The sequence below is a fragment of the Ipomoea triloba genome, chromosome 8 (genome assembly GCF_003576645.1).
Source record: "Ipomoea triloba cultivar NCNSP0323 chromosome 8, ASM357664v1".
NCBI classification, from domain to species: Eukaryota; Viridiplantae; Streptophyta; class Magnoliopsida; order Solanales; family Convolvulaceae; genus Ipomoea; species Ipomoea triloba.
In genome coordinates this window covers 15,049,672-15,121,760 of record NC_044923.1, presented here as the reverse complement: position 1 = coordinate 15,121,760, position 72,089 = coordinate 15,049,672, and the positions used below count along the sequence as shown (strand labels likewise).

Genomic DNA, 72,089 nt, shown 5'->3' with positions numbered 1-72,089 from the left:
TGAAAATTGAACCTAAAATTATTAAGGAGCCCTTGATTGATGAACACTGGATCAACGCTATGCAGGAAAAGCTCGGGCAATTTGAACGAAATAAGGTATGGACTAAATTTGGTGGTAGATCCTTGTAAAAGGCTGCCACTTGTATTTGTAACTAAATTTATAACGAAATTTCTCTATTTGGTTGAGGACAAACAAGACAAAGTGTTCAAGGAGGGATGAGTGAAAGACATACGATAAAGAAAAAAAAAGGATTAAAATGAAGAAAATAAAGAGAAGAAGAAGGTTCTTGTAATGAAAGAGACACCCAATGACAGTTCGAAAGATAGTAATTCTTACGTTGAAAGTGAAATTAGGTTATTATAAATTTTGTGCTAAAGTGCCATATTAATATGCAAGAGACAATATGTAATGTATGAAGCTAATGATGAGAATATGAATGATCTAAATAGAATTTAATAGGATAAATATCACAATTATATCAAATTAAATAGTAACGAGAGCAAGAGGGGACCGATATTTATAATGGTTCAGCAACTGCCTAATCCACTATCTAAGAATTCCTTCCTTGGTATTTAACAATCCACTATACTCCAGTCCTCATTATCCTTGGTGGGCACCGCAACCAATTTTTATGATCAACCCTCGTCACGTCGATAAGATTTACACCAAGAATATCGCAATAGTCACAAAAAGCTACGGACTATACAAGTCCAATTACAATCGCCTTAAGCACATTATCTACGAAATATTTTTAATATTAAATATTATCTACCAAGGCACCGTTCACCGAGGATTAATTTAGAGCTTTCGTGCGGATAAGGTGTTGAATATTGAGATCCTTCTTCTTCACAATTGTTTCTCGGTAATGGTTTCGTTTATATTGGTCAGAACCTCAATTACGTAGTATGTGATAATAGAATAAAAGAATAGGTAAAACATGAACTCATAATAGAGAAGAATTAAAATACAATGGGAAATTTTCATTCATTCAATCCAACGTACAATGTATATATATTCCGTGGTGTCGTGAGTGTTCCACGGCATATTTCTTTGCCAACAGATCCCAAATGAGCTTGGTTGATTTGATCACTCTGTAGCCCTAAATGGGTGGCCTATCTTCTGATAGACTTGATAGAGGTGTATGCGAAAGTGTTCATAAAGAGTCAATGTGATTGACTCATGTAGAACCCGCAAATTCAAGAGTTGATGTGTGAATCTGAGTTCAAAAGTTTTCTAACCAATGTGTTCAAAAGACATCTCACTATTGGAAAGGGAATTACTCAGTTTCACTACATGTCAATTCAAGTTCTCAAACAGTAAGAGTAAGGTCAATGCTTCTTCTGTATTGCTCAAACTTTGTCCATCCCAGCCTTTTCCAATTTAATGAGTGGGGGATTGTTGGAAAGTTCATTAAAAGGGAAAAGGTTCCACTTTGTCCGCAATGGTCACGCAAATCTGTTGCTCCATAACCATATTCAAACCTCTCCCCCTTATTGTCGTTTATTTTGTGGCTGGAGGAAGGGGAGCTGCTATATAAGAAACCTTCCCTTCCATTTTCAAAGTAGAATCACTTCACTTCTTCCATCATTCCTCTTCAATTTCTTCTGTTTGAGCATTGTAGTTGAGCAAAGTTCATCTGCATCTATAGGCGCTGTTTAGTTGCAATTTATATAGCTCTGTGTTAACCTATTGAAAATTCGCCAGAATTGGGTTTTAAGGTAGCGTTTTCGAACTTGTCACAGGCTACTCTCTTCTCAACTATTCTCAACACACAAAATCCAGCCTATAGCATACAACACTTTGCTTCTATGGGACATTGTTTCCTTTCATATTACAACAGTAATACCATTCGTGCATTCAAAGCATTTCTAAATGCACCATCGAACATTTCTAAATATACTATCAAGTGCACAATCGTAATAACAAAAATTTACAAATGTCACCACATTTTCCCCCCTTTTCATTTTTAGCCTTTGATTTTTGGCATCAACGCTTTCTCATCACCCTTTCAAATTCTAGGGCCATGATTTCCAACCCCTCCCCGCCCCTCCCCTAAAAAAAAAAAAAAAAAAAAAAAAAACAAAACAATATATATATATTCTGGGGCGTCGGATATGATCGTCAAGTGACTGGAGGGGAATTGGGATAGCACACCACTTAGGAGGCCACTGAATATCAATAAACAAAGAAAAGGGATGGGATGTGGGGCTATATAGAAATTGGAAAGGATAACCATACCCAGGGTTCGTTTCCCTTTGGCCTTATCTAGTTATCTTCAACAAATAATAATATTACTAATTCATCAGAAATAATTATTTATTATTGTAAAGAGAAACTATCAAATATTACAATAGTTATATGATGAACCAATGCTACTACATGCCGCAGTAACACATTCTATTCTTTTTCTTAATGTCTTTTTTCAAATTTATTTATCTTTTTCCTTTTTTTTACATATAAAATTAGTGTATTTAAAATATATCATTAGTCCAATATATTTTAATTTTTTTAAATAAATCTAATAAGTACATACATGTTTTACTTTAATGTAATGTTTATGTAGATTAATAATGTACATGTAATTTAGTATTTATGTACATTAAAATTTAGGTTTATAATCTTATAAAATAAATATTATCAACATGGTACAAAAAGATTAACTTTTTTTTTATGAACATATAGATGAATATTATGAACCTACTACAGAGTGAATAGAAATAAATTAGTTATACTTATGTACATTAAAGTTTAGATTTATGATCATATAAACAAATATATGATGAACGTTATTAAACATAATGCACATATATTGTTATTTATGTACATCAAACTTTACTTTTATAAATATATAGAAAGAAAAAGCATTATAAACCACATATATTGTTATTTATGTACATCAAACTTTATTTTTATAAATATATAGAAAGAAAAAAACATTATAAACCACCTATAGTGTGAATAAAAATATATGATTTACATACAATTTGACGTTTATGTACATTAAAATTTTAAGTTTATAAACATACACAATACACGATAATGTTATTAAACATGATATATTAATCAACACTTAATAAACAAAATTATTTTGAATCAAAATTCACAATGCAATGTAGATCTAATCCACAATATAATTTGTCCGGTGCATGATGCAGACTGCCAGCATCCAAGTTCATAGAATATATGAATTGCATTAATGGGATAAATACTTTTCTTAAGAGGAGAAAAATATCAACCAATGGTGACACAGAATGCCCTCCCTCAACCATATTTTTTTTTTGTATAAATACCCCAACTCACCATATAATAATAATAATAATAATAATAATCTGAGTAATTTAGAATATTACTCCATAATTATTAATTTTAACTATCCTAATTTGATAAATCTCATTCTGCCTACATACATCTTGAACGCTACGTGAGTGGAAAAATCTAAGTCAATAGCCACCATATTATGGGGGGCCCTTCTTTTCCTCCCCATCCTAACCAAAAGCCCAACGGTTAACCTCTCCCCGCTATATAAACCATATTATTTTTATATTATCAAATAATGTATATAAATAGCATACTTTTGATATATTAAAAATATACATTGCATTCAAAAAAATATATAATATTTGATTACTAAAAGTACATTATTTTATATAATATACATTTAATACACAAATAATATATTTTTAATATATTAATAATACATATATATATTTTTAAAAAGTATATTAAAAATGAACCTTTTGTTATGATCCACATAACACTGTGCAGACCATAATTTTCCGGAAACTCTCTTTTCCAATTTTCAGCTATTTTCTCTCTTTGTATAATTGTTTTTTAAAATTATTTTTACTAAATTTGCAATTGAAATAAAATTTAGGATGTGACAATGGGGCCCATTTTCCTCCTATATTATGCTATGGGGCCCCTTTTCATCCATATCCTAACCAACAGGGAACCTCTTTTCTTTTCCAATTTCCAGCTATTTTCTCCTTTTATAATTGTTTTTAAAATTATTTTGACCAAATTTGCAATTGAAATAATTTGTCCCTTCAAGCACTAGCTGTCATGGTCCCATAAGCTCAAATAAAGGGTAATATATAGGGGGGAAAAGCTCCATTTTTCATATTCCTGTAACGGCCACGTCCAATAATTCCAATTAGCTTTCTGGCATTACATTACAGCTCTTCTTCCCTCCTGTAGTTGTAGTTGATAGAACCAGGGCATCAAATGAACACCACTATCAGTTTAGCTGGCCAATGAATATTACCAGGTTATTTCAATATCAGAAATAACAAATATCATTGCAGCAATGAGGAACAGTTAGACAAAATAGAGCCAAGGGGATATCATTATTCATTTCCATGGTGGTTCAAGGAAAATGGGATCCATTTGGCATGCGGAGTAGACATGGAAAGAATGTGAAAAGGGAATTTGATCCAATGAAAATATATTTTCATTCTTCTGTAGAAATCACTATAACATCCGTTTAGTGCCAAATAAAAAGAGAATTGGTGGGGATACACCAGCCAAGATGGCTAATGATACAAACTCGTAACCACAAGGTCACGAGTTCGAATCTCAGCCCTCTTGGTTTGAACCGGTTAGCTATGGACAACCTAGGTTGGTTTACCTCATTGTGGTTCTCTGCCGACTAGGGTCACAGGTCGAGGTTTACCCAATGTACACTCTCGGGTAGCGGCTGCGGGAATATAGACTGAAGTCAGAATTCAATTCCAAAGGAATCACTATATATCAAGTGGTCCAAACTAATCCCTATATATCAAGTGGAGCCTATAACTATTCTAAATCAAGGAGTCATCTAGATTTCCTTGGTGTTCACAATTTTGTAAAACTATCAATCTAGGGTTTTTATCCAAAAAATGCCTTTAGTCCTTCACCACCTGCTCAAGGGGAAAGAAATAGCAGTGATTTTATCAAATGACGACGAGTATGAAGGCAGGGTTTATTCTATTGCTAATTTCAGATTCAAGGGTTCTTTAATCGTTATTTATAATGCATCGGCCATTTTGGCCTCAAACCCATGGAAATTCAAATGCAAAACCTTTGGCAACGAGATATAAACAATATTACAGAAATATCTCACTAAAAAGGTAGAAAGAATTTTAATACCATCATCCTGTATCGTGAAGATCTTGACATAATACTGATTTCCATTGTTGTACGTACCAAAGTGAACTTCAAAACTTTCAAGTGGCTGCAATTCATAAACAACAATTAGACCAAAGAAAATAAACAGTTAAACATGTTGCAATTCATGGAAATGAACATACAAGCATAAACTAAAGCATATAAGGCTAATATCTGGCTTAGACACCAAAAAAAAGTGATGGGAGATCATATAAGCAAAAGCTTGAAAAAGAACAAAACCTATGCTGGAGGACTAAGGATTGATTAAAATATGCATGACACTCAAAAAAGTCATGTGATGAGGAGAGGGAAACACACACAAAAAAAAAAAAGAAGTCAAGAGATTTGACAAGTCAAATATAATGGATATGGTAAGAAATAAGCCATAGCTAAGAGGATCACAGAAACAGCATGGATAGTTTTGATAGCTATATTTAATCAGCTTCCAAGAAAAAATGAAAGGAATGCCTGGCAAGAAAATAAAAGGTGTGCCTCACACTAACGGATGAACAATCACTCACCATTACACTTGGGAGATCCCAAAATCAAGTTGGACTCATATTTGATATTTCCATTAATTGCTGGAGGATGGATTAACAAAAAAAATACCAATCCCTTCTTATAGATTTACATGCACTTCTTACATCATATATATCATTATCATCTTCTCATCCTTCTTTTGAGCTTTCTTTTTTTTCTTTTTTTTGGATTTTGGGCTCCAAATTTCTTTGATTAGTATGACTTAATTTAGTACTCTGTAGTATATATACTTCAATATCATTTTGCCTCCTTTCTCCACAAGCTTCCATTATTGCCAGTGGTTGCCATGGTGGATCAAATAAATATGGCCAGTGTTTCCAGGGCCATGGTGGTAGGCATACTGAGGAAGCTTTGCAGCACCTTTCTCATGGCAAGGGGGAAACACCATAGGGGGATTTGACATCTGACAGGCACACCTCTTAGTACTAGATGATCCAAAGTACCTCGAAGCAGGGTAGGACTTTAGTGATAAAGCATCATTGGTAGTAGACAAAGAACCAAATGAAGGCGAAGGAGAGGCTCTTTTGTTGGATTTGGGTGGTGAAAGAAAGGCCCTTATCTTGAAAGAGCATGGTGGAGACTCTAATCGATCATATTCCTCAATAAGATTGACTAGATCCTCATCACAGGTGATTGACACCAGTGCATCTAAATCTTCAGTTGGCAGTTGACACCTCAGACTAACCCCAGCTCCAAACATCTTTCCGAGCTTCGCCAACAGCTCTGTAACCACACACATCACCACAAACCCAATTCACTCTCAAGAATTTTACTAGTACTAGCATATTTAGGCGTGAATGAGACATTTACACAAACAGATGGCGGGCGTAATTACAAATGCAAAATCACTCATCAAGAACAGTAAAATCAACCTACCCTAGAATTTAATCAGACCCCAACCAATCTAAATTACAATACATCAATAAATTACAGGAAAATATAAAAGTTCAAATTCTCAAAACTACTTAAAAACGCTTAATCGGATCGAAGAAAACCTACGAAGCGACAAATAACATGAAGCAAAGGATTAAACTAACGAATGAAATGAAGGGTTTTACCTGCAAAAGAAATGGAGCGCTCGACGGAAAGTACACGGGTCTCGCCGCCATAGTAACGGAGCATGCCGTCAGGATGACGGGGGAGAATCTTTCCGCCATAGCTACAGAGGAATTTGATGTTGGTGGGAGAAGGACCGACCATCGTCTACAGATTTTTTGTAGAAACCGATCCGCTTTTGAGAAGAAGACACAAAAAAGAAACCAGAAAGAAGAATTTGAAGAAGAAAAAGGCTCTGAATATGCTTTTTCTTCAGTGGCTTCTTCAAGCCTATGTGTGGTTCGCTTCACAGCGTATTTATAGAATCCCTTGAACTAGACTCTCAACGAATGTGGACTTCATTTTACGGGTCGGGCCGGATCAGTAAGGTATAGATAGAATGAAAGATTGAAAGAGATAGGAAGTAGACCCTTAACTAGCTTAGTTGGTGTTAGTGGTTATGTATTCTCATTTTTAAAGAGAGTTCGAAAGTTTGAAACATGAAAAAATCCATTTAGGGAACACTTAAATTTTTAATTAGATTAGTTTAGTGTGAATAAAAATTAATCTGACGATACGAGTTGACACCTCATAGTCTAAAAAAAAGAACTGGACCCAATGGCCCAATGCTTATGTCAGATAATAAGATTCCCATTCCTGTGGGGCCTTTTGGTCACAATTTTTGAATGACTTTCACTATAACAATCCCTACAAAATTCTACGATAACTAAATATATCTACTACTATAAATAAAAATAAATTTGCTATTTTATGGCCAAGAATGTGCTATTTTTATAAATATGGAATAATGGTCAAATTTTAAGTCCTTCAACGATAGACTTAAGCAATTAAGTTAAACAAGGGAAAAAATATGACATTTTAAAAATTGAGACAAAAAAGGGAAAAAATCATTTGGTCGCCTTCTCTCTCGCTAGAGAAGCCAACGACCAAATTGGTCGCTGGCTAGAGAAGCCAACGACCAAATTGGTCGCTGGGGAGGAGCCAGCGACCAAACTGGTCGCCGGCTTCTCCAGTGCGAAGGAGGAGCCAGCGACCAAACTTCTAGAGATACGCAAGTCCCATTTGCGTTTGTGTTTGACTGGGTCTTACAACAAACGCATTTGGGAAATGAGTTTTTCTATTTTTGTCCCAATTTTTAAAATGTCCTATTTTTGTCCATGATTTTAGTTTTCGTCCTATTATTGTCTTTTACCCAGAATTAAGGGAGATCAGATGGCATAGCTATGGGGCCCAAACTATGTGATTGAATAAATCATCCTCTATTTGTTGCGGGTCAAGGGCGCCTTCCCAAACACCAATGACATGGGAAGCGTCTAAAGACAGAGTAGATGCAAATGCAGAGTCTCTAATGGTGCAGCCACCCAGCTAGTCCCCACTACGGAATGAGCCATACCATTGCTCGCAGAACATCTTAACAATCTACAATTTCAACAACCATTTGGAATCATCACCATGTAATAAGCAGAGGGCTTGAATGATTCAAACCCTAGACTCACTATCTCGAGGGTTAACCAAGCAATGCTCCAACTACAACAATAATGTATAACTAGAATATACAAGAGGGGGATCTTCCCAGGCAGCAACATAGCATTAGGCTGCTAGGATGATATGTAAAAGCGGTATAGGAAGAAATTGTGATGTTCCTCTAGTGGAAGTTGTACCTTGTGGATGTGTCTGCGGCTTCGCAACCAACGGTAGGAAGTATGAGAAGCAAGCCATAGCTTTAGCAATATTTGTTTTTTATTTTTTATTTTTAAAAATTTTAAATTTACTTTTATTTAAAAAAATTCAATTTTACCTCTTACTATCTTGAATTTACTTGCAAAATTGGCTAATTGCACAAATTTAAGAAGCTATTGGTTAAATTGCATAAAAGTTTATACTACTAAGTACAGACTCTGTTACAATGCAACCCCCACCCCACTAAGGTTCAAACGCATAACCTCTCATTTGAAAGAGTTAAAATAGCGTACCTTTAAGTGTTAAAATGATGCACCGTAAGTGTAAAACTTATGTACCTTAAGTGATAAAATTGACACATCTTAAGTGTTAAAAACATAAAATGGTGTACCGTAAGTGTTAAAATGATGCACCTTAAATGTTAAAATGGTGCACTTTAAGCTTTGAAAATACGCACCTTAAACTTTACGATTACGCATCTTTAAGCTTTTAAAAATACGTAAAAAATTACCATAATGCCACCACATTTTTTTAAAATTTATCTTCATTTTAGGCTGTTAATTTTGACAAGATCAATGACTATGATTAATTCACATGTTTCACATGGGAGAGCTTTCGCTCATGATCCCTTGTCTATATATATATATATATATATATATATATATATATATATATATATATAGGGTCAGGTTCAGGTGTGGTCGTGCTCTCCCGTGCGGCCGTGCGGTTCACACCACTCAATGTTACGAAATACACCACTCAATGTTAAGAAACACACCACACGAATATGCACTGTGGTGTGTTTCTTAACATTGAGTGGTGTATTTCGTAACATTGAGTGGTGTGTAACCGCACGGCTGCACCTGAACCAAAAATATATATATATATATATATATATATATATATATATATATATATATATATAACTTGCTTGGTATTGGCTCAATGCATATAACATTTTGTATCGATGTGAAATTTGATAGATAATGTATTCTAAAATAAATAAATAAAAAAAAATACGGAGTAAGTCTTTTTCTTTGCCATCCAAAAAAAATGTAAATTACGCACTTGAGGTTTGGGGAAGCCAGTATCAATATGCTACCGACGTGGCTCCACTCCCACACATTGTCGAAGCCATGCCATCTATTTTAATTTTATTTTTCCATTGATTTTTTGAATTTATTCTTCTGATAGAGCATTTTCAGCAGAAGCATAATGGGATATCCACCTTTATCTTCTTATCCTTTTGAATAGGGAATCTTGCAAATTGCTTGCATCATTCAATTTCACATTTGGCTTCTACCCACTACCAACTTTACAACTTACACCAGGTTTAGTTGACAAAATAGACCCCTGAAATGAAATGATGTTTCCGATGAGAATAAATCTATTCAGTTATTTGTTAATTCTTTTTTTTTTTTTTGAGCAAAAAAAAAAAGACATTTTTTTCTCATAAGTTATATGCTTAAAGCATATTTTTTCTTGAGTTATTAATGTATCTACATTTGTCCCCTCAGTTATGTTAAATGTGACGGTTTTCTCCCTTTTATGTTAGATGGACATTTTTACCATTAAAAATGAGTATTTCATTTATTTTTTTCCCAACAAATTATTGCTTATATGTATGGATGACTACGGTTCGGTTCGAACCTAACCGGACACTATAGCAATAGAACTGAAATAGTAGGGACAGTTCTGGTTACGGTTCAGAATTTGAAAAAAATAAAATAAAATAAAATAATTGTTGAATTTAGACTATTTTAAAAATAAGAAATAGAATTTACAAAAATTAATAAATAAGGTTTGAACTGGCAGTTCAAACTGAAATTAGAACCTTCCTAAAATGTTCTCATTCCGATTCATCATTTCCCAAAACCATGAACCGAAATTGAATCACAGTCATATTTCAGTCGTTATACCATGGACCATGCACCATGGCTGATGCTGCAGTTGTGTTGAATAGATACTGTAGTTGTGTTGAGAGGGAACTGCAGTTGCGCGAAACAGAGGTCGTTTCATCTGTCTGGAACTGCAGTTGTGTTGAACTGATACTGTGGCAGTTGTGTTGAACGGATAATGCAGTGTGTTGAACCGATAAAACGACCTCTGTTCCGCGCAACTGCAGTTCCCTTCCAACACAACTGCAATATGCCAGTATCAGTTCAACATAACTGCAGTATCTGTTCAACACAACTGTAGTATCAACTATGACTAGGGATGTCAATCAGGCCAGCCCTGTCGGGTTGTCGGGCTTATCGGATTCGGGTTGTCGGTTAATTATTATTTTATTTTCGGATTCGGGTTAGCCCTAACCCTAAACGTCAGGTTGTCGGGCTTATTGGGCGGGCTAGACTATTTGAACTAAAATCGAAAAAAATGAATACTTACATTCGACAAAATGGGTCAAGTCGTCAACCGGATCCGGATTTGATAGAACGGGTCAACCGGATGAGCATTGGCACATTAAAATTTAAATCAAAAGATAAATAAATACTTGCATTTGAATATTCGATAGAACATTAGAAGTTAGAACGGGTAAACCGGATGAGCATTGAGCACATTAAAATTTAACAAATGCAATTGCAACGGTTCAGTTTCGGTTCGAATTTAATTCGGTTCGGTGTTCGGTTCAGTTTAAGACCCACAAATTTTAACACTTCCTAGGCGACAAGGCGGTCAAGGGGCATTGTAATAACTATGCATGAAACTAGAGGTGAGCAAAATAATTGGACCGACCGAAAAACCCGATAACCGAACCGACCAAAAATTTCGGTTATCGGTTCGGTTTCAGTTATATAGTTCAAAAAAAAAGTCAGTTATTTCGGTTTTTCGGTCGGTTATCGGTTTTGTTCAAAAAAATCTATAACGACCAAAAAAACCGAGGCTTAATTTATATAAAAAATTAGGTTTAGTACCCAAACTAAGTCTATAAATAAATAATTCCAATAAATAATCCCAAACTAAGGCCACAAATTTATGAAGTTGGTGACTGTGACTTTTACTTAAAGCCATTTTAGGTTCAGCACTGTGTAAGCAACAAGAATATGTAATTTACATGCATAAGTGATTGTTTGCTCTTCATCTTTAGTTTTAGTCAAAAAAGAAAAAGAAAGAAAATTAATGAAGCTTTGGACCGCTACATATATTTGGCTAGCAAATCACAAGTCCATGTCTAATATTCTCAAGTAAAAAACAATACAGTGAAGTTTTCCTTTAATTTCAATTAGAAACATAAACACGCTTTATTAAGATGTAATAGCAACCTAGCTAGATATCAGTATTGCATTAGTGGATTTAACTTTAGCTTTATATATTTATTATTATATTATTTATAATATATATATATATATATATATATATATTTATTTATTTATTTATTGATAAAAGAGGAGGGGGTGAACCCCAAATAAAAGATAAAAACTATGAGGAATCTGCCATCTGGTAATGAGGTATTCGTCTAGGAAAAGTAGCTCCCGATTGATCCTCATAAAGAATGTCTCTCAAGTTACTTGGAACCTCCGCATACTGGTGAAACCCAGGGGAATGAGTAAGAGTCGACTTCGCAAGAGAATTAGCCAATCGATTCTGTTCCCTAAAAACGTGGATGAAAACAATGTTCTCAAACCCATTCGCTTCAAAGTGGCAGCGTCGTATGATATTGTCAATGTTGCCGTGGTCGCGAATCTTGTTTAGCAGGAGATCAACCACATGCTGGGAGTCACATTCCACCACAAGTTTTTGGACCCCCATTCTTGACGCTAGTTGCAGTCCATGAAGAACCCCCCAAGCCTCCGCCACCTCAGGAGAACAGCAACCAATCTTACAGACAAAGCCCCTATTCCAGTCCCCATTATGGTCCCGTAAAACTCCCCCACAACCGGCAAGGCTGGTAACGGATGAGCAACTTCCGTCGGTGTTCAACTTCACCCAGCCTGGTTGAGGTGATTTCCAAGAGACCGAAATCTCGACAATATTGTTGCGCTGCATATGCAGTTTCTGACGCGAAGCAAACGCTCCCGAAATCTCCTTCTCTTGTTGAGCGATCCACGCTAGTTTCTGGGCTCCGGATGGTAGGGTTAGAACCGGGGCAGACGTCAATCTTTCCTTCAATTCTTGAAAAGCTTTAGCGCAATCACTGTCCCACTTGAAAGGTGCAGTCTTCTTCATAAGTTGCGTTATAGGTTGCGCTACCTTAGAGAAATCCGGAACGAACCTCCTGTAATACCCCGCCAAACCCAGAAAGCTTCGAACTTCGGACGGAGTCGTCGGTGCAGGCCATTCCATCACTGCTTGAATCTTAGCGGGATCCACCGAGATCCCCTCCTAGGCTATTACATGGCCCAAGAAAGCCACACTGGTCTTCCAGAACTCACACTTGGATAATTTGGCATATAGCTGCTTCTTTCTTAGGATTTGCAACACCGTCCTGAGGTGCTTCTCGTGCTCGGACGGATTAGGAGAGTAGACTAAGATGTCGTCTATGAATACTACTACAAACTCATCCAGGTAAGGCTGAAACACGCGATTCATCAGATCCATGAAAGTGGCTGGGGCATTTGTCAACCCAAACGACATCACTGTAAACTCATAATGGCCATAGCGGGTCCGAAACGCTGTCTTGGGAATATCCGCGTCCGCCACCCTAAGCTGGTGGTACCCTGACCGTAAGTCAATTTTCGAGAAGATGCCGGCTCCCTTAAGTTGGTCAAACAAATCATCGATCCGCGGTAGGGGGTACTTGTTCTTAACCGTTACTCGGTTCAGCTCCCGGTAATCAATGTAGAGTCGCATGCTACCATCTTTCTTTCTTACAAAAAGCACTGGGGCTCCCCACGGTGATATGCTTGGTCGAATGTAACCCTTGTTCAACAGGTCCTGCAGCTGCTCTTTTAGCTCCTGCATTTCTTTCGGTGCCATCCGGTACGGGGCTTTAGATATCGGGGTAGTTCCGGGCATCAAGTCGATGGTGAACTCTATCTCTCGGGGAGGCGGTAGTCCAGGGATCTCTTCGGGGAAGACATCGGGGAACTCACATACAACGGGTATCTGCTGAGCTTCATCCTTTGGAGCGCTAAGGTCTTCGACTGCACATAAGAAAGCCTCGTGTCCCTTATCAATGTATTTCCTGATCCTGATCATGGAGACTAACTTGATCTCGGGCTCATCGGGCGCCCCTCGGTACGATATCCTCTTGCCCCCAGGACTCCTTAAGATCACCTTCTGCTCACTGCACAAAATTTGGGCCTTATACCGTCCCAACCAATCCATGCCCAAAACCACTCCAATGCCGTCCAAGTCGAACTGGATGAGGTCGCTCGGAAAGGTCACTCCTTTGATCTCTACAGGCACCCCTTCGAAGATGTGCTCACATGCCTTGACTTCGCCTGACGCCACCTTGACTTCGATCTTCGTCGCTGCGCTAGGCACAATGCCCAACTCACGGACCAGCTTAGAGGATATAAAGGAATTAGAAGCTCCGGAGTCGAACAGAACTAAGGTGGAGACGGAGAGGATAGGGAAGATGCCAGTAACCACGTCGCAACTCTCGGCCTGGGACTTGTTCATGATAAGGAGTTCCCCCAGCTGCCGCGGGACTCCTGCGCCTCCATCCAACCTAGAGAGGTTCACTTCCTTACTGCCCGAACTGCTGCCCCCTGTAGCCCTTGCTGGCTCGACGCCGGCCATCTTTAGCTTCTTCAGACGCTCCAGCATCCCCCCTCCCACACTGGGGGCTTCTTCCCGCTTCCTTGGTGGCACCATGATCACTAACGAGAAAGATAACTACCGAAAGACGGGTAGCACTGCGGTCGGTCTTCCCAAACACGCAAGAAGGAAAGTGAGAACAAGCTCACAACAACCAAACAACAAGGCAACTAACAACACAACAAGATATAAACAACTAAAACGAGTCCTCACCGCGCGTCCTAGAATTCACACATCCTAGGATTCTCAAACATCTTAATTCCTACTAATCAAGTCCTAGAGTCTCAAAAGTTCAACCCTAGGATCTCTACTTAGACCTCAACACAGGCTCTGATACCAACTGTGACACCCCAACTTTTCACAAGCCGAGATAGCTAAACTTTAACACAAAAGCTGCCTATCTCAACTATAAAACATAACATAGCGGAAGCGATTTATAACCTAAGGGGTATCATGCCACATCTAGGTAAGAAAACACGGCCTAGATGCACAGGCTAACCAAAAACTGAAGCCAAATAGTATATAAATCCTCAAACATATCCAAAACATCCAGAATCTGAAACAAGAGTATATAGAATCTCATATTGGCACACAGGCCCAAAACATAGGTCTAAAGCATAACAAACTAATCTAAGTCGCCTCATACGGATATATCTCTATCGCGCTCACGCTTAGACTTATTGCACACCTGGAAAACATACAAGAAACCATTAGCAAAAGACGGCTAAGCAACCACCATTCACACCCGCAAGGAAGTATAGATATATAGTAAGTTTGTAAATAGGTTTACACACCCATATAGAATATACACACCAACGAACTGTTCAAGTTTACTCATAAATATATAAACCAAGACTTCTCATCAATACCAATGTCCAACCGAATCACAAACTCAACCGAATACTCATAAGAAACAACCAAACCGCAATATATCAAAGAATAACCAATAATCAACAAGATACAATACAACTCAAGAGTCAACAAGGAACCAAACAGACCTCAACCCAAGGATAAGCACCAAAACCTTAACTTCCAACCCAAGTACCAATTCTCACACCAAACACCAAGCCCGAAATTTAGAAGTTAGGTACACAGGGGTAAAAAAAACCCAATCACAGGGACCGAAGTCCAATCACAGGGACCAAAGTCCAATCACAGGGGCAAGAGCCCAATCACAGGGACCGAAGTCCAATCACAGGGGCAAGAGCCCAATCACAGGGACCGAAGTCCAAAGTTAGTTCCACAGTTAGTTCATTCTCAAACAGCCCAAGAGATACTCAAAGATCCACCACTCCATATCCAACCTCAGACTCAACCCAAGCACAAACCTCCACAGTGTTCATCTCAGATTATGAACACAACAAACTCCCAGAGAATACAATCAAGGATTTAACCAACCAATAGACTCACCAGATGGACCAAGAGATATGAATAAATACTCCAAAAACATGGTAAAATACCCAACAGAATATCCCAACAAAAATCCAGAACCAAAGGTGAAATAATCAGACAACAGATCACAAAACAACTCACTGGAAACAGAACCAAGGATACACTAGCGGTACACCTTGGCGGAACACCCTGTGCCGCCACACTCCAACGTCCACACCCACGGTGCCTTCCAGCGGAGCACGCCGGTCCGCCGTCCTTCTCCGCACGAAGGGACGGGGCCGCCCAGCGGTGCACCACCTTCCGCCACACCCTTCCTCCGTTGTTCTTGCGGACCACTTAGGCGGGACACATTATACCGCCTAACCTTACTGCAAGAGCAACTCTAAACCACTCCCAGATCAGAACAGACAGAATACGCAATATTCATTCCAGAATACAAAAATAGGATCAGATTACTCAGATTACAACTCCCAGAAGCCAAATAAACAAGGAATCCATACTAATAAATATCCATAAACATCTATATGCAAAGGATCAAGAACACAAGTTCATAATCCATCAAAATGACTTCACAGACAACAACAAATAGGCTAAGCAGCAAAGAAATACTCAGGATTCCAATACACCAAATAATATCATAGATTGAGAGTGTAAAATAGATTTTAGTGGACATAGTGGTTACCTCTTGAAGCACACTTCACCCAAGAACTCTTAAACCTTCTCACTAAGCTTCACCTTCACCTTGATCATCTTTTCCCAAAAGATCCCCAAAAGAAATAACATAAGAACTTGTATAAAGATTATGAAAATAACATGATGCAAGGTGTATTCCTAGAAATAAACACTTACCCAAGCATTAGCAATCCTAAAAGAGCAATCTTGACTTGAATCTTGAAGGTGAAGGGGTAGTGTATGTTGTAGGGTTTTTAGAAGAGTTTAGGTTGAGAGTGAATTGTTTGCAGGGAAGGAAAAAGAAATGGTAGGGTTGATACATGCTCCTTTTATATTATGGGAGAAATCATTACATACATAAAATATATTACACTAGGGTAACTAGAGTAGATAATGGGCTTTTTTTTAAGAGAATGGGTCTTGCACAATTTAATATAATACTAGTAAGTAGGAATTTAATCTTTCAAGAACAAATATATATACATATTGGGCCATTATAAAATGCTCCATAGAAATTGTAAGGATTCAATAAAATAAATAAATCCCTTACAAGAATTAGATCAAGAATTGGGCCTTAGAATTAATAAATAATTCCGGATGAATTATATGTATATAATTGGAAGGATTGAGCCCAAGTAAATTAAATAAAATGCCCAGTGGAATTTAATCACCGGTCTTAAGGCTTAAATGAAATTTACGAGGTGTTACACCAAAGTTCTAAGAGGAATTTTATCAAACACTTAAGCTACACACTATCCTACTATTCTTAAGAAGTCCATAGGAACTATGATTGTGTCAAGCTTCAAATCCTAACTCTAATCAAAGACATGAAAGAGTCAAGAGCTCAATCTCTCATCTAGATTGGCCAAATCCAAACAAGATCTCATCAAAACAACAATCAATAGACAAGAATAGGTAATCCATCAACACAAACACATAGATCCAAGATATAGAGATAAGATCATCACACAAGCAATATTCAATCACACAATCCAAATCCCTAGACTAAACTAGCTACTCATAATATGAAATTCAAGCAAAAGCTAATTTAATCCAAGATCAAGATAGCTAAAATTATAGAAATGAAATAGAAATCACCTAGAAAGAAGAAGATCTTCAATCCAAGCTTGTTGTCTTGCTACAATAGAGATTGATCTAATCTAAAAACTAAGAAAAATGGAGAAAGTTCTCCAAAGGAAAAACTAAGAAAAGGGAAAACTAATTTTCTAGGAACCTCCTCTGAAAATTCATCAAAGGGGTTTAAATAGTCTCCGAAATGATAACCCTAGTCGAAATTCGCGCATCACCGTCTCCACGCCATCCACACGCGTGTGAGCGTGCGTGGGAGGCTACTGGAAAGTTTTCACGCATGCTCACACGCGTGTGACCATCCAGTTGGGTCCTCCGGGGCTCCGTTCTTGCCTGGTTCGCTCTTTAAGCTCAACTTTTGCTCCTATTTGCTCCCGGGGCTCCTGTTTCACTTCTTTTAAGCTAAAAGTAGCTTCTGTGCATCAGTTAGTGATTTTCAAGCATTTATGAACATAATTTACCAAGTAAGGATGCTATACCCGCGATAAAACACCCTAAAATGTGCCTGATTTAAGGGTATCTCGGAGTCTTATCAAATTTTCCACACTTTGTTTCTTGCTTGTCCTCAAGCAAGACATTTTTCTATCTAAGCAAATAAGTCTCCGAGATACTTTCTCATGCAAAACAAAGCTTTTGGCAGGTCAAAATGGTGGGTGTCTAAGACTGTTGAAACGGGAGAAATCATTTGTGTTATCTACAAAGGATTTTGGTCAGATGTCATCAACTCAAGAAATATTTTCGGGAAATAAAAACCTTTCGTAGATAAACAATTAAAACAAGGGATCACACTCCTCGCACCATACGCAAGTATGCATTTTCGAAGTTTTGGTTCACCTTCTATTTAAATAGGGCCTCTAGCCGATCCCACTAGTGGGAACGATGTGCACTAGCTAATCAACTTTCCATCCTTATACGCCAAAGCCCAACGTAAATGTAAATGAGGGTAGGGGCATGGACCACTCACCGCTTTTGGCTTAGCGCGGTCTCTCTTTCTTCTCACTTCCTAGGATAATGTCATCGAGCCACCCGACTTCACATGGAGCTCCATGCTTTTTCGAAGGTCAGTGCAATAGGTACTCGAATCCTAGCGAAGCGGCTCACCTCAGCCCTATTTTCTCAATTCTTGGGATCTTTTTATGTGAACAACCGACTCCAGATAAAGCTTTTTGCTTACCGAAGACTATGGTTTGAACACAACCCAACGAATCGGCTTCCCTCAATTTTAAACTCTTGGTGATTGGCCTTTTGCCTTTTCGACTTCTCTTCATGTCAACCCCTCATGCCTTTTTCTATTTTTGTTCAAGGGTTTTGTTTTCTCATTAAGCTTACCATTAGGCTCACCTTTTGCCCCATGCCCTACCAAGGTTAGTTCAATTCCGGGCCTCGCTAGTTTTATCTTTCTCAAATTAAAAAGTGCACACTCCCACTTCGAGAGATCCTTGACTAAGGTCCTACGTAAATAAGAGGTGAACATCATGCAAGTAGGCAAGAATATAAACTTATTTGGCTCTAAACACTCTCATGGGTGCGAAAAGTAACTTCCTCAAAGATATTTCGAGAGTAAAAATTTTTGGGCATCCAGTCAAAATTCTCTCTAGATAACACAAATAATAACTCTCTTTTCAAAACTGCAAACGCACCCGCTTATCACTCCCAAGAGCTTCAACTTTCAACTTCTTATACTAAGCATGCAAGCATGTAAAGCACAAAGTGCGTCCTTTCCACACTTTAGAACAAACATCGTCCTCGATGTTTCCGTACGGTACAGGGTAAAGGAACGAACAGGGATTCTAAAGATTTAGACAAATAAAGATTCCTTTCCACACTTTGGAAATTGCTCAGGGATGTAGGGTATGCGTTAAACGATCCTAATAAACATGGCAAACTCTAATATACACATACACAAAGCTATAAAGAAAAATATTTCCACACTTTAAAGATCAAAACGGGGCTTAAAATTAGAAAAGGGATAAGAGGATAAACCAAATATGCATCCCTCTTTCCACACTTTAGCTTCCAGCATAGGCCTGCTCCCGTTATAGATGCTCTATAAGAAATGGAGACATAACATACAAAAGGGTTTTCGGAGTACTATTTAATTATTATAAGCTGATAGAAATAAAAACAGAAACATAGATAATAAAGCATGTAAATAAGAAGAATTATTCGAATAGAAATGCAGATAAGTAAAGCAGTTGCAAAGTAAATAACATAAAGCAATAAAGTAAAGTAAAGCAGAGTAAAGAAATAAAGAAATAAAAGTCGGAACCCCGCGCGTAGGGATCATAATGTTCAGATGGGGCTATCAATCAATGTAACCAATGTCAAGGAACTCAGTATCAAAAGTCAGTAGGTCAAGATCGAGGACAGTCGAAGGAAGGCATTAGTTATCACCGAAGGGCTGGAATTGCCTATCGAATCTAGCTTCGAGCGCAGCAATTCTCCTATCGTTCTCCTCCACCGCCCTTCTCATGCGGTTGAGGTATTCGGTGTGGACATCTTGTCTTGCAGAGATGGATGTAAAATGGCCTTCTTGCCATGTTTGCTGCTCATGCCAGTAGTTCATCTGTTCATCATGGAGCTGCCTGTGAAAGGTCTGCGTCATATCCCAATCCATGGGAATAGGGCCTCGCTCCTGCGCAGCATCATCATCCTCATTTTCTTCTTCGTCCTCATCATCATCATCATCATAAGCCTCTAAATCAGGTGCATCATCACCGCCCAACCTCATATGCATGGAAAAGAACTCAGCGATAGTGAAAGCAATTGTGAAACCTTCATCTTTTTCTCCCATCAACCGGTCCATAAGGCCCAACCCGTAACACAATCTCGTAAAAAAAGGTCCAATAAACACAGTCTGAACCTTAGGCTTTTGTTGGGTCTGGAGCCACTTTCTAGCTTGAACGCCCATGTTGATCCCAACCTCATTCTCCATGCACCACATGTAAAACAAATCCTGTTTGTATACCTTGTTGCAATTTGTGGTTTTGCCGGAGAGATTTATAGCAAAGGCTAATCTGATAGCCTTTAGAGCATTGCGGGTGATGAGGTTTGCCTTTAAGTTTGATGAGTTGTATGGGGCATTGTCGGTGATGCTCCTCCGATACTGCCTAGCTACTGCCTCTGAATCAAAATCCTCCTTAAAGTCCCTGAAATATGGCATGGACACGCTCACGGCATCATGGAATCCAAGCGTAACACCCAAAGTGTTGACTGACATGCTATAGCGGTTGCCGAATAGTGTGAACGAAATGGACTCTCTTGCATTGTTGACTTCCTTTCGAATCTCTAAGGTCGCTAAAAATTCATAAGTAATAGGCGCGTAGGTAGGTCCTCTCCATTCAAACAAATGGCGGAGTTGTGAGTGCCTTAGAAGTCCGTTTACTTCATCCAAACAACCGAACTCTTTTAAAACATTGTCGTCGAAGTGACAGCCAACGGAAAGCTGCTTCCCATTATAGTTATCCACTGTTGTAAGTTGGATGGGTGTCAAGTGTCGTAATGACCTTGACCCCGGCTCCTGGGGAGCTTGTTGAGCTGTAGCTTGTTGCCGTGTCCTCGACCGGCTCGATTCACCATGATCATACTTTGTTTTCTTTGCAACTTCCTTTGAGCGTCCCATTCTACAAATTGTCTAGATTAACATTCATGGTAATTGGTTTTGAATAATTATTTCTCAAATAAGTCACCATTGTAATTGTGTAAAATTCCTTGTTAAGATAATGGATTTCAAACATATAGGGCTAAGAGTTTTCGAAAATTTCGCCATAGTTTCCCCTATATTTTGGACAATTCTAGCATAAGAATATCAACAATATCATTCCATTATCACACACATGCATAATTTCATCATAAGATAATTCAATTTGATAGTCAAATAAGAAGTCAACTACAAAAGTCAAGAAATTCAAAAAGTCAACTTCATCTTCTTCCCCAAATTCAAAATTAGGGTTTGAAATTGAAAATTCAATTTGGGCAATTTAGCATGTGAAAAGTCAAATTGATGGCATATAATAGTTCTATAACAAGTTTACACATCAATTCAAGCATCAATTTCATAATTTAAACAAGAAATCTAACAAACCCATTTGTTCATCAATGGTGTTCACACTTGAAGCTCAAAAATACATAACAATCCATCAATGTAACCATCAATAATGAAAGAAAACATCAAAGGATAGTTCTATGAAGTATTATAAACCAATTTAAACATTCAAAACATTCAAAATCATGCAAGGGAATGTAGAACAAATTTCTCATTCAAGCTATTCCATACTCATGAATATTCAAGGATAAATAGTTAAAAAGATGAGAAATTACCTTGATGGTGATGTTTTTGATCTTCTTTGAAGTAAAAATAGAATGGATATTCAAACTTTGAGTATTAGATTCACCTTGCGTGGAGAAGAGAAGACAAAATGTGGTTTTGGGAGCAAAATGGCGTGGGGGATCCGAAGGGGGGTTTTAAAATCGGGGGAAGGCTTTCACGCCGGTCACACGAGTGTGACCGTGCGTGGGAGCTCTCTGTCTCGCTCCCACGCATGGCTACACGCGTGTGAGCGTGCGTGGGAGGCTACTGCCTCGTTCTCACGCACGGCTACACACGTGTGAGTTCACGTGGCAGTCCTCTGCACTGTTTTCTTACGGTTTTGGCTCTTCCCTTCATATCTAAGTCCAAAATAAGCCTTTCCAAAACAAATTTTAGTCCCGACTCCTACAAGTTAGTCCTCAAAACATGGTTCCATTTGATTGTAGCAATTTATTAGAACAAAAACATTAAAAACGAAAGCATAAAAATGATGTAAAAATATATTATTAAAACCTTGGGTTGCCTCCCAAGTAGCGCCACGGTTTACGTCATTGGCTAGACGCATCATACCTTGTTTAGAATTCAACCGTATTCCTTGGTAGTGGGTAAGAAGCATTTTGGTACCCACGTGTTTTTCCATGTAAGCTTATCATTTTTCCACTTCGATTTTGGTTTCATCTTCGGTTTGACCTTCGCCCTTTCATCGTCATCAGTTCCTTCTTTCGCTCTTTCCTTTTCATCATTTGTGGCTTCTCCATCGAATCTCAGGGTAATTTCACCTGAACTCACATCTATTCGTGCACGACAAGTAGCCAGAAATGGTCTTCCAAGAATTAAGGATTCATAGGGATCATCATCACCTATCTTACAAACAACAAAATCGACAGGCACAAGAAATTTTCCGATTCTTACTAGAACATCTTCCGCTAAGCCTTCAGGATACCGTGTGGTTTTGTCAGCTAAACGTAGAGTCAGCCTCGTCGGTTTCAAACATGGTAAGTTCAATTTCTCAAAAAGATTTGAAGACATGACATTGATAGAAGCACTAAGATTAGCAAGAGTGTTTTGAGGTTCCATGTTCTGTATAGAACAAGGAATCAACAAAGTTCTAGGGTCACCCTTCTTTCTGGGGTAACCCTCAGTCAAACAAGCCGAAGATTCTTGGCTTAAACAGGTAAAATTATCACAACTGTCATTCTCAAACAATTCACGGCATTCCTTGTTATTGAAAAATTTTCGGATAAAAGCATTAATTGTACCTTCTTGAGCCGTTTCTTTCTCTTTTGAACTTTTGATGTTGTCTCGTGGAGCCGTTTCTTTCTCTTTTGAACTTTTGATGTTGTCTCGTGGTAGCTCCTTTTCTTTTGGGCATTCTTTGATGTTGTCTCGTGGTAGCTCCTTTTCTTTTGGGCATTCTTCCGAAGTGGTTTTCTCCTTGTTTTCCTTCATTGATATGGTGCATGAACCGCTCGCGTTCTTCAATTCGAGATTGGGACTACAAGAGGTAGTCTTGTTTCTTTGGTCATCTACCTTACATTGACATTTTCCGCAAATGGCATCCATTGGATCACTCTTTTCATGTGTTTCTTCCTTGGCATCAATGGCGTTGACTCTCTCTTTCGGATTGTTTTCAGTGTTACTCGGGAGTTGTTCGTAGTGTCGATCCGACATCATCTTAAACATTTGAGAAATTTGATTCTCAATTGTCTTAAGTGTGGCTTTAGACTGTTGTCGAAGACTAGAAATTTCTTGTCTAATCTCTTGAGTAATCTCTTGTTTCAGATTTGCCCGATCATTCTTGAGTTCCATGATCGTCCTTGTAAGTCTTTCATCTACTTCACGGATGTCATCCCTCCTTTGTTGAGTAAAGTCAAGTTGAGAGTTGTATTGTGGCCTGAACTGAGTCATTTGATTTCCATTTCCTTGGTTTTGATTGTACATCAGTCTGTTCTTGTCATTCTGTCCATATGCAGGCTTGCTTCCATAGTTGTATTGTCCTCGCGCTTGATATCCATCATTGTTGCTATTGTTCCAACCCTCTCCTTGTTTCCAATTGTTGTTTGATCTTTGGTTTTGTCCATAAGCATTGAAATTGGAGTTCCTTTGGTAATCTACCGCCTCAACTTGCTTAGATGCAGACGGAGATGTGCAAATATTGGTGTCATGAGTTCCTCCACAGATATTACAATAAAGTGCCAAAGCCATGCAAGGCTTGGGCTTTCCTTCCATTTTTTCTACCATAGCCTATACCTTTTTGATTTCGTGATTCATTGTTTTGATTTTGGCCTCACTTGCCACACGATTATCAACTTCATATATTCCTCCATGATCTCCTCTCTGGTCATACCAACAGGATGTGTTCTTAGATATTCTCTCGATTAGTTCTTCAGCTTCTTGTAAGGCTAGGGAGACAAAGGCTCCACTGGAGGATGAGTCAAGCAACATTTTTCCTTCATCTGTCAGCCCTCCGTAGAATGAGCTAATCATATCCCATGAGTGCATCAGATCTTGTGGGCATTGCCTTTTAAGAACTTTGAATCGTCGCCAAGCCTCTCCCAGACTTTCAAGTCTTCCTTGCTTGAATTCTTGTATCAGCATTCTAATCCTCATAGTTTTTGTAATGGGAAAGAACTCGTTCATGAATTCACGATGCAACTGTTGCCATGTTCTGAAATGATTGTCGTCTTGGCTTTCCAACCATCATGCTGCCTCTCCTATAACTGAAAATGGGAATAATTTGAGTCAAACTATCTCCTCGCTAACGCCTTCTTGTCTGTACATCCCACATGCTCGTATAAACCTTGTGATGTGTGCGTTGGGATCTTCAGATGGTAATCCCGAATATTGATTGTTCTGAACCAGTGTGAGAATAGTTGGATGCACGTGAAAGTTGACGTTCTCCATCGGGGTACATAGATCGAGTTGTGCATGTTAAAATCTGGAGTCATGTAATCTGCAATTGATCTTTGTGGTTCTTGAGGATTTCCATAATATTCTTCTTCACGAATGTTCTCTTGATTGTTTGCTCTGTTAGCTTGTGGTTCTTCCAGAATTGGTTCTTCATGGTTAATCGGTACTTGTGGATTAATTGGAACTGGGGGTGGATTTGGTACAGTTGTTCCTCTTCCTTGTGGATTTCTTGTTGCGCTTGATGAAGCCATTAGTGATCCTTGAGTATTTTTCCTTCTAGTTGCTCTATTAATTTCAGGAATGTAGGTTAGTAAACCTTGATTTCCTTTTGCTCGCGTGTGCATTCACCTAGTAAAATTATCAATGAAACAAAAATTTCCACAATTGACTAGAAGTAGTCAATTGGGTTAGTAGCAAAAGCAAGTAAAAATAAAACAAAATTAAGTGGAATGGATTAACATTGCTCAAATCTAGCATTCATGCAATCAAAGTAAACAAAAACATATGACAACCTATTGCCCTCCCCGGCAACGACGCCATTTTGATGTTGTGTGTATANTTTCGGATTGTTTTCAGTGTTACTCGGGAGTTGTTCGTAGTGTCGATCCGACATCATCTTAAACATTTGAGAAATTTGATTCTCAATTGTCTTAAGTGTGGCTTTAGACTGTTGTCGAAGACTAGAAATTTCTTGTCTAATCTCTTGAGTAATCTCTTGTTTCAGATTTGCCCGATCATTCTTGAGTTCCATGATCGTCCTTGTAAGTCTTTCATCTACTTCACGGATGTCATCCCTCCTTTGTTGAGTAAAGTCAAGTTGAGAGTTGTATTGTGGCCTGAACTGAGTCATTTGATTTCCATTTCCTTGGTTTTGATTGTACATCAGTCTGTTCTTGTCATTCTGTCCATATGCAGGCTTGCTTCCATAGTTGTATTGTCCTCGCGCTTGATATCCATCATTGTTGCTATTGTTCCAACCCTCTCCTTGTTTCCAATTGTTGTTTGATCTTTGGTTTTGTCCATAAGCATTGAAATTGGAGTTCCTTTGGTAATCTACCGCCTCAACTTGCTTAGATGCAGACGGAGATGTGCAAATATTGGTGTCATGAGTTCCTCCACAGATATTACAATAAAGTGCCAAAGCCATGCAAGGCTTGGGCTTTCCTTCCATTTTTTCTACCATAGCCTATACCTTTTTGATTTCGTGATTCATTGTTTTGATTTTGGCCTCACTTGCCACACGATTATCAACTTCATATATTCCTCCATGATCTCCTCTCTGGTCATACCAACAGGATGTGTTCTTAGATATTCTCTCGATTAGTTCTTCAGCTTCTTGTAAGGCTAGGGAGACAAAGGCTCCACTGGAGGATGAGTCAAGCAACATTTTTCCTTCATCTGTCAGCCCTCCGTAGAATGAGCTAATCATATCCCATGAGTGCATCAGATCTTGTGGGCATTGCCTTTTAAGAACTTTGAATCGTCGCCAAGCCTCTCCCAGACTTTCAAGTCTTCCTTGCTTGAATTCTTGTATCAGCATTCTAATCCTCATAGTTTTTGTAATGGGAAAGAACTCGTTCATGAATTCACGATGCAACTGTTGCCATGTTCTGAAATGATTGTCGTCTTGGCTTTCCAACCATCATGCTGCCTCTCCTATAACTGAAAATGGGAATAATTTGAGTCAAACTATCTCCTCGCTAACGCCTTCTTGTCTGTACATCCCACATGCTCGTATAAACCTTGTGATGTGTGCGTTGGGATCTTCAGATGGTAATCCCGAATATTGATTGTTCTGAACCAGTGTGAGAATAGTTGGATGCACGTGAAAGTTGACGTTCTCCATCGGGGTACATAGATCGAGTTGTGCATGTTAAAATCTGGAGTCATGTAATCTGCAATTGATCTTTGTGGTTCTTGAGGATTTCCATAATATTCTTCTTCACGAATGTTCTCTTGATTGTTTGCTCTGTTAGCTTGTGGTTCTTCCAGAATTGGTTCTTCATGGTTAATCGGTACTTGTGGATTAATTGGAACTGGGGGTGGATTTGGTACAGTTGTTCCTCTTCCTTGTGGATTTCTTGTTGCGCTTGATGAAGCCATTAGTGATCCTTGAGTATTTTTCCTTCTAGTTGCTCTATTAATTTCAGGAATGTAGGTTAGTAAACCTTGATTTCCTTTTGCTCGCGTGTGCATTCACCTAGTAAAATTATCAATGAAACAAAAATTTCCACAATTGACTAGAAGTAGTCAATTGGGTTAGTAGCAAAAGCAAGTAAAAATAAAACAAAATTAAGTGGAATGGATTAACATTGCTCAAATCTAGCATTCATGCAATCAAAGTAAACAAAAACATATGACAACCTATTGCCCTCCCCGGCAACGACGCCATTTTGATGTTGTGTGTATAGTGGGAGTGAAGGTGAAGTGGTAAAACGAAGAGTCAAGACTCCCCGAGTGTCGTGTCTCTCAAGGATGGCGAATGGGAACCGAATACGTGTGGCATTTTGGAAGTTGAAAGGTAAGAGTTACAAGAATCAAAGGTGGAGGTTGTGTTCATGGTTGGTTTGAAGGTAAAAAGGGATAGAAAATACAAAAGGTAAAAGGAAGGGGTGCATGCCAAAGTCAAGCCAAAGGATTGATTATCGTAGGTAGCTTGGAATTGGGTTTCGGGATTGATCTAGGGAGTCACGGTCTTTGTATTGAGTGGCGTCACACTCAAACTCTCAATCCTCATTTGGTTGAGGCATTTTATCGAACACCTTGCCTACCACTCCTCTCGGATCTCATCCTTTCGGATTAAGAGCGGAGATATAGATGAGTTGGGCTCGTGAGAGGCCGCTATCGCGCACTCTCTCACTTCCACTCGGTTCACTAACTATCCCAGCCGGGAATAGAAGCAAAGTTTGAACAACATCATCCATACAAATATCAATCATACTCCCACAATACTCAAGATCATAAGATATAATATAAGCATCAATCCATAGATTAACAAGGGCAAACACACCCAAACTACTCTACTCTAACATACTAAAGAAACAAGGAAAAGATATGAAATCTCAAAGAAGCAAATATTAGATTAAGAAATGGTTAGAATAGTTACCATCCTCAAGAGGGGAGTCTCTTACAATTTGTCTTTGAAATCCCAATCTTCCTCCTTGCCCTTGAAGCTAATCTAATCTAGGAGAGGAGGAATTTACCCCAAGAGGGGAGAAAATCCCTAAGAAAACCTAATCTAAGCTATTGTATGCTGAAAACTACTTGCCTAAGGCTTGGGATAATGATCCTTATATACGAGGAACAAAATAGGGGTAAGATAGACAAATTCCGCGCAGCAGAATTTTAGGGCATCACAAGGGTCTCGACGCGTCGAGCCCTCGAGGAATTTCCGGAAAAATCATACGGCATGTTCTCGACGCGTCGAGCCTTGAGGCTTCGACGATTATCGCCACGCGTGGTGGAGGTCGTGGGGAGCTACTGGAATGTTTCCATGCCCCCCCACACGCGTGTGAGGCTGCGTGGGAGGCTCCTGCTTCACGGTTTCTTCATTTTCTGCTCAATTTTGGCCTTATGTCCTCCTTTTGGCTGTAGAATACCTTAAAAACATCTTCCATGCTCTTGTTAGCGGTTTTGGTCACATCTGAGTCTAAATGCATGATATTCTTATAAAATGGGTAATAAAGTATACAATTCTAGCCCGTAAATGACCCTAAAATAAGCTATTCTTGGTGCTTATCAAAATGCGACTATGCACTTTAAGCTCCCAAATGCGCAACCAGTCATCTGTAATCCCTATCCGAAGCAGAGGAATAATAGCTTCATAAGCCGATTGCGATCGAGAAATCCCCATCCTTCTCGAGGTGCCATCCAAAATCGTCCCCTGCATCGGGATCCGTAGTCATAGCGTAAGCTGCCAACTTCTGCAAAATATCCAAAGGTAGCAGGTCTCGGAGGAGGTCCCATTTCCAACCAGTTCCTTCCTCCCAATATTCATCAACCGTAGCATAAAAAACAGGTAGACTAAGCAGGGCGCTCAACAACTGGCTAAGCGGATGAGGCACAATCCACTTATCCAACCAAAAGCGTGTGGTTTTCCCATTACGCACAGACCGGACCATGCCAGCTTCAAGGAAAGGGGTAGCGGCAATTATGCCTCTCCAGGCATTGGAGATAGAAGAAGAGCGTCCATTCTTGTATTTACACATTAAAATTTGAGCCCAAAGAGATCTGTTTTCTTGTTTCAATCGCCACCCTAATTTCACCATATAAGCTAGATTCAACTCTTGGAGCTTGTGAATACCAAGACCACCACACCACTTCGGGCTAGTGACCGTATCCCATTTAACAAGGTGCAACTGATGAGTTTGGTTGTCCTTAGTTACATTGCCCCAAATAAAGCGGCGCATTTGCTGTTCTATCGATTGGCAGATACCCTTAGGTAGAACCGTGGTTTGCATGGAGTAAGACAGGATAGCATTTAACACAGATTGCGCCAGAGTAACTCTCCCTGCCATAGAAAGAGTTTTTGCTCTCTACCCGTCTAAACGATGATTAACTCTATCCAAAAGAGTGGCATAGGATTTGCAAGTGACACGCCCATGAATTGATGGTACTCCAAGGTACCTACCCAGATCCTCAGTTCTTTCTATGCCGAGCCTATCCGAAATTTCGATAGCGAGATGGGGGTCCGTATTCTTGGAGAAAAAGATCTGTGACTTTGCATAACTGATTGTCTTGCCCAAAGCAGCGTAGAAACGTGATAGACAATCGCTAATAATCTCAGCTTGCACGGTCGAAACCTCAGCAAACAACACCATATCATCAGCAAAGCAAAGATGTGATAAAGCTGGGCAGTTAGGAGCTAACAGGATCCCTTTCCACTCCCCCGAATGTACACGATGTGAGATCATCTGGCTAAGTTTTTCTAGAGCAAGAGCAAAGATAGCTGGAGACATAGGATCGCCTTGGCGGACACCCCTCTGAGGGCAGAATTGCGGCAACCTCTCACCATTCCAGTTCACCGATAACCGTGGAGACCTAACACAATTCATAATCACCCTAATCCAAGACTGGTTAAAACCGACGTCCTCTAGGACGGACTCAATAAAGTCCCAAGAAAGACGATCATAGGTTTTTTCAAAATCAAGCTTAATAGCCACGAAGCATGTCATACCGCGCTTAATACGCATAGTGTGCATCACCTCTTGGTAAACCAAAACATTGTCTGAAATTTTTCGGCCAGGAACGAAAGAGCTCTGGTACGGAGCAACAAGTTTCGGGAGGATACGTTTTAGTCTATTCTAAAGCCGTCTGGTCCCGGAGCTTTAAACGGGGCCATATCAAAGAGGGCACTCCGCACCTCCTCCTTCGTGATGTCCATGTTGAAAACCCGCCAATCATCCTGTGGAACTCTCGGAAAGGAACTTTCCAAGGCATCGGTGAAGATAGTGTTAGAGCAAGCAGAAAACAGAGAAGCGTAATAGTTGCTAACGTGAGTTTTAAGAAGATTTGTGTTTGAAATCCATTCCCCATTATCATCCCTGAGAGTGATTATAGTATTTTGAGATTTACGGATTGTTGCAGCCGTATGATAGTAACTCGTGTTTCGATCCCCTGAAACGATCCAATCCTCGTGAGAACGCTGGTACCACAAAAGCTCTTCTTGGTTGAGAATTTCCTGGTATTCTACAATGAGAGCCTTCTCCAACTTCACAAGACCTCCGTGGGTGTGTTGAGTTAAGCTGTGTTGCACTCCTCCTAACCGTGCCATGATCACCCGCTTGCGGCTATTAATATTACCAAAAACGCTCTTATTCCAAGTAGAGAGGGCGGCCGTGACATTTCGGATGTTTTCCGTGAACGCAGCACCACCTCCGCCCAGCGCCGATCAGTTAACCAGGCCGCTTGGAACTGAAAAGGAGCCTCGGTGTTATGCAAAATCCGTGCCTCAGTCTGAATAAGAAGGGGAGTATGGTCTGAAGAAATCCTCGGAAGGTGTATAACTGTAGCATCTGGGAAACTATGACGCCATGAAATATTACAAAGAGCCCGATCAAGCCTAGCCCCTTTAGTATAACCTGACTGATCACTTCTGACCCAGGTGAGTTTTGGACCACTGAAGCCCATGTCAATAAGACCCTCATCACGAATCCACTCGGCAAACTCCGAGCTTCGTTGAATCGAGAAGGCCGAATAATTTGAAGTCTCGTCTTGAGAGATGACCGAGTTAAAATCACCCGCCACTAGCAGCGGGCCCTGAATGCCTCTCTTTCCCATCGCAAGTTCACCCCATAACCGGCAGCAGAGGTGATGAGTTGGACTACCATAAACAACCGCAAAAAACCAACAAGCCTGAGAAACCTCCCTAACCTACAGAAGAATAAATTGAGGGTGAGTGAAAAGGACCTCAACGTGAGTGACATCATTCCAAAAAAATCCAAATTCCCCCGCTAAAACCCACCGCCTCTACCCGAACCCAGTCAGAAAACCCCAGCCTTTTACAAATAGCATCAGCATGGGATCCCGAGACTTTCGGTTCAACGAGACTAAGAATGGCAGGTTTATGGGTAAGAATCATATTTTTAAGAACGCGGTGGAAATCACGACCACACGCGCCTTGACAATTCCAAACTATGCACTTCATGGAAAAACAAAAACAAAAGGAAGGGAACAACATAGAAAAACAAAGAGGGAAAGACACAAAGCAAAAATTCAAACAGAGGCGGAGGGAACAACCTCCTCCCTGTGAGTATCCCTGTCATCATTTTCAACTTCCATAACCACATCCCCCTCGTAGTCCAAATCATCCGGTGGATCCACGTGATGTTCCTGAGAAGGGCAATCCTCGCTAGGCGTGACTTCCGTCCTGGTCTCCCCCGTGTGAACTCGAGTCGATTCAATCACATTCCCCCCATTCTCGCCTCTGACTATGACATGCTCTTCTTCCTCCGCAGCTCTTCTAGGAACCGAACCTGTAGGTCTCTTGTCCCCATTGGGAGCCTGCGCATTTTTCGAAATCAAAGGAGCCGCGGGTTCATTGGCAATTTGTTTCTCATTTACGACAACATTGGCATGACGTGGTCTTCCACCCATATTAGATGCAGATGCTCCAGCACGCGGCTCCGTGGTGTTATCCGCCAACGGTGGAGATGGCTAAGAAGAGGACGTGAGATCAGGATTCATCACCGGTGCTTGGGTGTTAACATCATTTGAGGATTCCAGGAGCGCATAACGCAAACCAGTAGCAGTAGGCAAAGTCTTTGAGGCATCCGAGTTGCCCCTGTGGTTTTGACGGTCCCCCTGCCTCCCTTGTCCCGCAGTTCGTTCCACCGGACGGCGGTTCTTGCGAGTGACAATCATCCAGGACCCGTAAGGAGGACCACCTCTTTTCGGCAGAATAGACTGCGAACGTCCACCAGGTAGGGGGGCGGCATCATCACCCTGAGTCGTCTCCACGTCAACTTGAGTTTGCGCAGCAACTGTAGCTGGAGATGGAGTCGATGTGCAAGTTTCCTGCCGATGACCATAAAGCCCACATGCAAAACAGACCAGATGCATGCCCTCATAAGCGACCTGCCACACTTTCTCTTCTAAAGTAAACCTTGAGATCAGAGGCTTAGTAAGATCAATTTCAACACACACCCTGGCGAACTTTCCCCGCGACACCAGACTTGTAGTATGGTCAACCCTAACAGTACGCCCAAGTTTGTTTCCAATTTTACGCATAATAAGAAGATTGTAATACTCAACCGGGAGATTCGGGAATCTGACCCACACAAAAACCTTCTCAGTCGTGTCCGCCATTGGGTCAAAATTCGGCACCCAATGTTTGACAATCAAGTAATGATCGAGCACCATCCACGGACCCTCAAACATTGCAAATTCTAGGTCCTCAACCGATCCAAACTTGACCAGAAAGTAGTCGTTCTCGAGGGTAATCAGTTCAATCCGGCACTTCGGCTTCCACAGCGTATTCAATCGCCTTAGCAAGTAGGCATACCCCACTCTCTTGCCCATAACCTTGATGATCAATGACTTCCTCCATGGCTCCTTGATCCGAGCCTTCTCTTGGGCAGTAAGACGGATAACAGGGTAGGTTGGATCGTCGTCCTCATCCGCAGAAGGATCGACCTCAACACCCTCACCCTCACCCAAAACATCGGGGTCACTGTCATTGGCAATCAAAAAAGGTGCAGTATTGGATCCAGAGCCTACCACTATATCTAAATAAGAATGAGTATGGACAACCGTATCGACTTTCGGCGCAACCTGGTCAATTAGAGGCGCTGATCGATCCCCTTCCATAACCGTCTGGGCTCTAATCTCCCCCACCGCCTGTGCCGCAGTCGATACAGGTTGAGAATCCGAGGCGATCTCAACTTGGGTACTTGAGGCAGAATCATCGTCCACAACCATGTCAGCCACCGGGGGATCCGATGGGGCATCGGCCGAATCAATCTCTGGATTCTCCACAGCAGCATCAGTGATGTCCATCACCTTGAGACCTGGATCGGTAACATAAACCTTCGATTTCTTGGTGCTACGCTCTAGAAGATCTTGATCTTCCGCAGAGCGTTGGGAAGAGAGAATTTTACCGTTATCAGACATTTTCTTACCGTTTATATATTTATTAATTATATATAATATATATTTATATTTATATATTTATTTATAATTTATTAATTTATATATTTATAAAAATTTTATTTAAAAATGTACCTAGTGATAAAAAAAGATAGTAAAGTTGAATTCACCTATAAATTCCATGTATGTTAGGTTTCACATCACTTCTATAATAAAGAATAATTTTCAATTGTTCGGGCTATCGGGCTAGCCCATTTAATTTCGAGCTAACCCTATCGAGCCATCGGAATTATCGGTTTCGTGCTCATCGGGCTAATTCTTTTATCGGGCTATAGCCCTGTCGATTTCGGGTTTTTTCGGGCTAGCCCATCGGGTTCGGGCCCAATTAACATCCCTAGCAATGATTATGGTCCACAATATAATTTATCTACTTATATGTGGAAAAAAAGAATAAATGTGAAAATGATCAAACGCTATTGATAAATGTCTAAATGATAAATCGATTCGATTCGATTCCAGTTTCAGTTTTGAACCGCCGATTCAAAATTTATTTATTTATTTACTAGTTGTTGTTATTATTATTATTATTATTGTTGTTGTTGTTGTTGTTGTTGTTATTATTATTATTATTATTATTATTATTATTGTATAGGGATATTTGTATCATTTAAAAATAGATTTCATTTCTATATCTTAAACCAAACAAACACTTGAATAACAATCCTAAAGTATATTACTTCAAAAAAAACCAAATAATAGAATAGAATTCATGTTCTTTTTTTTTGAAGAAAAGAATAGAATTCATGTTCTATTCATTGCGTATACCATTCTCTATATGGAATATGATTTCTATTCCCTTAAAACTCATTATGTGAACTAAACATGGTATTAGTGTTTTTTTCTGAACACCTTATTAAAATAATTTTAAACTTATTTCACAGTCCAAAAATGACGTCGTATCAGCGCCGTTACAATTTATTTTTTCAAGCGATCTGCATTTTCCTCTTCATTGTTTCTCCTCAACTCCACTATTGCAATATACATTTTTATAACTCATAAAGTACATTATTATTCTAAATCATTATAAAGTACATTATTCTAACTCATAAAAAAAAACAAGAAAGGGAATGCAATAACCATGTATGCAAATTAGCAAGAGCAGCTCCAAGCATCTCCCATCTCTTTTTTGCCAATGATAGCATTTTACTTTACATAGCCGAAGAAAGGGAAACTACTGCTTGAATACATATGAATCGATGTTTGGTCAGGCTATGTGATAAACATAGACGAGCTTACATGCAGAGACAAATGAAATGGTTTATTGATGAAGATGGTTCTGGAAAGTTACAAATGAAAGATAATGAAGCTCAAGTATATATAGAGCAAGGGGACAATTATAACAAATCTAGAAGGAATGGAAAGTACATAAGCACCCTTCTAGATATTTTCATCTTCTTCATTAATCTGCTTAGTATCCTTTAACACCCCCTTCCCCTTAAGCTGGAGTGTGCAAATTCTGGATGCCCAGCTTAGACACAAAACACTTGAACTGGGAGACGAGTAGGGGCTTAGTAAAGCCATCAGCAACCTGATTTTGAGAAGACATAGACAACAGCTTAACAACTCCTTGAGTCACCTTTTCTCTCACAATGTGACATAATTCTCGGCAATGGCGATGGCATATTTATTGTCACGGAACATTATTGTCGGTTTGTCCAATTCTACCTGTAAGTCTCGGAGCAAATTCATGAGCCACTGTATTTCACAAACTGTAGAAGCCATTACCCTGTACTCTGCCTCGAAAGATGATCTAGAGACGGTATCTTTTTTCTTTGATTTCCATGAAATGAGAGTAGGGCCAAGAAACACAGCATATCCGGTGACAGACTTGCGAGTCTCAGAGCAAACCGCCCAGTCGAAATCTGAAAACACTCTTAGACAAAGGCTGGTGTTGGTTGGGTAGAACAACCCCTTGTGCAGGCGCTCCTTTAGTATATCATAAGACACGATGAGCAGCAGACATATGCGTGTCAGTGGGAGCATCCATAAATTGGCTTAACAGTTGAACCACATAAGTGATGTCTGGCTGTGTCATTGTGAGATATATTAACTTTCCCACAATCTTCTGTAATAACTAGCATCAGCAAGGGTAGTGCCTTCACCATGCACAAGACGGTGACCAGGCACCATTGGCGTCATGACTGGCTTACAATAAGTAAATCTAGTTTCATCCAATATATCCAATGCATACTTTCGTTGACACAAGTTCAATACAGAATCATTAGACTTGGCTTCAATGCCTAGAAAGAAACTTAAAGTACCCAAATCCTTTATTTTGAAAGCCTCATCTAAGAAGAGTGAGTTCCTGAATAAGATGCATGTCTCCACTAGCGACCAATATGTCATCAACATATACAAGAAGGGCAATGAAGGCCGAACCAGAACCTCTAATGAATAAGGAAGGATCAGAGCTTGACTGCCTGAAACCAATCCATGAAAGAACATTACTCAATTTTGCATTCCACTGGCAGCTCGCCTGTTTAAACCCGTAAAGAGACATTGTTAGTTTGCAGACTTGGTTTGGCTTGTCAGTGTGGAAACCTGGGGGAAGAACCATATACCTCCTAATCTAAGTCTCCGTGTAAGAAAGCATTGTTAATGTCCATTTGATGAATGTGCCATTGTTTGGATGTGGCAGCAGCGAGAAAGGCACGGATTGTGGTCAACCTTGCTACCGGAGAAAATGTATCAATATAATCGACTCCCAGCTGTTGAGTATAGCCTTTAGCGATTAGCATCGCCTAATATCTTTCAACTATGCCATCTGCCCTTAGCTTGACTTTGTAAACCCACTTGCAGCCGATGGGTATTTTACTAGGGGGTAGGTCCGTTAACTCCCAAGTATTGTTTTGTTGAAGAGCAAAAATTTTAGCGTTCATGACAACCCTCCAACAATCGTGCTTAAGTGCCTGATTGTAGGTTTTTGGCTCACTAACAACTGTTACTATTGTAAACAGTATTCTGTGTAAAGGCATGAGGTTCTCGTCGGATATCACCTTTGATAGGGAGTGGGGCGATGATCTGTTCTGCAAAATAGAATCACAGTAGCAGTATTGCAGCTTACTTGGGACTCGGCGGGGTCTGTCAGAACGATGAGGAGGAATCACAGTAGTAGTCGGGAGAGCCGGACTGTTAGACTGACTAGAAGTCTCAGTGCGTTCTTCATTGTTGTTACAAGTATGACTATGAGGAGGTTTTGATGAGGGATGACTATCAAAATTCGCAGAGAAATCATCATCAAAAGCCTGACCATAGATTCTTGAAGGTTCTGCACCTTCTTCATAGTGTATGTGAGTTGTGATTGAGATAAGAGGCAAAGAAAGATCAAATAACTGTGAGAATTCTGTCATATGATGAGATTGTGCTGCCATGGGGAACTGAGATTCATAGAAAGTTACATCCTATGATATGAAAGTGGACTTATCACACAAATCATACAATAAGTACCCTTTAACATTAGTCGATGTGCCAATGAAGATGCACTTCCTGCTACGGGGAGCCATTTTTGTGTCTTGAATGGGCTAAAGTAGAGGCATAACAAAGGCACCCAAAAACTTTGAGATTAGTAAGGTTGGGATGTTTACCATACAACTTGAAATATGGATTCGACCATTTAAGCATCGGTGATGGGAGTCGGTTGATAATATATATAGCATGCATGACATAATGCATCCAAAATCAAGAGGAAGATGGGCTTGAAACTGAAGAGCCCTAGCAACATTGAGGATATGTTGGTGTTTCCGTTCAACTATTGTGTTCTGTTGTGGCGTATCAACACAGGACTTTTGGTGAACAATGCCATTCGCAGGGAAGAAATCGTGTATGTTAAACTCCCGACCATTATCCGTTCGGATGGTTTTAATGAGAACACCAAACTGAGTGGATATAAACTTTTGAAAATGCTGCAATAGGTTTCTGATCTCAGACTTTTTCTTCATAAACTGGAGCCATGTGAATCTCGAATAATCATCTACCAATGCTAGGAAATAGCGTTCTCCTCCCAAAACACACACTTGAAAGGGACCCCAAATGTCGGCATGAACAAGCTCAAAACAAAGATTAGACATCATAATGCCTAAAGGAAATAGAGAACAGTTATGTCTAGCAAAGTAACAAGCATCGCAAGCTAATTTCTTAATAGGAGATGCTGAGATATCTTCCAACAAATGCAGTTTATTTAGTGAGAAATGTCTCAAACGTTGATGCCAAATTTCGGCATTAGTACACTGCAAAACAGTATGAGACTTAACATGTAACATTGGTGGTTTAGACAGTAAGTAGAGTCCCTTTTCTTCCTTAGCAAAACCAGTAGTCATCCCATGTATCTCCTGAAGCAGACAGTGATCAGAAGTGAATATCAGCTTATAAGATGTGCCTTTAAGTAACTTGTTGACAGAAACAATGTTAAACTTAAAGGTCGGAATGTGCAAGGCATGTCTCAACCATAGGTCATCACCAAGCTTTATGCTCCCTATGTATTCAACTTTGGCATATTCCCGAATTTGGTAGATTAACCTCTATTCCCTCAACAGTATAATAATCATCAAAGTGCTCAAGTGAACAAGTAATATGGTCTGTAGCTCCGGAATCTAATATCCATGTAGATGAACATAATAATAGAGAATTAACATGATTAACAGTGTACTTGCCTTCATTAGCCAACTTTGTTTCGTTGAACTTTGGTAGTAGAGAAACTGTTGCGGCTGTAGTCGAGTTTGAGTGCTGTCCTGCTTGAACCTAGAGAGTAGAGATGAGCTTCTAAAGTTGCTCAGGAGTGACACTGAGATCAATGTCACTGCCTGTAGCTACTGCTGTGCTTTGCTGGTTCTCCTTTGATTTGTAGCCTGGTATCCACCCCAGGGGATAACCATGCTTTTTGTAACATTGATCATTCGATCTACCGTATGTCCACTCATACCACAGAAAGTGCACTTAACACATTTATTTCCTTTATTAGTATTGATATTTCTCTTACTGTTATATGCGTTGATTGCTCCAACAATCTCGTCTATGAGTGCATTGCTATTTTGAATAACGCTGGCATGATTGAATTCCATATTGTTCAAACTTGTACTTGCTAAGTTCAGCTGCCTCTCAAGCTTCTCAGCCATGAAAAACACTTCGTAGACCTCTAGAAGAGGATCAAGCACAAGGACTCCTAATTTCATAGTGTTGTAGTCCTCGTTTAAGCCCTGAAGAAACCTGATTATTTGATCGGTCTCTCTCTCTTTTATAATCTCATCAACAAGATCACATGAGCAGCGTGGAATACATTTGCAAATTGGAATAGGTCTGAGAGCGTTCATCTCCTCCCATAGCGTTCGACACTTGGTGTAATAATCGTTCACGGATAGATTTCCTTGTCTTAAGCCATAAATCTCATTCTGTAGAGCTGAAATCCTATGTGGATCACGTTGAGAAATTCTCCTTCTCAAATCATCCCAAACGTCCTTAGCTTTCTCTATGCGCATAACACTTTGAGCAATAAAAGGATGTACCGACTTGAACATCCATGAACAAATCATCATATTACACCTTCTCCAAGCAGAGTATTGATTGTGCTCTTTGTTCGGAGCTACGACGCTTCCTTTAACAATCGCCGACTTATTTTTTTTTACCTCAAGTGCGACCTTCATGGAAATACTCTATGATCCGTAATTGGAACTGCCTGTCAATGGTGGAGTGACCAGAACAGCAGTAGGATTCTCATTAATATGTAGGAACAAAGGATTCTTTATGTCATCTCCATTGTTGTGTCTCTGCGAGAACAGGATCCGCTGCGGAACCGTTGATGGTGGTACAAGAGGTGGCATGCGAGTGCTCGGCGACGACGGACGCACTCCCTAGCTTGACTATCCGGTGCCGGAAACAACGGCTGCGTAGGTATTCTGCCGCTCTGATACCATGATGAACACAGATGAGCTTACATGTAGAGAGAAATGAAATGGTTTATTGATGAAGATGGTTCTGGAAAGTTACAAATGAAAGATAATGCAGCTCAAGTATATATACAACAAGGAGACAGTTATAACAAATCTAGAAGGAATAGAAAGTACATAAACACCCTTCTAGATATTTTCATCTTCTTCATTCATCTGCTTAGTATCCTTTAACACTATGAATTTGAGTAACTCATGTATTTGCTTTAGTCGCAGCACTGTATAGACTACTTACAATGTTGTGACTAGTTGTATTGGCGTTGTTAACACAGTTCTATGCAAATATTTAGATCTTCCACTTGACATTGGTCTGAACAAATAAGGAATTTTTGCTCTTGTATAGCCTTTTCCCGAGTATCGCCCTTCCATCAGATATAAAAAAAAAAAAAAAAAAGAAGGAATTTTTGCTTATATTAAAGCAAAAATTAAATAAAGAATTGGGGGCTGGAATAAAAAGATCATCTGAATAGCAAGCAAAGAAATTCTTCTCAAAAGCGCCGCCCAAACAATGCCGACCTATACAATGAGTATATACCTTCTCCCTAAAAATGTTTTGTGCCAACCTTGAAAATATTATGAATAAATTATGGTGGTAGAATAATAAAGGTGATATTCACTAGCAAGACCGTTCCTAAGAAAATTGGGATCCTGTGCGAAAATTCAACATGGGCCCCTTTTGTATAATTGTAAATATATAAAAGATATACTATATTGTATCAAAATATAAAATAGTCTATAAAAAACTTATCATTCAAATTTTCACTTGAAAAGTGACATTCTTCTTTTTCCAGTGTGTTTGGTTCGCATATGGGTGGAATTGGAATGATTACCAATATTGTTGTTTGGTTATGTATGATCTTATAATGGGAATAAAAGTTTTAAAAATACAAGAACAAAAAATAAGATAATTTATTCTAATATAAAGGCATCCAAAGCACCAATATGAACAAAAAAAAAATAAAAACAAAAATCTAAAAGCATTGATCCAAATTTAAAAATCAAAGTACCAATTAGGAGGGGAATAATGGAATGAAACCTTATTTGTTTAGGGAATGAGTTTTCTAATTGAGGGGGTAATTAAATCTCATAGTAGTGTTCTAGAAATCTGTCAACCAAACAATAATAATGACTTTGATTCCCATTCTTGATAACTAAACCCATGAACCAAACACACTCTTAGATGTAAAATCATTCACAAATCCATTGAGTATTTCTTACAATATACTTGATCATAAGTAAGATTTCAACAACTTCAACTTTAAAAAACTTCTTTATGCATAAACAACAGTAATGGAAATAGTTAAGACTATTTGATATTAAAATTGTAGTATCAAAATACAAGAAATTAGATTATATTTCACCTATCAAAAAAATTAATTACTAACTAGGGTTAGTTATTGAATTAATAATTTTAAAATTTTGAATAAAATTAAAAAAACTAAAATATTTAACTTACATACTTTCATCCTTTTATCGTGAAGAATAAAAAATTGAGAATGTCAAATGCACAAATAACACATTCAAATTAGTGATTACTGAGATCAAATTTCTGCGTTGTGAATACAAATCGTGCGTCTATGCATTATAATAAGGATAAGAGTAACTTTTGACTCATTATATATAATAATTTTACAATAGTCAAATAGGTCTGTCTTAGTTCCTATAAGTTATAGGACTATAACTTTATACGTAAATCAAGTATTAAGAATTAGAAATGTAAGCTTTTTAAAACATAAATATACAATAATTTTTTTTTTTTAATAAAAGTGCCCCCAAAATTTGGGGGCACAACCACAACACTATTACGGAGTATATATGTACAGACTCTGTACACACACACACTCTATATATATATATATATATATATATACACTCAGTAATATTTAGGGCCCCCAAGCGCATGCCCTGGCCAGACATAGCCAGGGCCGGAACTGTTCACCGGCTTTCATGGGAGAGATTGTGTGGATCAAAACATACTAGCGGACTGTGTTTCAAAAAGCTTCACCTTTTTAATGTGGCTCTCCTTGCAAAACAAGGTTGGAGATTCATTATCAACCCGGATTCTCTTGTATCTAAATTGTATAAAGCTTGCTACTTTCCTAATAACAATTTCTGGCAGGCTAAAATTGGTTCCAACCCGAGTTTCTGCTGGTTTTCTATCCTGGCTACTAGGGGTGAGAAAAAAAATCGGACCGACCAAATAATCGATGATCAAAAACCGAACCGACCGAATATTTCACTTTTCAATTTGGTTTCGGTTATTAAGGTCAAAAAATATTATGTTATTTCGGTCTTCGTTCGATTATCGATTTTCAAGAGAAAATCGAAAACCGACCGAAAAATCGAAGATTAATCTGAAAAAAAAAATCTAACACCATCCCATTTACGTTTTTCAAGTTCATAGTCTATCACATTAACACTTTATTTTACTAGTATTATTTTAGGGATATTATAGTTTCCTAATCTCAGTTATTCTAAGAATATTATAATGAGTCTTATAGTTCTTATATTAATACTAATATGTATATGGTACACAATATTTTCATAATCATATATATATGTACGTATGAATATATATGCATAACTTGGATTAAAAAAAAACAAAACAAAACAAAAAAAAAAGACTAACAAAAGAAGTATCTCTATACTTCTTTTCAAATTAAACATATATGCGTGGATAAGACATTGATACGGGACCAATAATAATAATAATAAGACTATGTCCACACATGTCACTTGATTATGGGCGACACGTGTCTAATAACCACGAAATATATATTTTTTTTCTTGAAGAAAATCAGAGAAATATTTCTGTAGTTAATTGAATTCAAATTAAACATGCATGAATACGACATTGATACGAAACCTTAAATTTGGTGTCCGGGTAGTTAGTAAGTTAAACATCTGACTAGGATACACGTAGGGAAGTTTGGCTGAGGCGTTGGATGAAGGGAAACTAAGTATCTTCCCTTTGCTTCCATGGATATTCATACACACCATTTTAGGGATATTGATGCTGACCTTGTATTACATGCATCCATGCCCACATCCTCTAGTGGAACCATGATGTGTGTTTGAGAAGGGTTCAACCTAGATCTCTTTTGTCATTTAATTTGAGCCAAATACCTTATACGTTTAACAATAAGTCTAAAAATTTCCACAAGTATTAATGTTAATTTTGTTCTTATAAATTCATAAATTCAATTTATTAAACATTTAGTTGTGCAATATATTTATGAAAATGTTATAACAATATTAAAAAGTTTATTAGAATAAAAGCATTTAATAACCTATGGTGCACTGTCATAAAGATAAATTCTTTAATAACTAATATAGTCTTTAATTAGTTTCTTCAAAAATTGATCGTGGGTTATTTTGGTTTTAAGACTCAAAGTAATTTTGTGAAATATAAAAGTAAGACTTGCGATGTTTGGGTTATTAATTGAACCTTTAATTAAGTAACTTTGGGGAATGTTATGGTGTATGTTTAAAGTTCCAAATCTTTGGACTTAGAGTTTTTTTGGGTTTTCCTCTAAGTTATTAGAATGTTCTCTATGATTTAACTATCTTTTGACTATATCAATAAGTGAGAGTGACAGACGTGTCAACTCCAAGCTCTTAGTCATGGGAGATAGTGTTAAAGTTACAAACTAGTCATAGAATATACTTAGCATTAAGCTTACATTAAGAGATTCCTACTTAAGGTATATATGCTTTTAAAATAAAGATTTTAGGGATCATATGGTGTGCATATTTCTTTTATGCAAATTTGGATGATTTCTTTTTCAATTGCGCATATAGATTTTTTGAGAAACATCTATCCATTAAGGTACTAAGAATAAACATAGGCCGGTTTGTTTATAAAGAACCTAAGTTAGGGAATATTCTAAATGCATGCGATCATGACCGTCCCAATAAAAATTGGGGTCTTGTGCAATATCTTAAATTGTGCCACTTTTTTCAAATATTTTTATATATAAATAATAGTTGTGATCAAAAAGTTGTGTCAAAAATTCAAGATATAAATATTGTATAAAAATACATCTAAATTTCTTTTAAAAATTGACATGCGTCGTGCACATTTAGATGCAAAATCATCCATTAAAATTTTGATATCAACTTCTAGAAAATTTATCTTTAGGACCTTTATTTATTGATAAATCTCTTTTGATATATACGTTTAGACACTTTTTTTTGGCAAAACAATTTATGAGAAATTTAATATTTAAGTATAGGTTAAGTAGTATAGCAAGTGTTTGTAGTCCAATGATTAGGATAATTGCCTTCTAAGCAATGGGAACCTGTGTTCGACTCCCGGCAAACGTAAGAAAGACTAATCTATATCACCTTTATTAATTAATAAAAAACAAAAATAAAAAGAACGAGTACGTCTTAACTTAGGTTGTGTCTCTTTTTGATACGTTATGCTATATGAATTGTACTATATAATTTTTATTTTTATGAAATTAATATCCGTACCGTTATAACTCATGTTATCTTTGTTTGATAATTATTATCACGTACATGCATTCGAAATATATTTTCTTATATTCTTCATTGGTAAGAATGTATGTAGTAGACGTTATATATTTTCTTTTTTTTTTTCAATGGTAATAATATATTTTGTCACTCATTTGTACTTTGAATAATAAAAAATGTTATTGAATTTGTTATATATGTTTATTTTGATAATTATGTGATAATTAATGTCCATATTATTATGTAATATTGAAGTACATTTATAATTATTACGTAATATATTATTTTATAATTCATATAATTAATAAATGTACATTAAATTTAATGTACCGCACGGGTAAAATACTATTACCTAAACAAATGTGTACTAATCTTTAGTACGTATGAGTCCAAAAGTTAACAGCAGTACTCAAAATTATATTTAAAAAATAACAAACAAACAAAAAACAAAAACTCAACACACCCGAATCACATTTGAAACACATTAACTATATTTATAACTCTCATTTTGATATATCACGTTTAGACAATTTTTTTTTAGCAAAACAATTTATTAGAAATTTAATATTTAATTATAGGTTAAGTTATATAGCAAGTGTTTGTAGTCCAACGGTTAGGATAATTGCTTTCCAAGCAATAGACCCGGCTTCGACTCCCGGCAAACCCAATAAAGATTATTATATGTCATATTAATTAATAAAAAACAAAAATAAATAGAACGAGTACGTCTTAACTAAGGTTGTGTCCCTTTTTGATACGTTATGTTATATGAATTGTACTATATAATTATTATGAAAGATATATCCATACCGTTATAACTCATGTTATCTTTTTTTTGATTATTATTATCACGTACATGCATTCGAAATATATTTTCTTATATTCTTCATTGGTAAGAATGTATGTAGTAGACGTTATATATTTTCATTTATTCTTCAATGGTAATTGACGGTAATAATGTGTTACCGGATATTATTTGAGTATTATTGAGTATTTGAATACAATATTTAAGTGCAGTGCTAAGTGTACAAATGAGTTCAGTATGTGTTTTGTCTAAGTTCAAGTGTCGTGTCTCTACTTTGCGTTGTGAGTCCTTTTATTCCCTTCAGCTCAGTAATGGAGTATCAATGCTGAGGAGCTGAACGTTGGTCATCAATGCTGAGGAGCTGAACGTTGGTCATCAATACTGAGGAGCTGAACGTTGGTCATCAATGCTGAGGAGTTGGACCATTGCGCATTGATGCTGAGGAGTGAGTTGTCTTGGGTAGTTTGAACGGCAACTGTCTTGACAAGGTCCTGCCAATGGTTCCGGGTCGGGTACCCAATTACCCTGTCAGTAATAATATATTTTGTCACTAATTTGTACTTTGAATAATAAAAAATGTTATTGAGTTTGTTATATATGTTTATTTTGATAATTATGTGAGAATTAATGACCATATTTTTATATATTATTGATTACATTTAAAATTATTACGAAATATATTATTTTATAATTCATATAATTAATAAATCTACGTTAAATTTAATGTACCGCACGGGTAAAATACTAGTACCTAAACAAATGTGTACTAATCTTTAGTACGTATGAGTCCAAAAGTTAACAGCAGTACTCAAAATTATCTTTAAAAAATAACAAACAAAAAAAAAACAAAAACTCAACACACCCGAATAACATTTTAAACACATTAACTATATTTATAACTCTCGTTTTGGTATATCACGTTTAGACAATTTTTTTTGGCAAAACAATTTATGAGAAAATTAATATTTAATTACAGGTTAAGTTATATAGCAAGCGTTTGTAGTCCAACGGTTAAGATAATTGCTTTCCAAGCAATAAACCCGGGTTCGACTCCCGGCAAACGCAAGAAAGATTAATCTATGCCATCTTAATTAATATAAAAAACAAATATAAATAGAACGAGTAAGTCTTTAACTAAGGTTGTGTCCCTTTTTGATACGTTATGCTATATGAATTGTACTATGTAATTATTATGAAAGAAATAAATGTATGTAGTAGACGTTATATATTTTCATTTATTCTTCAATAGTAATAATATATTTTGTCACTCATTTGTACTTTGAATAATAAAAAATGGTATTGAGTTTGTTATATATGTTTATTTTGATAATTATGTGATAATTAATGACCATATTATTATATAATATTGAAGTACATTTAAAATTATTACGAAATATATATATTTTTTGAAATACGAAATATATTATTTTATAATTCATATAATTAGTAAATGTACGTTAAATTTAATGTACCGTACGTGTAAAATACTAGTACCTAAATGTAACCCCTCGGTTTTTCCGACAAAGTTAAGGTTCGAAAAATATTTTTTTAGGCTATAATATTTATGAGGTGATCTCTCGGTACTTCAGAAGGATTTTTATAAGTAAGACTAGTTATTAACGAGCTGCGATCTACGTACCGGTCCCGAACCGTAAAATTTTTAAGAACGTATATACGGTTCGAATTTTCCTAGAAAATGGATTATTAAGTATGATACGATTAAGCCTGAACTTTCTAGTTAGTTCAAGTAAGAATTTAAACGGACTGTGAGAGTGAAATTTATTACGAACCTTCGTACCTATATTTCGCGAGATGCCGGAAAATTTCCGATTTTAGTGGTTAATGACGGGATTATTTTTAGAATAATTTCGGTGTTAGAATTTTCCCGAATTAAGTTATAATCCTCCGAACTTTCATCTGATTTAACCCCAAACTGGCAAAGTAAATATTTGTTCTTCAAGAGCCACCATAGGGAGTTGACATGTGGCACTCCTAATTACCACATGGTGGAGGTAATTAATGGTGTGTCATAAGAGGTATGGCATGGTATACTTGATCCCTTAAGCTACAAGCTAAACTCTCCATCATCATCTCTCTCATCTCCCACACTTTCGAAAATCATAAGGAAAGAAAGAAGAAAGAAAGAAAAACTTAGTCTTCTACTTTGTGATCAAGAACTCCCTAAGCATCTCTTCAACTCAAGTGCTCTAAGTATAGGTAAGACTATGGTTTTGTTCGGTTAAATCCTTCCTAGAACTTAAGTCTAAACTAAAGGTTCATGAAAATGTTGTTGTTATGGTGGTTTCGTTTAGGATCTTTGGTGAAAGGTTCGAAGGAGGAAATCATCAACTTCTACGGTTTTAAAATCTTCTAAAGAGGTAAGGAATCCCTTAAGTCGGTTCAATCACTTGGAGGTGAACAAATGCTAGTAAATTATATGACTAGGAATTTTTACGTGGAAATTATCTGTTAAGTTCGTGGATCTACAAGTTAGCCTAAGAAACTACACTTTGGATTTTTCGTAATTTTTGTATACATGTTCATAGCTAATTTATGCATGTATATGTTGAATTTATGCCCATATAGGCTTATACTTGTGAAAATAGTGAAAAGAAATCAGAATAGATTCTGGCAGTAACTTCCGAGATTTATTGGGAAAAATTGGTAAGGTATTTTGATCCTATTTTTTTTAGACATGTAGTTCTATAAGTGTAGAACCTGCATATAAAATTTCATAATGATCGGAGTAGTATAAGTATGGTTTTCGAATTTTTCTCCAAAACTGGTCCAGAGAGAAAATAATTCTGGACAGTACACTGCCGAGGGCAAAAATGGAATTTTCTGTGTTTATTCACGGATCAAAATGACCAAAAATTTTTACGGACATCAAGTACTATAAGTTGGGGTTCTACCATAAAAATTTCAAGTGAAAAAGAGTTCGGGAACTATCTTTACCGGCTCAATCTTTCTGACTGCGCCAAGCTGAAATTTCTGGCAGATTTGGGTGGACGCGGCCTTGGATGCGCGTCCAACGCGCGTCCATCGACGCCCAGAGTTACGGCGTCACGGCCAAAAGGCCGGACCCGGACACGGACGCGCGTCTGCTGCGCGTCCGTGGGCGCCCAGTTTCGACGCCATTTACCGAACGTGCGGACGCGGCTCGGACGCACGCGTCCGCTGTGCGTCCGCAGCTGCGGCCAACCGCGAGTCCGCGCGACGCGGACTCGTTTTCGACTTGTTTTTTACCAAACTTTTCCCCGATGTTTTTAATCCCGAGTGTTATGATGTTTGAAAGGCCTACGGGCAAAAGAGATCTATTTTTGAAAGAAATATCTGTTTTGGAAAAATTATGTACATCACTTTAGAAGAAAATATTGTTGTTGAGAAATAAGTACAACTCTTGTAACTTGAGGAATTGTGTTGGAAAGCCTATGAGTAAATAAAAATGTTTATAAAACTTACGTCGAAAGAACGTATGCTATTTTGGTAAACAGGTTGTCAAAACCTTATTTTTGAGAAAAATACTACTTTTAAGAAGTGAGTACATTACGTGAGAAAAACGAGAAAATGACGATTGAAAAGCCTGCGGGCACTGAGAGTATTTTGAAAATCCTTATTGGGCTGATGAGATAGCCGATTTCAACTATTGGACTCAAATGAGAAATATGTCCAAAAGAAATGATTTGAGAAAGAAAAACAGAAGGAAGAATCATGTTTTCAAACCCTTAGTTTCTAAAGCGAGTTGAGGAGGACCTTGATTGACCCACGGGTGGCTTTAAGTGCCATGGCCCAGTGGTCGTTGTGGATATTGTATGACCAGTTCATACTGCAGGGCGAAGTCTATTCGCCGGGTACTATATAACTCGTAGGATGAGGTATTCCTATGGGGGTGTGCACACTTAAGGTATAGTTACTCCAGAAGTCCGGGTAGGTGTAGTTTTTATGGACCTAGCTGGGCCAGCTAGAAATCATTTAAACGAACCTTACGTCCAGGGGATCAGTGTTAGACCGGGTGATGACCACTGAACCCGAGTTCGATGATCCAAGTGGTCAGAGTGGGAGTTATGAGAATGCTCCAAAGGCCTCACGCTCACTAAGAAGAAACTAAGGAAGTTTTAAAGATGAGAAAAGAGTTACTCTGTAACGACTTGAGAAAGAAATGATTCTATCCAAAATGTGACGAATTTTGAGCACGGAAATGTGCTGTTGAACCTCCTTTTGAGTTAAAATGAGGGAACTACTGGAAACGAAATATTTTACAAACTTGTTTGAAAAACAGAAAAAATGTGTTTTAAGTGGCAATGATGCCGGTACCTTTATATGAGAAAAGTTTACGTGTTGAGTTAGCTTTACGCCTTATATTATATTATCTACTATTGATAACCTGATTGCAGGTAGAGCTATAACTCGTGGGTAAATTTTACAACTTACAAATTATTACATTTTCGAAACCTTTGTCTACTTTTGAGTGACAATGGATTTCCTTACTTAGCCGTCGCGCTAATTACACTTCATTGTGTCCTTTATTAGATGCAGTCTAGCGTGGGCCTCTGTGGCCCGATGAGCTCTGAATAGGATGGGAGTCGAGGTTGAAGACTACTCTATCCTAGAATAGACACCCTGGAAGAATTATTTCCATATGTATTAAGTTGGAACATTGACGTGGTTATTCGATGTTGTAAGTTTAGCCTTAGCGTTTGGGTATAGGAGAGATACCTAAGCGTGGCGGTAACACCCAGTTTTCTGCTGGTTAGATGCTTCCGCGATGTATTATTAGGGATTTCTGTAATAAATCCAAGATGTGAAAATTGGGGTGTTACTCTAAACAAATGTGTATTAATGTTTAGTACGTATGAGTCCAAAAGTTAACAGCAGTACTCAAAATTATCTTTAAAAAATAACAAACAAACAAAAAACAAAAATTCAGCACACCCTAATTACATTTCAAACTCATTAACTATATTTGTAACTTTTTTTCCTCTCTCTTGCTTGACGTAGAGAGTTGTTTTTCCTCTTACGTGGGTTTTAGGTTTTTCTAGCGGTTGATATTCTCATTTGGTTTCTCCGGCCATGTCGACGGAACCTGAAAGGTCTACATCTTTGGCTGAAGCCTATGAGGCTCTTCAGATTGTGGATGGCGATGAAAGAGTGGTGGTGGAGGTTGAGGAGACAGTCATACCCACGGAGGATTACCAGTTTGCGGCGGTTGGAAGGGTGGTTACCGATAGGCCGATAAAATTTGTGGTTTTCCGAGACGTAATGGCTACAGCTTAGCGCCCTGTGAAGGGTGTTTACATTCGAGAGTTAGGGAGTGGAAGGTACTTGTTTACTTTTTACCATGAAAGAGATATTTCGAGAGTAATGCGTGAGGGTCCCTGGACCTATGATCAGAATCTGGTATTGCTACGTCGCCTGGAGATGGGTGATAACCCCATGAACGTCAGTTTGGACCTATGTCCGTTTTGGATTCAGGTTCAAAATTTGCCTCCGGGGTTTATGTCGGAGAAGGTTGCAAGGGTTATTGGGAACCATGTGGGTGCTTATGAGGCGGCGGATGACAGAAATTTCGATGGCGAGCGTAAGTCTTTCATGCGCGTGCGATCGCAGTTGGATGTCTCGAAACCTCTGAAATCGAAGATGAAAATGAAGAAAGCGGGTGGGGAATGGTTTTGGGATGATTTGCGGTATGAGAGACTCCCTTCTTTTTGTTTTGTTTGTGGAATTATTGGACAATGATTTTGTGAGAAATTCTGTCCAGTAGCTTGTGAGCCGGTGATGGAGGGAAAGGAGAAGGCTTTTGGATCGTGGCTGAGGGCGGGGGGACGGCGTCAGGTTGCAACTCCGGCGAACCGTTGGCTGGTGTTGGATCCTAAACCGGTGCAGGCGGGAGAAGCGGAGGTTACAACCGTTACGGATGGGAATACCGGCACTTTAAAGCGTAATGATATCCAATTAATGCGTCATTTAGAGCCACTTATTCCTCTTTCTACAGTGATTAATCCTGGAGTTATTACTACAAATACTGGGATCATAAATGAGGAAGGGGAGGGTGAGGGAGTGGTTATTATGGATCAGAAACGTCGTAGGGTGGTAAATGAGAGTAATGAGCGTAGGGGTGATAGTGGATGGAGTAGTCCAATGTCGGTGGAAGGTCAGAACGTGGGTGAGTCTGATGAGGTGGGTCCTGGTTCCCAGGCCCACCGGGTCCAATGAGTTGTTTAAGTTGGAACTGCTGTGGGTTGGGTAACCCATTGGCAGTTCATGTCTTGTTGGGCTTTGTCTATCATAAGAAGCCTGACATTATTTTTCTTTCTGAGACTTTGTGTGGTTCTAGTAATATGGAGAGGATTCCAGCTAAACTGGGTTATGCAAATTGTTTTGTTGTTGAGGCGGAGGATAGGAGCGGAGGGCTTGCTTTATTATGGAATGGGGGATTAGATGTGGAGGTGGTGGGCTATTCAAATCATTATATTGACACTCAGGTGGTCAGCGGAGTTTCAATGCCCCGGTGGCGTTTTACGAGATTTTATGGGTACCCGGAGCGTCATCGTAGGCGCCAGTCCTGAAATATGCTAAGGTATTTATCTACTGTCAATGCTCTTCCTTGGGTCATTATGGGGGATTTTAATGATTTACTATGGGATTGGGAGAAGTGTGGGAGGGTGCCTCACCCAGGGTGGTTACTGAGGGGTTTTGGGGAGGCAGTTCAAGAGAGTGGCTTGAGTGATTTTCGGTTTGATGGTTCTCAGTTTACTTGGGAAAGGAACGAGGGTCACCGAGTTGGGTGCAAGAAAAGTTGGATAGAATTTTGGTGTCTGGTGAGTGGAGGGATGTTTTTCCTAATGCAAAAGCATGGTCTTTAGAGGGTAGTAGTAGTGATCATATGCCACTTTTGCTTTGCGTAAATTCGATAGGGCGAAGGTGGTATCCTCGTAGACCTAGGTTTGAGAACTCTTGGGGAAATGATCCGAGATGCAGGGAAGTTGTGGGTGCGGCTTGGGCGTGGGTTGACGGGGCTGATATTGGGGAAAAGTTGTTAAAATGTGGGAAAGAAGTGTGGCAGTGGGGGAGGAAGCAGGTGCAAGGAGAGGTGAGGGCGTTAAAGCATTGTAAGGAGCGTATGGCATCTTTACAAAATGAGAGGGGTGAGCGAGGTGTTCGGGAGTTCGGAGAGGTCCAAAGAGAGTATCTTTCTCTTGTACAGAATCAGAGTGATCGGTGGCGGCAACGTGCAAAAGAGTTATGGTATTCGGGTGGGGATTCGAATAGTCATTTTTTCCATAATTCGGTGAATGGTAGATGGCGCCGGAATGCTATAAGGGGCGTGAGGGATGAGACAGGAGTGTTGGTCACAGAAGTGGAACGTATGGGGGGGATTTTTGTGAACTACTTTGCTGATTTGTTCACGGCTAAGGGAGGGGAGTGTAAGGGGGTGCTGGAAGGATTGGAGAGAAGAGTGACGGCGGATCAAAATAATAGTCTATTACGTGAGGTGACGCATGATGAGGTGAAGGGTGCCATTTTTGCCATGCATCCTGATAAGTCACCAGGTCCAGATGGTCTGTCTCCGGCTTTCTATCAGTTGCACTGGGACATTTTGGGCGATGAGGTAGTGTTTTTTTGTCACTCTTTTCTTGTTTCTGGTCAGTTACCTGCTTCTTTGAGTGAAACTCATATTGCTTTAATTCCTAAAGTCAATAACCCTGAGTTAGTGTCTGATTTCCGCTCAATATCTTTATGTAATGTGTTGTACCGTATTCTTGCAAAAGTGTTGGCAAATAGGTTTCGAACTGTCTTAGATTCTATTATTTCCCCATCCCAAAGTGCTTTCATTCCTGGTCGGTCTATTGTTGATAATGTGTTAATTGCATATGAGGCAAATCATGCGTTAAATAGGAGTCAGGGGAGTGGGAGTGGGTGTGCGGCTCTGAAAGTGGATATGAGTAAAGCATATGATAGGGTGGAATGGGGTTTTCTAGAAAATGTTTTAAATAAACTGGGTTTTGAAGAGAGATGGATTTATTTGATGCGTATGGGTGTTTCGAGTGTTCGGTATTGGGTCTTGATGGAAGGGAAGGAATGGGGACCAATTTTACCGACTACGGGCTTGAGGCAGGGGGACCCGTTATCACCTTGTTTATTTATTATTGTAGCTGAGTGTTTAAGTGAAATGATGAGGGTGCAGGAGGTGGAGGGGGCACTTCATGGGGTTCGGGTAGCTAGAAATGCTTTATAGATTTCCCATCTTTTCTTTGCGGACGATTGTTTGTTTTTCTTCAAAGCAAATAATCTTGAGGCAGGGGTTGTGAAGGGTATTTTAGAGGATTATGGGGATGCTAGTGTGAAGCAGGTAAATTTGGGGAAAACCTCTATTATTTTTGGGAAGAGTGTGCATCGGGAGGATAAGGAGGCTGTTTGTGAGGTCCTTGGGATAAGCGAACATCAGGGTCGGGGGAAATACTTAGGGCTGCCGGGTTTGGTAGGGCGTAAAAAGAGAGAGGTTTTAGGATTCATTCGGGATAAGGTGAGGGCTAGGATTCTGTATTGGGGGAACCGTTTTTTGTCAAGAGCGGGTCGTGAGGTCTTTTTGAAAACTGTTCTTCAATCTATACCGAACTATGCTATGAATGTTTTCCTTTTGCCAAAGGGGTTATGCACTGATATTGAGAGACTCATGAATTCATTTTGGCGGGGGTGTGAAAACAGGGGAGGGAAGGGTATTAGATGGGGTATTTGGAAGGATTTATGTAAGCCTAAGTCGGTTGGTGGTATGGGTTTCCGGGCGGTTCGAGAGATGAATGTGGCTATGTTAGGAAAGCAAGGGTGGAAGTTTCTGTTTAATCCAAATGCTTTGGTCACAAGGGTTTTTAAAGCCCGTTATTTCCCTCATTGTTCTTTCTTAGAGGCGAAGGCAGGCTCAAATCCCTCGTTTGTGTGGTCTAGTATTCGGGAGTCGCAAAACTTACTTCCTGAGGGGGTTCGGTGGAGGATTGGGAGTGGGAGCGAGGTAAAGGTGTGGGGAGATCCGTGGCTTCCTGATATAGAAAATCCTTATGTTATTACTCTTGAGCCGGAATATCTGAATAGTCCCAGGGTGAACTCTCTATTCTGCCCAGGCACTACTTGTTGGGACCGGGATCTTATTTATGGTATTTTTAATTCAAGAGATGCCCAGCAAATCCTTAGTGTTCCTACTGTTACTTTTCCATATTTTGATTGTTTTTATTGGGTGGGGGAGTCTCATAGGTTTTATTCGGTTAAAAGTGGGTATAGGCTGCTTACTAGATGTCCAGTTGAGGAGGGGGTTTTGGATTGGACTCGTGTTTGGAAATTGGATATTCCTCCTAAGATAAAAAAAATTTTCTGGGCTATGTGTACTAAGAGGTTGCCTACTAAGGATGCTTTACTTGTTAAGCAGGTAACATGTGATCCCACTTGTGTTCTATGTGGTGGGGATTCGGAAACCACAGTTCACCTGTTCGCTAACTGCCCGTTCGCGAAAGCTTGTTGGCAGGAGGTGGATCAGGGGTGGAGAATGGGTTTGATGGGGTCTATTGAGGAGTGGATTGAGGAAATGTGTATGCTGCTCACGCATGAAATATTTGAGGTAGTTGTTTTGGTGTGTTGCGCTTTATGGGAAAATAGAAATGATTTAGTGTGGCATGCAAAATCTGTGGATGCAAAAACTTTGGTTGCACGAACAAATCTATATGTTCAGAATTGGCGACAAACTAGGCAATCCATGATGGGGTCTCATAATGGTCTTCCAGGTTCTCAATTATCTGGTACTTGGCATCCTCCACCGGCTTTTTATATGAAAGTAAATGTTGATGTGGCCATGGACGTGTTGCATGAGAGGATGGGTTTAGGATGGGTAGTTCGTGATGCGGCGTCTTTGGTGGTAGGGGTTGGGTTAAAGTTGGTGGAGGGTTTATACTCGGTGCGTGAAGCGGAAGCTATGGGAGCTAGGGAGGCGTTGAGTTGGATAAAGGAGAGAGGTTGGAGTAAAATTTTTGTGGAGACGGACGCCCAAGTTGTGACGCATGCGGTATATGGAGGTTCAAACCTCACCCCGTTTGGTGTGATTGTTGACGAAATTCGTGTCTTGCTTGGGAGTCTTGATAGAGTTACGATTGGTTTTCCCAAGCGAAGTGCAAATGAGACTGCCCATGTTCTTGCCCATCGTGCTTTATGTAATTCGGGCTTAGCTCTTGTGGAACTTTTTGATTTTATTCCTCGTTGTATTTCGCATACTCTTGGTTTAAATTAATGAAGTTTTCTTGTGTTTTTCAAAAAAAAGAAAACTATATTTATAACTCTCGTTTTGATATATCACGTTTAGACAATTTTTTTTGGCAAAACAATTTATTAGAAATTTAATATTTATTTATAGGTTAAGTTATATAGCAAGCGTTTGTAGTCCAACGGTTAGGATAATTGCCTTCCAAGCAATAGACTCAGGTTCGACTCCCTGCAAACGCAAGAAAGATTAATCTATGTCATCTTAATTAATAAAAAAACAACAATAAATAGAACGAGTACGTCTTAACTGAGGTTGTGTCCCTTTTTGATACGTTATGCTAAATGAATTGTACTATATTATTATTATGAAAGATATAAATGTATGTAGTAGACGTTATATATTTTCATTTATTCTTCAATGGTAATAATATATTTTGTCACTCATTTGTACTTTGAATAATAAAAATTGTTATTGAGTTTGTTATATACGTTTATTTTGAATATTATGTGATAATTAATTACTATATTATTATATAATATTGAAGTACATTTAAAATTATTACGAAATATATTATTTTATAATTCATATAAAAAATAAATGTACGTTAAATTTAATGTACCGCACGAGTAAAATACTAGTACCTAAACAAATGTGTACTAATCTTTAGTACGTATGAGTCCAAAAGTTATCAGCAGTACTCAAAATTATCTTTAAAAAATAACAAACAAACAAAAAACAAAAACTCAACACACTCGAATTACATTTCAAACTCATTAACTATATTTATAACTCGCGTTTTGATATATCACGTTTACACAATTTTTTTTTGGCAAAACAATTTATTAGAAATTTAATATTTAATTATAGGTTAAGTTATATAGCAAGCGTTTGTAGTCCAACGGTTAGGATAATTGCCTTCCAAGCAATAGACCTGGGTTCAACTCCCGGCAAACGCAAGAAAGATTAATATATGTCATATTAATTAATAAAAAACAAAAATAAATAGAATGAGTACGTCTTAACTAAGGTTGTGTCCTTTTCTGATACGTTATGCTATATGAATTGTACTATATAATTATTATGAAAGAAATATCCATACCGTTATAACTCATGTTATCTTTTTATGATTATTATTATCACGTACATGCATTCGAAATATATTTTCTTATATTCTTCATTGGTAAGAATGTTTGTAGTAGACGTTATATATTTTCATTTATTCTTCAATGATAATAATATATTTTGTCACTAATTTGTACTTTGAATAATAAAAAATGTTATTGAGTTCGTTATATATGTTTATTTTGATAATTATGTGATAATTAATGACCATATTATTATATAATATTGAAGTACATTTAAAATTATTACGAAATATATTCTTTTATAATTCATATAATTAATAAATGTACGTTAAATTTAATGTACCGCACGGGTAAAATACTAGTACCTAAACAAATGTGTACTAATATTTAGTACGTATGAGTCCAAAAGTTAACAGCAGTACCCAAAATCATCTTTAAAAAATAACAAACAAACAAAAACTCAATACACCCGAATCACATTTTAAACACATTAACTATATTTATAACTCTCGTTTTGATATATCACGTTTAGAGAATTTTTTTTTTGGCAAAACAATTTATGAGAAATTTATGGGTTAATCACCTATTTGGTCCCTCAATTATTCGCGAACTGTCAATGTTGTCCCTTAATCCCGTAATCATCGATTTAACCCCTGGAATAAAATATTTTGCGTCAACTTAACCCTTCCGGCTGAATTCCGTCTAACTGCCGGTGAGCAACTTGTTTTAGCAGGGGTAATTTGGTCATTTTGTGTCTTCACCCTCCCTCCCTCCACATTTTGTGGTCAACTCACGATCTGCCGCCGGTGCCAGATTTCACCATTGTAAGTTCTCATCCGGATCGATTTACGAGTCAATAAGGAACAATAGGATCAAATCTCTTAGCTCCGATCTCCATCAACAAAGAAGAAACGCCCAATATTCACCGCCGTCGCCATCGCTTGTTTTTATAATCATGTGCGAAATGGTTTTCCGGCCCAAAAAGTTGCTGAAAGACTCTGTCCAGATTATCTCCATCAATTGCACTCACTTTTGTGATCCGAAAATGAACCCAAATGGCCTTTGACCGCTACCGTGTTTACCTTTCTGCTTCGCGAATTGCAAATTGACTTTACTGGTGCCTCAAGATCCGCAGGGGCGACAGATTTCAGCGCCTTAAATTCCCATCTGGCAAAGCACTTCCGCGTGTCTCTCTTCTTCACGGTATTTGTCTCCATACTTACCACCTCTTCTTCTTCTACACCGTCCACAAGCTCTACCGGTTGTTGGTTTTCTGGGTTTGTGTTGAATTGAACAGAGGTTTTAACATCCTCCAAGGTTGAAATTTAGATAATGGTCTCTGCAATGGCTTCCACCATTTTTGCTCCGTCGTCGGTTTAGGATTCTTGGGATTGAACTGAAGGCTCGGAGCTTGTATCCTCTTCCTCAATACAGCTTCCGATTGTTTTCTTCTATTCTATTTTCTAGGGTTCTGTTTTTGCATCTTCTTTGGCGTTATTGGGATAATCATTGAATTCGTGGTTTCTAATAGCGTGTTGAACGAGCTTTCTGAATTCCTAGAGTGTTTTCTTGTGGGTTTCAGGTAGGTCAGAAGCTATGGTGGTTTATTCCTTCAAGTGCCCATCAGCCTGGGGCTTGTGTTTTCTTAATTATGTGTTTTCGTTTTTTGAGTATTTTGGCGCGGTCTCTTCTACAGAATCACTTTCTTTCTCTAGCGGCATCTTTGATTCCGACACCGGAACAGAGTCTGCATTCGCTGGCAAAGGCTTCTCAGGTCTTGATGAAACTTCAAGCACAGCCACCACTTCCTCTACTTGAACTGCTTCTTCATGAGCCATTGTTGAATGGTTGTAAGTATCAAAGGGAGAGAGAAAGAATGGTGATGCAGGTGTGGAGGGAGGGAGGGTCAAGACACGAAATGACCAAATTACCCCTGCTAAAACGAGTTGCTCACCGACAATTAGACGGAATACGGCCGGAAGGGTTAAGTTGAAGCAAAATATTTTATTCTAGGGGTTAAATCGATGATTACGGGATTAAGGGACAACATTGACAGTTCGCGAATAATTGAGGGACCAAATAGGTGATTAACCCGAAATTTAATATTTAATTATAGGGTAAGTTATATAGCAAGCGTTTGTAGTCCAACGGTTAGGATAATTGCCTTCCAAGCAATAGACCCAAGTTTGACTCCCGGCAAACTCAAGAAAGATTAATCTATGTCATCTTAATTAATAAAAAACAAATATAAATAGAACGATAAGTCTTAACTAAGGTTGTGTCCCTTTTTGATACGTTATATATTTTCATTTATTCTTCAATGGTAATAATATATTTTGTCACTCATTTGTACTTTGAATTATAAAAAATGTTATTGAGTTTGATATATACGTTTATTTTGATAATTATGTGATAACTAATGACCATATTATTATATAATATTGAAGTACATTTAAAATTATTACGAAATATATTATTTTATAATTCATATAATTAATAAATGTACGTTAAATTTAATGTACCGCACTGGTAAAATACTAGTACCTAAACAAATGTGTTTTAATCTTTAGTACGTATGAGTCCAAAAGTTAACAGCAGTACTCAAAATTATCTTTAAAAAATAACAAACAAACAAAAAACAAAAACTCAACACACCCGAATCACATTTTAAACACATTAACTATATTTATAACTCTCGTTTTGATATATCACGTTTAGACAAATTTTTTTTTGGCAAAAAAATTTATTAGAAATTTAATATTTAATTATAGGTTAAGTTATTGATAGCGTAAATTGTCCCGGGATTAAGGTTACGTTACGAATACGTATATTGCAAGTGGATGGAGGAAAAGGGGCGCTCGGCAAGTCAGTCGGTCGGTCGGTCTACGGGCGACGACTGAGCGGTCCGAGGTTACGAGTTGCAATGGCGAATGGTAATCTGTTGAGTGGATTGCAATATTAAGTGGATTACGCGGAGCGATCGTTACAGGTGCTCTAACTATTACAAACGACTGGTAGTGTTGTGAGGTGCTTGTGAGCGGTCAATGTAGAATTCAAGCTGAGATGGATCCCCCAGTGAAGGAGGGAGACCCCCTATTTATACTAGTTGAAGGCGGTCTTGAGCATTTAATGAGCTGCTGCAGGTGGCTTGACGTAGCGCCTTCCCATTGGCTCGGTCAGACGGTCGATCTACAGCTACGTGTAGACCAGCTGCTCGAGGTATCAGCACCGCCATCTCTGCAAGTTGTCAGGCGCCGCACTGCGGATCAAGTGGATTATGATGTTACTTGTAGTGTAAGTTAAGATTTCGGCTTGCAGGTTGCTTCACTTTGTTGACCGACCGGTCATCCTTCGGTAGATCGGTCGGGTGTGTTTCTGTCGGGGCGACTCCAAGGGTGATTCGAGAGCATTTTGTCACGAGGCTTATCGGTACAAGCAAACCGGTTGATCACAAGTGATTTATTCCAGTCGGGTTGATGATTATGACGGACCGGTCGGACGACTTCTTGACGGACCGGCTATACGGATCAGTCTTTTGTGCGTAGTATTTACCCATCACGAGTCCCCCACTTCTTGAATCCGCGAGAGTCGTCGGGTTCGAGAAGTGAATTTGTTCTTGCAATTTCTTTCAATCGTCATGTTGCGGGTTGCGCTTCGTTCGGTCGGTCTTCAGGCATCCGGGCACCTTTTGGTAACTTCCCAATTTTTGCAAGTCGCTGGAGATTCTGATCGGATGGCTAACATGCAAAGTGGGACAGGTGGCGCGAATCTGGGCCTCCAAGTGAACGGGTCGTCCCTTCAACTTCTAGGCACATCTCTTCTTCTATAAATATCCTTTGGTGAAAGTTCATTTTTACTCTTCTCCCTTTGGCTAACCTGCAACCTCTGGAATTTGCTGATCACTTTGCAAGGTAAAATTTCTTTCCTTTCCCCTCTCTTTTTTTTTTTTTTTGCTTTCCTTTTTTCTTTGACTGACCGAAACCCTAGCCTTGAAGAAAAAAAGTCTGTTCATCTTCTTTGCCGCTCTACGTGTCCGACGATCTGCTGCTACACTTACACCATGTACGTCCATTTGTTTTTTCCTATTGCTTTCTTTCTTCATTACTGAAAGTAATGTACATTTTATATATATATATATATATATATATATATATATATATATATATATATATATATTATTGTTTTTTTTTTACGATATGGCCGATCAGCCAAAATTGTTTTTTGGCCAATCGGCCGCCGACCGGCCAAAATCAATACATATAATTTTTTTTTTTTTTTTTTTGCGAATGATCATGCATAACCTACATATGTTTTGTTGTTGTGTTGCCGACCAATCGATGTTGTAGTTGTCTGTTTGTTGTGCTCGGTCGACCGGTCAGATGATCAGATCAACTGGTCAGCCAAAATTGTCTTTTTTTTAAGCTCAGATGTTGTAGTCGTATTGTCTTTTTTAGATCCGCTTAATCTTGTCATGTTCTTGCTTCCTAATAGTGCTTTGTTGTAGTATATTGGGTCTGTTGAGTGTGATTATAGTCTTTGCCATAATGATTCTGACTAGCCTTTGATTCCATTTTTTAACTTCTTGCATGTTCTTTGCGTGTGCAGCATGCCTTCAGATGATAGTCAGAATTTGTCCTGTCGCGACTACGACGATCAAGGCGATGAGGAAACACTTAGTGCGTCTGGAGGGTCGTCACCAGGTCGCTCCGATGAGGTTTTTGTAGTTCAACCGGTTGAAGGGAGGCTAGCCAAGGAACCTCTGGCCGTCCGTACTAAATTTGCTCCGACTAGAGCCCCGTCGAAAAAAAAGAGTCATCGGGATCAAGGGATATCAGCTAGACCCGTAGGGCCATCGGTTAGCAAACCGAACCTTACGAGTGGCAAGTTTCTCTACTTGGATCCGTGTGGCGCCTATGGAACTCCAGTCGACGTGTCAGTCAAGGAGGAGGAACAGGTAGAAGACATACTCAGAGGAAACGGTTAGGTATAGGGTTGATCGTGAATTGGACAACATCATTGATTGTCACTCCGGCAAGTGGATAGGTGTTCATGTGGACTCTTTGAAGGGTGGGTTGCGATTTCCACTCGACCCATTTTTTGTCAAGTTTGTGAATTACTACGGCGTAGTCCCTGGTCAGATAGCACCTAATGGCCACCGGATCTTGGCGTGCTTCCCACAGATCTGTCGGCGTCATCACGTCCCATGCACAGTGGAGCTCTTCAATTTCCTGCATCTGGTGAAGCCAATGGGAAAAAATTATGGGAGCGGCTTTATCATGATCTAGAGCCGCGGGGTGATTGGTAAAATCTCTAATCTTCCGGACAATCATCGCAGATGGAGAAACAAGTTCCTTCGGGTCCGTCAAGATGATGGGCCACCCTTCACGAACGTCTGTTAGAACAAATGCGTAAGTGCGTGTCACCGTGCGAGATTTCACTGATCAGGACGGCTGTGCAAAGGATATCGTCAGAGAGCTACACTTGGGAAATTTTTCATTCTCCTGACGCACTGAAATCGGCTCGGCTCCCCCCTCCATCTTACGAGGCAACTGATCAAAATATCACAGGTGGTCGGTCGGTCGACGAGATTGTGGAATTCACCTTGACTCTTTTCCTAACGCCTTGTTTTTTTCCCTTGCGCAGGTCAACAGGAGATGGAGCTAGGCAGCGATTTGGAGGAGATTCTCGGGACGACTGGAAAGAGCTCGCATGGGGGGAAAACGTCAAAGAGCTTGAAGGTCGTTTTTAAGAAGAAGAACACCGCGTCGTCCGGGGAGCAGCACGCGGGTGACCGACCACCAGTTTCCTCTCGTCCGTCCGGTTCGTCGGTCGCCCCCGTCCAGACCAAATCAGGCGGGAAGCGCCCGATGGGAGAAATTGAAATTGAGACGCCAGAACTTGCACCTGCAACGGACCCCAAGAGACCCCGGGTGACCGGTGAGGAGGTCCCCTTTGTTGACATACTGAATCGCGGCTCAGTCAGTGTTTCCGAGATGTTTAATGTGATGTTCCAGTACGTTCCTCCTCCTATGAACTTGTTCAGCCAAACGACTGACTATGTGGGAGAGCACCTTGTCCGCGGTCTATCTCAGGTACCCGCTCCGACTTGTTGATTGTAATTTTACTCTCTCCCCCCCTCATCTGTTTTCCAGTGTGACTGACTAAGCCATTTTACAGGTTGCCCACTCGAGTGTCGAACTCTTCATTCGGTCTCGGTCTGCTGACATAGAGCGGGAGGAGGAGTTGAAGATGTTAAGGGAGAAAGTGAGGAAGCATGAGGCCGCCTTGAAGTCTTGGGAGCAATATCCAGGCTCTGCTCAGTTCCATAAGGATGCGGTCGCTTACTTTGCTAATCGACCGGCCGCCCTCCCTGACTTAGTCGCATCTGCTTGCCAGTCCGAGGAAGCTGCTCTCCCCTTGTTTCAGACATTGCTACGGGACCCGGTGGGGCTCAAGATGCTCCGTAGAGAGGCTGCTTGGGGCTATTCTCGGGGAAAGAAAGCTATATAGGTGCTGCTGCACCGGGCCTTGGAGGAGGCCGTGCAACCTGAAACCTGGGAGGAGTTACGCGCCATGCTACCTGAAGATGTGGCGCCGCCTGGCCCGGAGCCCTTTTCCGATCCTGCTACTGGTCCGACTGATCCCTCCACTGCTGCTTCTAGGAACCAGGACCCTAAGTAGATGGTTGATCTGTAGGTTGAATATTTTTACGGGAGACTGGCCCCGTCTTTGTGCCGGTCAGACTTTGATCATCGTTTTCATCTTTATTGAATAGAAGTTGCTTATTTCCTCATTGGCTGTGACCTTGACATGTTTTTGTTTTCTTCGTGTCTGACCGACCAGTCACCATGCGACTTTCAACCTGCAAAAATACGATAACTGGGTTGCAGTCCGTTAAAACATCGCAACTGACCCTCGGCTTATGCAAAGCGCCAAGCATGTGGCTGCTCGTGGGGTCACTTGCTTTCGGCGCCCTTCAATATTGAAGGTGATTGGCTAATGACTACAACCAATTGATCAACCGGACAAGACCAATTGGTCGGTCCCGGAGAAATATACTTGGACAAAACTTTCAATGGTAAGTCCATAAGAAGTGTACTCAGTCGCACATTCTACCGGATTAAACCATGTGGGTTGGGCTGTGATAACTCAACCGATCGACAACCTCTAACGATGGTTCCGGATGATAATAAGCGAACTTAATGACACACCCGACCGGTCGAAATCGCGCATGTTAGGTTGGGATACTTCAACCGATCAGAAACCTCAAAAGATAGCTCCAGGAATTCAACAAGTGAACTTAATCACATACTCGACCGGTCGAAATCGTGCAGGTTTGGTCGAGATAACTCAACCGATCAAAACCTCAAATGATAGCTCTGGGAATTCAACAAGTGAACTTAATCACATACTCGACCGGCCGAAATCGTGCAGGTTAGGTCGGGATAACTCAACCGATCAAAACCTCAAACGATAGCTCCGAAAGATTACAAGTGAACTTAATCACACACTCGACCGGTCGAAATTGTGCGGGTTAGGTCGGGATAACTCAACCGATCAAAACCTCAAACGATAGCTCCGGGAGATAACAAGTGAACTTAATCACACGCTCGACCGGTCGAAATCGTGCAGATTAGGTCGGGATAACTCAACCGATCAAAACCTCAAACGATAGCTCCGGGAGTTCAACAAGTGAACTTAATCACACACTCGACCGGTCAAAATCGTGCAGGTTAGGTCGGGATAACTCAACCGATCGAAAACCTCAAACGATAGGACCAGGATTTTTTTTTTGACTCGTCCATACAATGAGATGTCATAAACCAAAATCTTCATTCCGTCATTTCAGTTACAATCATCACACTAGTGACCTTACATTACTTATAGAATTTCACGAGGTGCTCGGAGTTCCACACCCGATCGACCAGTCGTCCAGATGGAGTTTCCAATTTGTAAGTGCCGGGTTGGACGACTGCAGAAACTTTGTAGGGACCTTCCCACTTCCTGGCAAACTTTTCGTGGTCGGTCGGTCTGCTAGCTTCTCTCCGTCGGAGCACCAAGTCGCCTACTTTGAAGTAGCGGGGCTTCACTCGACCGTCATGGTAAGTCTTGGCGGCCTTCTGATATTCGATCATTCTTGGAGCTGCCATGTCTCTCTTCTCCTCTACAAAGTTGAGTTCTACTCCTTGCATTTCATCATTGTCCTCTGGTCGATAATTCCTCTCCCGAGCGGTAGGTAACCATGCTTCAATTGGTACTCTCGCTTCAAATCCATAGTCTAGTGAGAAAGGTGTTTCGTTGGTTGCTCATCTTGGAGTGGTCCGATAAGTCCACAGGACGTATGGGAGTTCTTCTACCCATCCCCGGCCAGCACTTTGCAGCTTCTTCTTTAGCCCGTCTAGAATCGTTCGGTTAGCATTCTCCACTTGTCCAAGCCCGTCTAGAATCGTTCGGTTAGCATTCTCCACTTGTCCATTGCCGTCTAGAATCGTTCGGTTAGCATTCTCCACTTGTCCATTGGCTTGTGGATACGTTCGGTTAGCATTCTCCACTTGTCCATTGGCTTGTGGATATGCTACGGCCGCCCGGTCCACTTGTCCATTGGCTTGTGGATATGCTACGGCCGCCCGGGTGTGTCTGATGCCCAAGTGAGCCATGAAGTTTCTGAACGGTTGACTGTCAAATTATGTCCCATTGTCTGTGGTTAGGTGGACGGGTACGCCAAAGCGAGTGATCACATTGTGCCATAAGAACTTCTGACATTGTTGGGAGGTAATGGTCACTAACGCTTCGGCTTTGACCCACTTGGTGAAGTAATCAATGGCCACTATCATGTACTTTTTTCGACCGGCCGTCATTGGGAATGCACCAATCAAGTCTACTCCCCATCTTGCGAATGGAATTACCTCGCTGACCGGCTGGTAGTAGGTTGCTTGTTGACCGGGCAACTTGTGGAATTCTTGGCATGTGGCGCATCGCCGCACGCACTGCTCACAATCCAAATTCATAGACGGCCAGTAGTAACCTAACAAGACAATCTTTTGCGCTAGCGTCCTTGGTCCTTGGTGGGCTGAGCAGATTTCGTCATGGACTTCTTCAATCACAATCTTAGCCTCATCGCCGGTCAAACACCTCAGGAGTGGTCCACCATACGATCGTTTGTAGAGCCTACCTCGATCAACTGGAATCGGGGTGCCCTCAATCTGACTTTCTTTGCTCGTGCAGGATCGTTCGGTAGGGTGCCATCGGTTATGTATCCTTTCAGATCGTACATCCAGTCTGGCTCGCTTATCTCGACCGGTCTAACCTCAATGATGTCGATGCTAGGCGTTACAATCTCTGCCCTTGGTACTTGAATCAACTCATATTTGTCAAACTGCTGCAACCACTCAAGTGTGATGTCTTTGTATTGTATCATCTGGTCCTCCTTTGCTTCGATCGTATTAGAGAGCTGTCCAATTATCAATCGGGAGTCTGACCGTAACCGCAGTCGGTCGGCCTTCATCTGCTTGGCCAGCCGTAGACCGCCTATGAGTGTCTCTTATTCCGCTTCGTTATTGGTGGGTCGGAATTTGAAGATTAGAGCTTGATACACTTTGAAGCCTTTAGGAGATGTAAGCACGATTCCTCCCCCACACCCTTTCTTGCTGGACGATCCGTCAGTGGAGGCTTCCCACCAGGGTTCTTCTAGGGCGGTCGGTCGGTCAGGCTCCGGGTCCCTTGCAGTGCATTCGACGATGAAGTCGGCTAATGCTTGTTCTTTGATGGTCGGGCGTGGCTTGTACTCAATGGCAAATTGGGTTAGCATCATGGCCCATTTGATCAGTCGCCCCGACGATGTTGGGTTTCTGAGGATCGTCCCGAGCGGTTGGTCGGTCAAAACTACAACTGGATAGGCTTGAAAATATGCCGCAAGCTTCCGAGCAGTCACCCAGAGTGCAAATGCGGTCTTCTCGAATTTTGTGTAGCGCAATTTCGGTCCTTGCAAGGCTTTGCTGACGTAGTAGATCGGTTTTTGGACCCCTTTCGTGTAACACCCTGTACTTGACTGTACCGAACAGCCGGAGTAGTTACCGCCACACCTAGACTAAACCCAATCACATACAGATAGGATTCATTCTAGATGCACAGGCTAAAGATAAGGAACTATACTATATCATCATGATCATCATAACTTGATATATATATATTCATGGCATCAACAAAAGAGTAGCTAAGCTAGCTACTAACAAGTACCAAAGTTTAGTTACAAACCACTGGGAGAGTTTGAGATAGACCCGACCCACTAGCCAGCTTAGTACAAGCATGGCTACAAAAGATATATACACAAAAGGTCAGACTTGACTTCTCACCCTAGACGCTACCTAGTCTAACGAGTGGTACACCGGGCCAGTGTAGGTACCCCAAACGAGATGCCACTCACCCTCGAACCAGGTGATGTGGTCCAGAAAGTTGCAGGTATTGATATGCATCATCCACTCCTCGTGATAAACTGGGGGACTCGGGTCCCACGGGTAGGGACAGTGAACAAAAAACTCGAGGGGATCACTATCGGGTAAGACCTCTATGGGATAAAACCCATAACTAGCCTGGATGACGTCAAAAGGACACAACGGTTCGACAGGGGCAGGTGACCAAACCGGTACCGCTGGTGAGACAGAAGTGGGAGCAGGATCGGGAGTACAAGTCAGCACTGGAGGATCTGGAGCGTAGCCGGGGGCGTACGGGTCATCATCAGACAAAAACTGCATGTAATCATCGTAGTCTAGAACGGGGAACTCAAACTCCGATGGATCGGAGTCCGCTGGGCTGCATGAGCCCACACTAGATTCCATCTGATAACGGACACAATGAAGTGTAGTTAGCGCGACGGCTAAGTAAGGAAATCCATTGTCACTCAAAAGTAAACAAAGGTTTCGAAAAAGTGATATTTAGGAAGCTGTAAGCTTTACCCAAAAGTTGAAAATCTACCTGCAACCAGATTATCGACAAAAGAAAGTATAGTAGAGTATATGAGTGACATAAACATATAATACTTTCATTTCCAAGAATTCCATCATTTAAATCAAAAATAGAGAGTTCACAACACACATACGTTACTCTCCAAGACTCGTAGCATTTTATTCTTCGACATAGTTACGGAGTAACTATGTTTCATAGTTAATAAAAATTCACTTAGTTCCCCCCTGGATAAGTGTATGGTAAACTTGGAATATTTCAAGAACCTCGGGCCGCGGCACTCATGCCTCCCGCAGGTCAAACATCTCGATAACTTCGGGGCCACGGCTCACAAGCCTCCTGCGAAGTCGAACATGACAATAACTTTGGGGCGCCGGCTCACAAGCCTCCCGCAAAGTCAAACATCTCAATAACTTTGGGGCCACGGCTCACAAGCCTCCCACAAAGTCAAACATTTCAATAACTTTCGGGCCACCGCTCCCACAGGCCTCCCGTAAAGTCAACATTTCAATAACTTTCGGGCCACGGCTCCCACAGGCCTCCCGTAAAGTCAACCGTTTCAACAACTTTAGGGCCCCGGCTCGCAAGCCTCCCGTAAAGTCGAACATTACAATAACTTTCGGGCCACGGCTCCCGCAGGCCTCCCGTAAAGTCAAACATCTCAACAACCATTATCCAGAACTACGGTTTTCGAACATTCTTTCTCCCTTGGGTTTAATTAGTATATTCATATGATGACTCAAACGATCATTCTCATCTAAATATATTTCCAAGATACCCATATTTGTCCAAGGCTTTGCAACATGAAATTCCAAGTGACAAGGGTCACACTTGTTCCTTAAAAACACAATTTTTCCCAAATTGATGAACATGATTTTACAAAATAATATTTGAGCTTTCAAAAATAGACTCGGTTGCCCGTAGGCCTTCCAAACATCATAACACTCGGGAGCAAAAACATCGGAAGAAGGTTCGGTCGAAAACGAGTCCGCGTCGCGCAGACTCGCGGTTGTCCGCAGCGACGGACGCACGGCGGACGCGTGCGTCCGGGCGGCGTCCGCACGTTCGGCATTGACGCCGAAAAACTGGGCGCCACGGACGCGCGTCCGTGGTTGCGTCCGGCCTTTCGGCCGTGACGCCATAGTCTCGGACATCCGCGGACGCGCGTCCGGCCTCTCGGCCGCAACGCCGAAATCCTGGGCGCCGATGGACGCGCGGTGGACGCGCGTCCAAGGCTGCGTCCATCCGATTCTGTCAACTTCGGGCAGCAAAAACTGGGTTGTAACGCCCCGTTTTTCCACTATTTTCACCAGTATAAGCCTCAATGAACGTAAACACAACATATACATGCATAAGTTAACTATGAACATGCATACAAAAATTACCAAAAATCAAGATGTAGTCTTTTGAGCCAACTTGTAGATCCATAAGCTTAACAAATAATTTTCACATAAAATTCCTAGTCACATGATTTACTAGCATTTGATCACCTTCAAGTGACTAAACCAACTTAAGGGATTCCTTACCTCCCAAGTAGATTTCTAAAACCGTAGAAAGATGATGATCTCTTCCTCCAAACTTTTCACCGAAGATCCTAAACAAAAATCACCATAATAACAACATTTTCATGAACTCTTAGCTTAAACTTAAGGTCTAGGAAGGATTTAACCGAACAAAACCAAAGTTTTTACCTATAATAGAGCACTTGAGTTGGAGAGAAAGCTATGGAGTCCTTGATCACAATGTAGAAGAATGAGGTTTCCTTCCTCTTCTTTTCCTTATGATTTTCGAAAATAGGAGGTGAGAGAGAGATGATGATGGGAGGTTGGCTTGAAGATTAAGAAACAAGTATACCATCCCATACCTCTTATGACACTTCATTAATGAATTTACCATGTGGTAATTAAGGATGACACTTGTCAAATTCCCATGGTAGATCCTTGAAGAGTAGAACTTATTTTGCCAGTTTGGGGTTAAATCCGATAAAAGTTTGGAGGATCATAACTTAATTCGGGAAAATTCTAACACCAAAAATTATCCTAAAAATAATCCCGTTATTAACCGCTGAAATTGGGAATTTTTCGGTATCTCTCGAAATATAGGTACGAAGGTCCGTAACAATCTCACTCTTACAGTCTGTTTAAATTTCTCTTGAACTAAGTAGAAAGTTCAGGCTTAATCGTATCATACTAAGTAATCCATTTTCTAGGAGGAATTCGAACTGTATATGCATCCTTTAAAATTTTACGGTTCGTGACCGGTACGTAAATCGCAGCTTATTAATAACTTAGTCTAAAAAAAAAAATTCTTTTGAAATACCGAGAGATCTTCTCATAAATGTCATAGCTTAAAAAAAAATATTTTCGAACCCTAACTTTGTCGAAAATCGAGGGGTTACAGTCTTCCCCCCTTAAAATAGTTTCGTCCTCGAAACTTCCTTTTCGGCATCCATGGATTCCAAGTAGATTACTACCCACCTTCTTTTACCCAAAACGAATTTCTAGCACGCCTAGTCTTAACACATAATTTGTTTAGGCACATAAAAGTTAGATTGGTTCCATGCACCTGAGTTAAATAATTCCGGATAACGTCCCATCATAACGCTTTCCAACTCCCATGTAGCTTCCTCGGGACTGTGGTTCGACCATTGGACTTTGATCATTTTGACTGATTTCTTCCTCGTATCTCGTGTTTTTGAGTCCAAGATTCGAATTGGTCTTTCCTCGTATGCCAATGAATCATCCATCTCTAGTTCCTCCGGCCCTAATACATGGGATGCGTTAGGTACATACCGTTTAAGTTGAGAAACATGGAATACGTTATGTACTTTCTCAAGGTCAATCGGTAGGGCCAATCGATAGGCTAAATTTCCTATCCTTTCCAGAATTTCGTAGGGTCCTATATAACGAGGACTCAACTTTCCTTTCCTCCCAAATCTTCTGACTCCTTTAGTGGGTGAGACTTTCAGTAACACCTTCTCCCCAACTTGATATTCGGTGAACTGTCGCTTCAAATTGGCGTACGACTTTTGTCGATCCTGCGCGACCTTCATCCTCCCTTGAATTATCTTGATTGCCTCAATAGTCTCTTGGAGGTACTAAGGTCCAAGTGTAACGACATCGCTTTTGTCGCCCCAGCACAGAGGACTTCGACATTTTCGCCCATATAATGCCTCATAAGGTGCCATTCTTATACTCGCATGGTAGCTGTTGTTATAGGAAAATTCTATCAAATCCAACTGTTCGTCCCATGAACCCTGGAAATCGAGCACACAACCTCTGAGCATATCTTCCAACGTTTGTATCGTTCGCTCCGTTTGGCCATCAGTGGCAGGGTGAAAAGCCGTACTCAGTTTGAGTTGAGTGCCCATTGCCATTTGTAACGCTCCCCAAAAACGTGATAGAAATCGTGAGTCTCGGTCTGAAACGATGTCTTGTGCTACCCCGTGGTGTTTAACCACGTGCTTAATATAGGCTCTTGCCAACTTTTCCATTGACCATGTTTTGTTCATTGGGATGAATCTCGCTGTCTTGGTCAGTCGATCAACAATGACCCACACTTGATCGTTTCTTGCCTTGGTTCTAGGTAATCCTCCCACGAAATCCATGGAGATTGAGTCCCATTTCCACTGCGGAATCTCTAATGGTTGTAATAATCCCTTTGGTTTGCTTCTTTCTGCCTTGACCCTTTGACAGTTCAAACATCTAGCCACAAATTCAGCCACATCATTCTTCATGCCCGACCACCAAAAGTTTGGTTTCAAGTCCTTATACAATTTATCCCCACCAGGATGAACTGAATAAGGTGTGTAATGGCCTTCTTTCATTATTTGCTCCATTATATTCTTACACCGTTTAGGTATTATCCATCTACCTTGGAATCTTACACTCCCATCCGGGTGTAGTTCAAATGGTCCATGTTTTCCATCCACCATCTTCTCCTTGATGCTCTCCACCCAACTGTCCTCTTCTTGTGCTCGTTTGATTTCCTCAAATAGGGTTGGAGTGGCCGACATGTAATATAATTTCTTCTCTTATTCCTCTTGACCACACATTTTCACTTCCAGATTGAGTCCTTGAAACTCCTTACATAACTGCTCGGGTAATATCCAAAGAGCATGGTTTGTCTTCCGGCTCAAGGCATCAGCTACCTTGTTTGCCTTACCCTCGTGATATTGAATTTCCAAGTCATAGTCTTTGATCAACTCCAACCATCTCCTTTGTCTTAAATTGAGATCCCTCTGAGTGAATATATACTTTAAACTCTTGTGATCTGTATAAATCTTGCATGAGATTCCATAGAGATAGTGTCGCCAAATTTTGAGGGCAAATACCACTGCTGCCAATTCCAAGTCATGTGTCGGGTAGTTAGCTTCATGAGTTTTCAATTGTCGAGAAGCATACGCTATTACCCTTCCATCTTGCATGAGGACACATCCTAGTCCTTTGTGAGACGCATCAGTATACAACTCATAACCTTCCGTTCCAACAGGTAGAGTTAACACTGGAGCGGTGGTCAATCTCTTCTTAAGCTCCTGGAATGCCTGCTCGCATTCTTCGTTCCAACTATACTTGGTCGTCTTTTTGAGCAAGTTCGTCAGTGGTCTTGCTATCTTTGAGAAGTCCTGAACAAACCTTCGGTAATAACCCGCCAAACCTAAGAAACTGCGGATTTCCGCAACTGATTTGGGCACTTCCCATTCAATTACAGCTCGTATCTTGGCTGGGTCCACCCTTATTCCTTCCTTGGTGATTACGTGACCAAGAAATGCGACTTCTCTTTTCCAAAATTCGCATTTTGAAAGCTTTGCGAAAAGTTTCTTTTCCCTCAGTGTCTGTAACACTGTCCTGAGATGTTCCTCGTGTTCCTCCGATGTCTTAGAGTAGACCAAGATGTCATCTATGAAAGTGACGACGAATTTATCCAGGTACGGAAGGAAAATTCGGTTCATCAAGTCCATAAAGGTTCCTGGGGCGTTAGTCACCCCGAATGGCATGACTGTGAACTCATAGTGCCCGTACCTCGTCCGAAACGCCGTTTTAGGCACATCCTCTTTCGCTACTCGCACTTGGTGATACCCTGACCGTAGGTCAATCTTCGAGAATACACCCGCTCCTTTCAACTGATCAAATAGATCATCGATCCTGGGCAACGGGTACTTGTTCTTTACTGTGACTCGATTGAGTTCCCTATAGTCAATGCACAATCTAAGACTCCCATCCTTCTTCTTCACGAACAACACTGGTGCGCCCCAAGGTGATACGCTCGGTCTAATAAATCCTTTTTCCAACAACTTTGCCAATTGTGCCTTCAGCTCCTCCATCTCTTTGGGTGCCATCCGATAAGGCGCTTTTGAGATTGGTGAGGTTCCTAGTACAAGATCGATGGTGAATTCCACTTCCCTTTCTGGCGGCATCTCGGTGAGATCGTCGGGGAA

The 72,089-nt window shown here is 39.9% G+C and overlaps 3 protein-coding genes and 4 non-coding genes across 7 annotated transcripts; 5 read left to right on the top strand and 2 right to left on the bottom strand.

The window, feature by feature from the left end:
- Positions 1–29,789: 29,789 nt before the first annotated feature.
- Positions 29,790–31,591, bottom strand: LOC116027001. The gene is made up of 4 exons (XM_031268430.1): positions 31,235–31,591; positions 30,969–31,136; positions 30,396–30,868; positions 29,790–30,285 (listed from the first exon to the last, which is right to left on the bottom strand). Exons 1-4 carry the CDS (start codon positions 31,589–31,591, stop codon positions 29,790–29,792), a joined length of 1,494 nt encoding a protein of 497 aa, XP_031124290.1.
- A 2,986-nt stretch (positions 31,592–34,577) lies between these two features.
- LOC116027000 (uncharacterized mitochondrial protein AtMg00810-like) lies at positions 34,578–35,125 on the bottom strand. Its single transcript, XM_031268429.1, has 2 exons — positions 34,808–35,125; positions 34,578–34,670 (listed from the first exon to the last, which is right to left on the bottom strand). The coding sequence occupies exons 1-2, from the start codon at positions 35,123–35,125 to the stop codon at positions 34,578–34,580; spliced, it is 411 nt and encodes a 136-aa protein (XP_031124289.1).
- Positions 35,126–44,155: 9,030 nt separating this feature from the next.
- TRNAG-UCC lies at positions 44,156–44,227 on the top strand. Its single transcript has one exon. It is a non-coding gene; the product is annotated as a tRNA-Gly (tRNA).
- Positions 44,228–45,358: 1,131 nt separating this feature from the next.
- TRNAG-UCC lies at positions 45,359–45,430 on the top strand. The gene has a single exon. It is a non-coding gene; the product is annotated as a tRNA-Gly (tRNA).
- A 4,005-nt stretch (positions 45,431–49,435) lies between these two features.
- On the top strand, positions 49,436–54,635 carry LOC116026999. Its single transcript, XM_031268428.1, has 6 exons — positions 49,436–49,621; positions 49,838–49,943; positions 50,124–50,528; positions 50,624–50,914; positions 51,115–52,580; positions 52,677–54,635. Exons 1-6 carry the CDS (start codon positions 49,436–49,438, stop codon positions 54,633–54,635), a joined length of 4,413 nt encoding a protein of 1,470 aa, XP_031124288.1.
- A 140-nt stretch (positions 54,636–54,775) lies between these two features.
- On the top strand, positions 54,776–54,847 carry TRNAG-UCC. The gene has a single exon. It is a non-coding gene; the product is annotated as a tRNA-Gly (tRNA).
- A 645-nt stretch (positions 54,848–55,492) lies between these two features.
- TRNAG-UCC lies at positions 55,493–55,564 on the top strand. The gene has a single exon. It is a non-coding gene; the product is annotated as a tRNA-Gly (tRNA).
- Positions 55,565–72,089: the final 16,525 nt, after the last annotated feature.

Bases quoted from the DNA above. Each gene is read 5' to 3' on its own strand.
- LOC116027001 (XM_031268430.1), bottom strand. From the start codon at position 31,591: ATGGGTGGAAGACCACGTCATGCCAATGTTGTCGTAAATGAGAAACAA. The intron at 31,137-31,234 runs GTTGTTCCCTCC...TTTTCCATGAAG, and splicing joins GGGATACTCACAGGGAGGAG to TGCATAGTTTGGAATTGTCA. The intron at 30,286-30,395 runs GTTAACTGATCG...TAATATTAATAG, and splicing joins TTTCAGTTCCAAGCGGCCTG to CCGCAAGCGGGTGATCATGG.
- LOC116027000 (XM_031268429.1), bottom strand. From the start codon at position 35,125: ATGCTCCCACTGACACGCATATGTCTGCTGCTCATCGTGTCTTATGAT. The intron at 34,671-34,807 runs GTAGAATTGGAC...TCTCAAAATCAG, and splicing joins ATTTGCTCCGAGACTTACAG to GTTGCTGATGGCTTTACTAA.
- LOC116026999 (XM_031268428.1), top strand. From the start codon at position 49,436: ATGTCGACGGAACCTGAAAGGTCTACATCTTTGGCTGAAGCCTATGAG. The intron at 50,915-51,114 runs GTAGGCGCCAGT...GATGGTTCTCAG, and splicing joins TGGGTACCCGGAGCGTCATC to TTTACTTGGGAAAGGAACGA. The intron at 52,581-52,676 runs GTAGCTAGAAAT...GGGGTTGTGAAG, and splicing joins GGGCACTTCATGGGGTTCGG to GGTATTTTAGAGGATTATGG.